The sequence below is a fragment of the Macadamia integrifolia genome, chromosome 10 (genome assembly GCF_013358625.1).
Source record: "Macadamia integrifolia cultivar HAES 741 chromosome 10, SCU_Mint_v3, whole genome shotgun sequence".
Taxonomy (NCBI): Eukaryota; Viridiplantae; Streptophyta; class Magnoliopsida; order Proteales; family Proteaceae; genus Macadamia; species Macadamia integrifolia.
The window spans coordinates 12,423,824-12,495,912 of NC_056566.1; the positions used below are offsets into that span (position 1 = coordinate 12,423,824).

General features: G+C 37.8%; 3 protein-coding genes and 1 long non-coding RNA gene across 4 annotated transcripts in view; all 4 read left to right on the top strand.

The window, feature by feature from the left end:
- The first annotated feature begins 3,201 nt into the window (after positions 1 to 3,201).
- LOC122091008 (probable inactive dual specificity protein phosphatase-like At4g18593) lies at positions 3,202 to 7,777 on the top strand. Its single transcript, XM_042660806.1, has 3 exons — positions 3,202 to 3,346; positions 6,876 to 7,125; positions 7,401 to 7,777. Exons 2-3 carry the CDS (start codon positions 6,903 to 6,905, stop codon positions 7,553 to 7,555), a joined length of 378 nt encoding a protein of 125 aa, XP_042516740.1. The 5' UTR covers positions 3,202 to 3,346; positions 6,876 to 6,902; the 3' UTR covers positions 7,556 to 7,777.
- A 17,185-nt stretch (positions 7,778 to 24,962) lies between these two features.
- Positions 24,963 to 27,344, top strand: LOC122091229 (senescence-specific cysteine protease SAG12-like). Its single transcript, XM_042661085.1, has 2 exons — positions 24,963 to 25,522; positions 26,590 to 27,344. Exons 1-2 carry the CDS (start codon positions 25,069 to 25,071, stop codon positions 27,180 to 27,182), a joined length of 1,047 nt encoding a protein of 348 aa, XP_042517019.1. The 5' UTR covers positions 24,963 to 25,068; the 3' UTR covers positions 27,183 to 27,344.
- Positions 27,345 to 33,730: 6,386 nt separating this feature from the next.
- Positions 33,731 to 50,212, top strand: LOC122092437 (probable beta-1,3-galactosyltransferase 14). The gene is made up of 7 exons (XM_042662755.1): positions 33,731 to 34,344; positions 34,677 to 34,829; positions 34,929 to 35,011; positions 35,120 to 35,219; positions 35,360 to 35,473; positions 35,980 to 36,122; positions 49,858 to 50,212. The coding sequence occupies exons 1-7, from the start codon at positions 33,977 to 33,979 to the stop codon at positions 49,932 to 49,934; spliced, it is 1,038 nt and encodes a 345-aa protein (XP_042518689.1). The 5' UTR covers positions 33,731 to 33,976; the 3' UTR covers positions 49,935 to 50,212.
- Positions 50,213 to 67,145: 16,933 nt separating this feature from the next.
- LOC122092417 overlaps positions 67,146 to 72,089 on the top strand; it is a 4,960-nt gene continuing 16 nt past the window's right edge. Inside the window, exons 1-2 of the long non-coding RNA XR_006144127.1 lie at positions 67,146 to 67,546; positions 71,844 to 72,089. The exon at positions 71,844 to 72,089 is cut by the window's right edge and continues 16 nt beyond it. This is a non-coding gene — a long non-coding RNA (uncharacterized LOC122092417). The remainder of the gene's footprint in view (positions 67,547 to 71,843) is intronic.

A 72,089-nucleotide genomic window follows, 5' to 3' on the forward strand; every position in this document is an offset into this window, starting at 1 on the left:
TACAAATTTAAAATCAAATATAAGCTATACTAGGTAATGATGTTTTCCTGTATAGTATTTGCCCATATTGTATCAGCTGTCGTTGTCCTGGTTATTGCATTCCACCCAAAACCCATAGTGTCGAGCAACTTCTTGAAATTGCTGTAGTCCGTATGCATTTTGTTCATCTTGTTTCGTAGTTGTTCTCTAGTGAAGACACGACCTACAACTAATTCTAATCGCTTCTTAATATCATTCCAACCATTCTTGCCAAAATGTTGAAATGGTCTTGTTTCCCTTTCTAACGTTGTCAATCATTAGGTTAAAAAATTCATCAGCCTCAGCCTGGGTCCAGTTTGCAGCTACTGGGGTTATTATACATGGCAGTATTGCTGCACTACAAAGTACAACTTCAAGTTTATGATAGTATTTCAACATGGTAATATCATCCCACTTCATAGAAGATGTTAATATGTTAAGGGAAAATCCCATCTAGCATATAAGCATTACATCAATACATCCCACATCCCAACTCCTAGCTCTACTTGATGCTCTTCTTCCCAACCAGATCTATGCATGGTTATACTATATGCAAAATCAGGCAATCTTAAAAATTTTTATATACAATAATAATTTCTACTAGAAAACCAAAAACCAGAGAAAAAAATGAAGGGTGTGGGAGAGAAGGGAGGTCTAATAGCTACAATTAATGGAAATACTATAATCAAAGCCTAAAAATCCACAAACATATTCTGATTTAACGATGTTGAGGTCAAAGACTCCCCCAAATGCACATGCATGAGTCCCTAATAATAATTTACAGAGCACATGGAGAAAATTCGACATCCTTTAGAACTTTAATTTGAACTCAGATCTGAAATAGAGCACATGAAGAAAATTTTACTACTCATATAAGATGAATATGTACCTACCATTAACATAGGAATGGTACAGAATTTACAAACACATATCAGATGAATAAATTACAGAGTTCACATATGCATATCATTTCACAAATACATATCCCAAGAATATGGAGTTCAAAAATCCATATCAGTTCACAATACCATATCAACTCACAAATGCATATCAGATGAATACGTGTCTACCACATTAAGAGAATCGTATCCCAGAAATTCATAATCTACCATTTACATTGGAAGAAAAGTAATAATAAACAAATAAAGATCAATTCGAAATGTAACTACCTGAGAGAGTGAGGACAACATGGGAAGAGCAGGGTCGTGTGTTGATCTGGGGCTGGGTCGAATAGATCCGATGCTTGAGTAGATCTCAGAGGAGCAGCGATCTCAGATGACCAAAGGGGTGGAACATCAGAGGTGAGTCAAGCAGTGGTGAGTAGGGTCGACCCGAGAGGAGTAGCGATCTCAGAGGAGCAAAGGGGTAGAACATTAGAGGTGAGTCAAGCGGCAGTGAGCAAGGTCGAAAATCTTCAGCGATGGTCAATTGCAGGTGGCTTGTGGTCGATGCACAAAGCTGGAGCGAAAATCTTCAGCAACGTTACAGTAAGGAGCGTCGCGCATGCAGTTGCAGCGGTGGTTGACGCAGGAGCCTCGACCATCATCCAGCAGCTCTTTCTCGGCGAACAACAGTGGTTTTAGAAGCAGTAGTGCCTTCTCCTTGGTCCAACCCTTTTTTTGTGACATAGGTTTTGAGGAGGAAAGTATCGGTATTTTATAGGATCACTTTCCCTTTATTTCCCCCAAAAATAATGAAGTAACACCTATTTGGTATCACTTGATCCCAATCTTGATATGACATTTTGAACCGGTTCATTTCTTGGGCACAGAAATAATAGAGAAATTACCAAATGCATTTTTTCCCATTTGTGTTCAATGGAATCAAGAACAGAAAAGATCATCTCCGAAGAGTTACCAAACGGGCCCTAATTGTCTTTTAAGTTGTAGTACTATCCGAGAAACATTGTTGGGTGTAGGGGTGTCAATGGGCTGGTTGGGCCAGGTTTTTTAAAACCCCAGCCAAAAAACCCGACCCAGCCCTAAGGTCTCTTGACACAACCAAGGCTCAGCCAACCCTAGGTCGGGCTAGGATATTCTAGCCCAGGACCAACCCTGTTGGGCTCAACTCGGCGTTGATTGACGTTGATTGTTTCGGGTTGAACCAAATTGGCCTTGATTGACCTTGATCAGGGTTGGGCTGGCCCTATGGCATCCCTTTTATATTGCCATTTGGATGTGTGTGTGTGTGTGTGTGAGAGAGAGAGAGAGAGAGAGAGAGAGAGAGAGAGAGAGCATGCTCATTTTCAAACTTTGGAAGCCAATAATGTATATAAAAATAAAAACAGTAAAGATAGACATGGTGGTGTGATTAAAAAAGGGAAGAGAATGGTACCTCCTAGCGCAAGTACATGCCAGCGGGCGCGGCCAATTAGAGGGCATGCAAAGTATCTTTTGTGTGGGGTAGGGCGGTCTTTTTGCACCCTCTTGTCCAGGCACAGGTACACAGAGGTAGAGTTCTTTCTTCCTTAAAAAAAAATATGTCGATGGTGAATGGAGACATTTAAAAGGTATGATATTTTATATGTCAATGTAGTAATTTTATTAATTCATTGTATGTGGTAACATAAAATATTTACCATATCTAAAGGGTCGGGCTGGGCCAAGCCGGACTTAGCCCAAATCCTCAACCTAGGACCGACCTAGCCCGGCTCGACATTGGGCTTGAAAATTCCAACCCAAAGCCAGCCCTACAGATTGAAACACCTTACCCCCAAGCCTTGATGGGGCTCTGGGCGGGTTCGGGCTGATCGGGCTTTTTTGACACTTCTATTAGGTGCCCTTTTATACTTCTGGGCTTGAAAACTATGTTGCCTCACAAGAGGTTTCAACAATTCCTTGACTTAGGGCCTTCTAAAGGCAATTCTGTAAATCATAATTCCAAATATGACCTTTGGAATGGCTTCCAATTTGGTTGGGAACAGAACATCCCTAACCATACCTAGTCCATTTGACTAGGCATTGGATCCCTTTGGATTATTCCTAGTTAGGTTTGCTAAACTACTCTAATTTGACTTGAGGGAAAAGAAATTTGTCTCATCGTGTGGCTTCTGTGCCCAGAAGTAAGGGTATGCGAAATTACCACAACACCTCTATGAAATAAAAATTCTCAGGCGTGTTGATGCCCTTGCATGCGCTTTAATTAACCCATTGTTGATGTAGAGGCCACGCATTCAAGTAGTGATCTTACCCTTGGATTAATATCGACCTTTGCGGGATTAACAATGGAAGAACCATAAGCCCTTGCCGAGCGAGTTGTACAAGCAGGACGAAGCAAATGAAACAAATACTTCTCCGCAGGAAGTGGAGAAAGAGGTTCCGATTATAAGGTAAGCTTTTGCTTCTCCAATCTCTGATTGTTCTCCGCCATGCTCGTGTCAAATTGTTCTTTAGGGTTTTATTTTTATGTTGTTTTCCTGAAATAGATCATCTTTCATGTGTTCTTTGCTTGTTGGAAAGCTCTTTTTTTTTTTTCTGATAACAGATGGGCTGTTGATGAATTTAATTAGAAAGTATATTATAACTAATTATCTTGACATTTAGGATTGAAAGATATTGATTCTCCACTGTTGTTCAAAGCACATCAGTAAGTCCTTGAGATTGGAATCGATAATATGTCAACTGATTTTAGTTGGATGCAAAAGGATGAAATTGAAATGTTTATAGGATTAAGATTGTATGATAAAAGTGATAAAATGTACTCCATCAAATGAGATTTGGTTGCCCTTTGATCATTGAATTTCTTTAGTAAATAGCTTATATGAAAGGACAAAGTCTCAAGTTATGGAAATATCAAATTAGAGAGGTGGGTTAGCTACGATGCACGACACTGCGATGGTATTTAAGTATTAAACCATTTCTCAAAAATCAAAATTCTCCTCTTGTACATTATCACTTTTTCTGGTACAATGGTGACTACTCGCTTTACTCATTAGAGTGATTGGGGTGCATTTACAGCATCTATTTAATGAGATTAGAGGAATGCAACCTTAACTAGTTGGCACAGAGTATATTGTTACAGCTTTGGTTAAAATTATCTTCGTGGTCTTGGAGAATAACAGATAACTTGTCCTGCAAAGACTTAAACAGTCTTGATGGCATGATTTGTTTATTCTCATGTCAGTCCTTACCCTTTGTTATAAAATTTCTCTATTGTTTATTGTCCAACAGTATCCCTTTGTGATTCCTTATGTTGTTCATGGTATTATGTGGGGACTTAAATGGCACTCTCGTCTTTGACTTGAAGTTGAAAAGGTTTACTTCTTTTCTTTGATTGCCAAAGCTACATCCCTCATTTGTCAAGGTAACTTAATGTTGATGAAACTATTGTTTTGCTTGGCTTTCAAGTTGAGAGATGGAAATTTTTGGTGGAAATCTCACTAGTATACGATTATTTGGAAGATAACCTTGGAGATAACTTTATATTAGGGATCATGGTAGACTAGGAAGAAGAATTAATACAAGTGTACATAGAATATTGGGGGAGTCATCTGTTTGGAAAAGATTTTAATGGTTCTTCATATATTATCCTCTTGTCAGTTGACTGACCGAGTCTACAGCCATATAGGTGATAACTTGATATTAGGGATCATGGTAGAGTAGGAAGAAGAATTACTACAAGTGTACATCGAATATTGGGGGAGTCATCTGTTTGCAAAATATTTTAATGGTTCTTCATATATTATCCTCTTGTCAGTTGACTGACTGAGTCTACAGCCATATAGGTGATAATAGTTCCTCAGTATATAGATGGATCTGAGAAGTAGTTATCATCGGATTAGAATACGACCAGGGGATGAATGGAAACTCTCCTTTAAGATGAGGGATGGGTTATATTAATGGTTGGTGATGCCATTTGGCCTATCAAATGCCCCTAGTACTTTCATGAGGATGATGAATCAGGTGCTTCGACCATTCGTTGGAAAATTTGTAGTTGTTTATTTCAACGACATTCTAAATGTTAGTATGAATGAGAATGAACACTTGAATAACTGAAAACCAACAAATCTAATTAAAATCTAATTAAGACCGTTGGGAGGGTCCTCTTCCCATCTCTCTCACTAGCAAGCTTTTGATGTTACAGAGTTGTGAAACAAGTAGCTAATTTCTTCGACATAAGAGATTTATTGTTAAGAATAAGTAGGAAAGCCCCTCCACTTTACAGTCATCAGTCATCACATACTCAAGACATTTTTTATCTTTTAGTAGTAGAATTCCACAACTATTATGTTGAGTTTGCCTCTTTCTATGCACGTACCCTCATGTTATAGATGTAATACATTCCTTAAATCCCAGCATCACTGTGCTTTGCGCTTTATTTCTCTCTTTGAATCATCTTCTTTTTGACATCCATCTAAAGCCTCATTTCCATTCTCTCTTAGTGTGCATTTTGTGGAGTTTTCAGAGTCCCATTGATGTGTTATAGTTTGCCTTCCATGCAGGTAAGAGATTAATATAATATAAGAATCATGATAGCACATCTTAAAAGGAAATATATTTTAGTACTGAACATCTCAAGAGAGTGTCAATATACCTCGAGGTTTGAGGAATTGAAATCAGATCAGGAGAATTGCCCGATTCAAATTGGGATTGACTCCCGCCAATTGTTTTACTCCTTTTTGAATCAGGGGTGAATCATGTTTGATCTTAATTTTTGCCATTAAATCCCTTTCTTAACTAGTAAAATAGCAGAAAATCAATAGAACTTACCTCTTGTAGGCTTGTAGCAAGATCCCCAAGTTTGTTGAATCAAAACTCAGATTTTGTGAATTCTTTTCTTCTTCTTCCCAATTCCATTTCTAGGGTATAAACATATTCTGGCTAATTCTACGCCAATCCTGGCCAATTCCGATCGATCCCTAATTGGGAGCAGTTGTTGGATTGGAATCATCCGGAACCAATCCCATCACCAATCCTGTTTGATCTTGAACCTTGGTATACCTTGTTTCGTATGAGAATGGGGCCATTGGTGGGAAATTAAAGTAAGCCAGATGGTGGCATGATGAGTGACAGTTCAGTGAGATGGTGTCATGTGCAACAAAGAGCATTGACTAAACTGACATGAAATTGCAATCAGGTACAAATTCATGACTCTTGAAAACAAGTGGAAGGCCAAAACAGTCGGTTAAGGTAGTGAGAGAAAACTTGATGGTTTATAATTTGATAGAAGATATGGAGATGGGTCTATGGTAGAGCAATAAGGTGGGCATGATTTGTTTTGCTGATCCCAAATATTTGGGATAATGCTCAGCTTAGTTGTTGCGACTGCCTTTTTTTCTCTTGATAGGTTTAGTTCTATTTTATGCTGAGAAAATTACCATCCTTTTTTCGCAGTCAAAATTAGGGAAATCTTAGAACTTCTCTTTGCATATGGATTTTGTCCCCAAAAAATGATTTATGGAGGAAGGTGGATATTTCGACATCTTTTCTCAATTATAAAGCATTTGGTCAACTGTTAACCCTAAGCAGCCTATTTGGTATGGTCATGTTCAATGGAGGCCATTGGATGCACCGGTAAGGAGAAGTGATCTGATCCAAATAGATAGATGTAAAGAGCTAGGGACAGGCCCAAAATGACCATAGGAGAAGTGGTGAGGAAAGACATGCACATATTATGTATTTCTCCAAGTATGGTATCGAATAGAGGGGATTGGAGGTTCAGGATCCGGGTAGCAGACCCCATCTAGCTGTGATCTACTTTGTTGCTATTTATGTGATTTGTTTCCTTTTACTTGCTTTTCCTTTACCCAGTCATTTCTTGGATCCATGTAGCCGACCCCATTAAGTTGGGATAAGGCTTTGTTATTGTTGTTGTTAACCCCTATTCCATTTATTTCCATTGCTTTTGATCATTTACAGAGCAAAGAGAATTATATAATACATGCAATGGCAGCAGCTAATAACTCAGATCTGGTAACTGATCCAAAGCTCATATACCGCTGTAAAAAATGTCGAAGAATTGTTGCCGCACAGGAGAATATGGTTCTTCACGAACGTGGAGAGGGTGAAAAATGCTTTAAATGGAAAAAGAGATCTGGTGACGAAAGGGACAAGGAACCACCTGAGTGTTCATCCATATTTGTAGAGCCCATGAAGTGGATGCAAGCTGGTCATATTCCAATCTTCAGCAGTCAATTTCTCTCTAGGGAAAAAGAACTCTGTCCATGAGTGTGGCCTACGCCAGCTTCTATGTGTGCATCTCTCTCCTCCCCATGTGAAAAGACATCCTTCCCCTTTGTTTGGGGGTTAGAGAGAGAGACACACACAGGGAACGCTGGCATAGGCTGTGCTCCCAGACAATGAACAACTTCCCTTCTCTTTATAAATGATGAACATATCCTCGGTAATGTTGCTTAATTCTTTATCTTAACCTGACCTTTGCAGTTGAAGGAGGTACTGTGGAAGACAAGCTGCAGTGTTTGGGTTGCAATGCACGTTTGGGCTCCTTCAACTGGTCTGGAATGCAGTGCAGCTGTGGGGCTTGGGTGACTCCAGCATTTCAGTTACATAATAGCCGGATAGATGAATGTCGTACGTGAACTCTGCCAATGATCTTGTGTGGTAGCTAAGCAATGTACTTGACTGCCATGAAAAAAACCAGTGAACATGTGCTTACCGCCAATTGCGAATTATGCTGGGTTGTCAGATGGTTTCAAGATTCTCAACTGTAAAGTTTTAGACAGCATCTTCTGTTTAAGGTTGCAAAATCAGCTCTCCATTATCATGATAAGTATTACCTGTTTATGCTATTGATCTGAAAACTAAGTTGTTTTAGGGGCTATTTGGGAAGATTCAATCGAAGTATTTCAGATGCTCTGATGCAGATCTCTTCACAAGGGAAGAGGGGACATGAGCCACAAAACAGAATTGTTTAATCCACACGGTTCCAGTTTTGGTTCAAGTTTTGGTTGAAGTTTTGGACCAGATTTTAGTCCTAGACTTGATCATCGATTTCAGTCCATTATAATTGTAATTTCTTGTACCCAAGTGGTCTTCTGCAACAGTGTTGTAGCCTTCTTCGCCCTCCGTTATAGTAGACTACTAGACTATCACTGTCATCCTTGATTAGTTATCTCTGTTGATGGAACCAAATATAAGACATGAGTGCTATGAACTCGCGTATTGTCTTCCTCAATCTCCTCCTTAGGAGGGATTCTATCATAAAACTTTGTCGTTGGATTGGCTTCAACGGCTGCTAAGATAGCATTCTATAAGTGTTGAGGACAGAACTTGGCAAAGTGGCCATAGTTGCTGAGGTGTATATATATGTATATACTTGTAAAAATTGTACGTGAAGTTGGAGAGGAGAAGATCGGGGAAAGAGTAATAAAAACCCAGATATAACCATGAGAATCCCATTGAGGTTAAAATGAAAGTATAGATGAGGGACTTGGTAGATTCAAACTACCATCCTCTTGAGGTATAGAATCATTTTCCACACAAGTACTTTACCAATTGAGTTAAGGACCCATATTTAAATAAAGAGAAAGAAATCCAAACTGAAATATAATAGTTTTAAGCTAACAAAGCTTAAGCTTTTATATCACTACGATAAACAACACATGTTTTGCTTTAGTGTTTCATGGTTAAAAAGCATTCTAGTGATTTCACAAACATGTCAATTTTGTTAGATTACTTAAAGTTAGAGAAAATAAAGTACTAAACATGGGTTTCATCATTCATAACAGAAAAATTTTAAGTTTCATCAAGAGAAGTACCTCGTACTGGTTGAAGTGGTATTTACATAAGCAATACCAACACCATGCATGCTAAGAATTTGAAGCAAGCCACATATCCAAGTCTGCTACCTCTTACATTAAACAAAATCATGAGGCTAGAAAAAGGGGGAAAAAGGTAATAACTAAAAGTCCTGAATCCTCTATCTAAAACTTCTTTTGAGTTGATTTTCTAGCAAAATTTTATGGACTGCATCACAATAATTAAGCTAAGATGAGCTGGCTATAGTCCTATTACTGTACTGGATGTTAGCCATTCATTGTAACAAAGATAAGACTAATCACTAACATGGGAAATCTGTTAAGGCAACTCAAGGCTAGAGCTCTACATAATTTTTGCATACTACCATATAATGATTACTTAGCTTTAAGGAACATCACTTCTAGGACCAAATCTCAAACACAAATTACAAAGCACATTGGTAATCATTGTCAATGTTCCAAATTAACAACCCAAAAGTAATGATTAATCAAGCCATTTGTGATTCAGTTTTCACCATTCCTAGCAAAAATATATCTAAGTTGCATCACTACCAAATTCAATCCCATAGACAAAAGCTTCAGATAGAGCAGGTTCAGCAATAGATGACAGTGGTTGAATTGAATCTATTATCTCAATGCACAAGGACAGCAATCTCAGCTGAAGAAACTCAAAAAATCTAAATAATCCCTTATACAAAGGGTTCCAGTGAAACAGCTTACTCTGACTATCCCAAGGAGGATTCCAATATGGCTCCATTGCCAAAATCTTTCCAAATTAAAAACAAGAAAAATACAGTTCATCAGTATATATAAAAAATACTAATAAGGATGACAACCACAATCTCAGTTATAAGATATGTTAAATATAAAGGCATCCAAATGCAACTCGAAAGCAAACCATTGATGTAAGCTAACAATCAGATCATGGTGAAACAAACTTTCACGTTATTCTCCCCATCATGCATTGCAAATTCTGTATCCAACAATACTCCTTTTAAATCACCTAATTTCAACTTACAATTCAAAGCAAGCATTTTGCATATGAATCAGTTAGACAAAGAGGAGCAACCACTAAAATGAGAATCAGATTAGAATCTCCTCTCATGTATGAAAGGTGCAACATCAAAGCTTCTTAATCAATGTTCATAGCCATATCAAATATAACATTAGTCCTCATAATTCTCTCATACCACCTTGAATCCAAGGAAGGATTTGTATCATAGATCAAATCATCCTGGGAAATGTCGAACCTGATCGTTTTGTATCAGACAACACAATGTGTTGGCCACTCAATTATATAAAATTTATCAGATTGACTCCTTCAGAATCTGATAGAGGTTAGATGATCTGACCAATCTAAATTCCTTTCAACCATGCTTGAACCTGAAACATCATAGATCCTTTTCTTTTCTTCATTCTCAATTTTTTTCATTGTGAGGTGATTTCCTTCAAGGGAATAGCTTCTCAATTATCTGAGAGATCTCAATTTTTCCAACTATATAAGATAATCTTGTCAGAATAATAGATAAATCACCTTAGAAAAGATTTCACTAATGCATCTCCTCTTCCTCTTCCTTCAACGCTTATTTCTTTGGTGCTTCTTAATCTTATTAGCTACTTTGACAGCAGCAGATTTTTTTTCCTCCCATTAACTTGTTTGATTTGTTAAAGCATTAAAAAGCCCGAGCAAAGATTTGAAAGCGGAAAGCAAAGAGTTTGCAGCTTCCAATGAAGGGACTTTTGCAGTTTAAAATTAAACCTCTTTGCTTTAACCACTTCAAAAACTCTATGAAGTCATTATCAAACTCCTCCCTGGACCCATCAGTTTATCTACTCAAAAGAATTACTTCTAGTTCTTTCAGCCTTTTGCGAAGGGAAGTTTCAGTTACAACCATAAGGCTAAGAAAAGAGTCGACCGGGTAAACCGTGAGAAGTGAATGGGTTTCCCTAAGTGTCTGTCCAGTCAAATAGAACCTTGATGGAGGGAGTACGAAAAGTTAAGAAACAACAAACAAAGGAGGACATTTTAGAGACCATATAGGCAATAAACTTTTGTGCTTCCAACACCCAGCAGGGAGAGCAGACGCAAATACAAAAGAATTCAAGAGCTAACTTTGAAGGAGATAAGTAGCTATACAAAACTTCGTGTCTTCTCAATAGAAAATTACATGCTTCAAGGAGAAATCCTTGCTCTAATGGGCACGCTTAAAGCTCTAGAGATTTTGAGACCTGGCAAAAAACAACCTCTCTGGCTCCAGTCCAATTGAGTTGTGTAGTTAGCTTTTCTCTGTTCTTCATCGCCTCCAAATCAGGCATGATAGTTCTTATACATTTGTTATTACACCAAAAGTGTGTCAATGAAAAAAACACCACCCGCCCGAAAAAAAAAACCCCTAAAGATATAGCACAAAACATGATTGCCATTGAATACATACGAATCAAAGTCTAATCTGACATAGGAAAACTAAATGAACACAATCATCTTATAACACACAAGGCATGGTTTCCCAGAGAGACATTCCCTGGTTCTTCAAACTAAAGCATCATAGAATGTCATAAGGGATTTCAAGATCAGATACTTGAAGAGGTTTTGATTCTAAGAACAAGTAAACCTTTCCTAAGCTTTCTCTAGCTACAAATGTCTAGATTGTACTGATTCATTTGCTAAAAACAAAAGGAAGACAAAACACAAACATGCATTGATAATCCAAGAAGAGAATATACTGATGGGAAATCTCGAAAGTATTGGGTTATAGTGAAAAATGCATGAGTTTTTGAACAGTTGAACTTAAATAGAGTTAAAGGAGCAGCAGAATCATTGGAACCAACTCTAAGTAATTGGGATGGGGCTAGTTAGTTAAGATGCATTTACATTCATGTGTGCAATTTTCCAAGCACTATATGGGCGCACACACACACACACACACACACACACACAGAGAGAGAGAGAGAGAGAGAGAGAGAGGAGAGAGAGGAAAAAAAAAAAACTACACACATATGCAGTTGGGCCGGAACTCCTGTGAGCTAGTAACATTTGATAAGGCCTTGGTGGGCATGCTTATCAGACTTAGACCAGTACTGGAAAGGAAAAAGAGCCTTGACAACAAAGGAATCTTTAATCTTCTAAAGAGAATCAATTAATGAGTTGAGATAAATACTCCAATGTAAACCATGGTAGTCACCTCACAGAACTTGTAATAATAGCGAGGAAGGAAGCAATGTAGAGAGAACCCTCCAAGGCTTGAACTGAACATTTGGGCTCTGTCAAACTCAAAAAGAGGTTTTCCTTCTTAGCATTGCAATTAATATTTGAAGAAAGTAATAGATTACAACATTCTTGTAAAAGAAAGACAGTCATACCTGCAAAATCCAATCCCCCAGGGAATAGACAACTCCACTTATTACCATTTTGGCAAAAATAGGGTTTGTTTCAGAGCTTCTTGATAAGCATTACAATTATGATGGGTACATATCTTAGCATTTCCATCCCTAAGAACACAAGGAAAAGATCATGAGTTATCTCAACCAAAAAAGGGACGGGAGAGGGGGAGGGGGGGGGGAGGGGCTTCTTTATAACTGGCAAATGACGTGATATATTAGATCCAGAGACCAGTTTCTAGATACAATGATCTTGATCTTCTACACAAGTATTTGAAATTTTCAAGTCATGAGACTTGAAAATTGCATGTTCCTCACGCTTGGTACCATTTGAATCCCTCAAGGTATTTGGGTGCTTATAGTTCCATATGGCAAGTGATTACAACCTATATAGATTTCTATTTGAATCCCTCAGGGTATTTGTTCCTTCTAAAGAATCAAATATTTAACAGAGAATTTCATTATCCATTGATCCCAAGGCTTGTTCATACATTCTTATCCAAATGACATTCAACCAATCTTCCAACAAAACTTTCGGGAAAACAAAATGTATGGTTTCCAAATAATATCTTGTTTATTATGACTTTAAAGGATCTACCCAGTAGTTCACTTTTAGACACATGGAGGATGTACTAATATGACAAACGTGGATGCCTAAATAGTACTATTAACGTCGATTCTTTTGTTTGGATTGGGTTTTAGAGGGATCTAGATCCTCTCCATCTGAGTCATCCACGTTAGCAACGCCTCATGTCGCTCTTTGCAGGTAGAATAACACAGGAATTGCAAGATGAGGAATAGCAGAGGATTTCGATCCTTGTTAATCCCGCAAAGGTTGATGTTCCTTACCGACACGTGGTTGTAGGTACATAGAAGTGAGGCCCAAGGGAGAGCTTTCTCTGCTCAGCCTTCAAGTCTCAACTAGTAACAGAATTTCGTTCAATTAAGAAAAGAAAGGATACATGAAAATGTCAATATAAAATAGTTGAAGCCGGGGAAACAAAAGACATGTGCTACACAAGGTTTCGAGCACAATCAAGTTCATAAACCAAGGAAAGACATGGTATTGTCATACATGTCATTGACTAGACCAATCATGTTGGGAATAGACAAAGTCAATAATCCTAGAAAAAGAATTGGGAACCCAGCTAACAGAGCACACAATGTAAGAATATTCTCTAGAATATTCTCTCTTATTGTCCCATATACCAATTAGGTAATTGACCGATACTAATCTCATAGAATTGGATTCCAAATAGGAAACCCACTCCTCGTCAAATTAGGGAAAAGATTCCTACCCCATTTCCACACCTTGATGGGAGGGTGCAAAATTTTATTTAATAGGACTCTAGGTCCTCCTCTTACTCTAACGTTAATCTTATTATTGGTTCCATCACCAAGAGAGCATAAAAAGAGCTAGTGGGAGAAACCTAGAAGATCCATTGTGTTCGTGATTGAGATTGCAGGAATAAAAATACAGAAAGAATATAATGGCAGCAAATTCTTCACAGTCGATGGTGAACGGTATGCGTCGACCCTTATAGTTGAATTTTGTGATTAAATGATTGTATGGCAAGATCCTATATGTTGTTATTAGTAGGAATAACATCCTTCAAGTGGTATCAGAGCTTCATGGTTACGCCAATGCGTTCTTGAATCACATGGAGAGTACTGTTCATGAATACTATTTGGAACAGTACTCATTTTATGCTAAAGTAGGTGGGTTCGGTTCATTAGCGTCGATACTATTCACGGCACTGTTCATGAACAGTGTCGATTACTGTTCACGACACTGTTCATGAACAGTGCAGATACTGTTCATGACAGTACTCGATCCATATTATGTTTATATGATCCGATCGATCGGATCAGCTTGAATGGGATGAATTGTATTAATTTTGATATTAATCCATATGATTCATGACCAATATTATACGAACAATTACAAAATCTTCTTTATGTTATTTGCATGGGACTCACAAGTATTGAAAAGATTTAAAATCTAATTGAAAATTAGGGTTTATTTGTTATACTTTACCCAAGGGTTTATTTTGTATAATGTAATTTAGGGTTTTGGGTTTGTGGCAACCTACTAAAAAAAAAAATCCATATGTGGGGTTTAATAAATTAAACCCATTATGAAAGCCCATATTATGAGATTTAATGAAATAAACCCATTATGTAAGCCCATCTTCTCTTTATGTCTTATTTCTTATTCTAATCATAATAGATATGGTTTCTTTGTACTCTCTACTTACGTTTGTACATATTTCATAGATTGCACATCTATTTCTACTTATGCTCTATATTACTAACTGAATTTCTATGTTTTTTTTTAGAATACTTTTATGGTAGAAATAAATAGAAATAGATGTTGTCTATGTCTTTATGCATTATTTTAGAATACCTATGATGCTTGGATGATAATTTATGTTAAATTTAAATTGAATGCGTAATTCTCAATTTTAAATGCGTTTGGGGCATCAATGACTATGCGATTAAGTTGAATGGGAGTATCCATAGGTACACATTTTTCTTGATCACAATAATTATATATGTTGACCTTAAACATAATCGTATCATACATTCAATTTAAATTTCAAACTTTAGGGTTTTATGATGATCGTTATGTAACGGTCAAGATAGAATGAGAATATCCGCAGGTATACATTCTTGATTGACTGCGTTGATCTATATATAATAGTTTAACAGTTAAATGGGATGGGAATATCCACAGGTATACATCTTATTTGACCATTTTGATGAATTAAATATTTTATCCTAATGATGTCTTCCATCTAATATAAAGTGAACCATTAATATGTTACCATCTCGATCCCACAGGATAGATTGTAATGATGCAATATGTTGCTTTTCTAGAATTTTAATATTCTATTACTGAAACTCAAAGCATGATGATTGATATGCATGTATTATTTACTCTTATTCATAGGTTCAACACCTATCCCTATTTCGAATAACGTGCCACTTCTGAATGGATCAAACTTTAATGATTGGCATAAAGAACTTATTTATTACCTTGCTATCATGGATCATGATTATGCCTTGCGTAATGAGAAACCTACTGCTCTCACTGATGAGAGCACTGATGATGAGGTTACATTACATAATTGGTGGGAGCATTCCAACTGTCTTTGCCTTTTATATATCAAGAAGACAATTAACAAGACTATCAAAAGCTACATACCAACTTCTGAAAATGCAAAGGAATACCTAATCAATGTAGAGAACCGTTTTGCTGCTGGTGATAAATCTTTGGCTGGGACTTTGATGACCAAACTAGTAACAATGAAGTATACTGGTACTAATGGGATAAGGGACCATATCTCTGAAATGACAAGTATCTGTGCACAACTAAAACCCCTCGAATTGATAATGAATGAAGGTTGCCTTGTCCAAATAATTCTGACTTCACTTCCTCCTCGTTTTGGAGCATTCAAGATCCACTACAATACAAATAAAGATAAATGGACTCTGAATGAACTTCAGAGTGTGTGCGTCCAAGATGAAAGGAGATTGAATGATGAGGGAGGGCAGGAGGTCAATTTTGTATCCAACCGGAATAAAAGGAAAAGAGGAAATTTTAAAAAGAACAATGCATCAAAGAAAGCCTCCAATCCAAAGTCTGATGACAAGAAAAAGAAAACTGACAAGTTGAAGTGTTTCTTCTATAAGAAAGTAGGAAACCTTCAGAAAGATTGTCAGAAACGCAAGACTTGGTTCGAAAAGAAGGGTAATGATTCTATCCTAGTATGTTTTCAAACCAATCTTGTTGATGTTCCTTGTAATACTTGGTGGATTGATTCAGGAGTAACTGTTCATATTTCTAATTCTATGCAGGGCTTTCTTACAACCCAGACCAAATCAAAGTGAGAGCGTCGTCTATATGAAAAACCAGCAAAAGTCTGAAGTTCGATCCATCGGCACTTATAGACTCATTTTGAACACCGGATTCCAGTTGGACCTTATGGATACTCTTTACGTTCCTTCTATTTCTAGAAATTTACTTTCATTATCGAGACTTGATTGTGAATGTTTTAAGTTTAATTTTGGTGATAAGGTTGTAAACGTTTTTAAAGACACCAATCTAGTTTGCACTGGATATTTATGTGATAGTATTTATAAACTTAATTTGGATTCTAATTTTTCTAAATCCATTCTTGCACTGCATGTGAATGTTGGATAAAAGCGTAAATCCAACAATGATGATTCCTCATCCCTATGGCATAGATGTTTAGGTCATATTTCTAGACCTAAAATGGAGAGATTAGTGAAGCATCAAATATTGTCAAATCTAGACTTCACTGATTACACCACTTGTATAGATTGCATCAAAGGTAAGCAATCTAAGACAAATAAAGTTGCTGCCAAAAGGGCCAATTCACTTCTGGAATTGATACACACTGACATTTGTGGCCATCTTGATCCTTGTATAACTGGTGAAAAATATTTCATCACCTTTATTGATGACTACTCACGATATTGTTATGTCTGCTTATTAAAAGAAAAATCTGATGCTTTAAATGCTTTTGAAGTGTTCCGTGCTGAAGTCGAAAATAAGTTAAATAGAAATATTAAAACTATGAGATCTGATAGAGGGGGTGAATATTATGGTAGACATACTGATGTAGGGCAAAGTGAAGGACCATTTGCCCGATTTCTTAAGTTGAAGGGTATAACCCCCAAACACACAACTCCTGGTATACTTGAACAAAATGGGGTTGTAAAAAGACGCAATCGTACCATCACAGATATGGTACGTAGCATGATGAGCAACTCCTTATTGCCTGAATTCTTGTGGAGCGAAGCATTAAAAACATCTATGTATATCTTGAACTGGGTTCCTAGTAAGTCATTCCTAAAACTCCTTACGAGTTATGGAATGGAAGGAAACCTAGTTTAGGGCATTTACATGTATGGGGCTATCCTGCTAAAGCTAGATTGTACAATCCACATGAAAGAAAACTTGACCCTAAAATCATAAGTTGTTACTTTATTGGTTATTGTCAGTGGCCAAAGGGTTACAGGTTTTATGCACCAATACACAGTACCAAAATTGTGGAAACTCGAACTGCTAGATTCTTAGAGGATGGTAACATTAGTGGGAGTGAGAAACCACGTAATGTGGTATTTGAAGAACATCAAATTTCTTTACCGACTTATGTACATCGTGATAACATTGTTGTTCCACGGGTGACTGTTCATAATGATCTAGTGGAACAAGAAACTATAGAAGATGTACATATTCATCATGATGATGTTGTCCCACAGGTAACTATTGAAAATGATCATATGGAATAACAAACTATTGAAGATGTATCACTCCATGATGTAGTTACCACTGATAATACTATGAATGTTTCTCAACTGGAAATTTAAGGAAGACCTCAGAGGGTTCGAAGGTCTGCTATTCTTGATGACTATATAGTATATCTCCAAGAATCAGAGTTTGATATTGGAATCAAGAATGACCCATTAACCTTTTCATAGGCCATAAACGATAATGATTCTCTTAAATGGGTAACGATAATAATTCTCTTAAATGGGTAAATGCCATGAAAGATGAGATGAAGTCCATGAGTGACAATGATGTCTGGGATCTCGTTCAATTATCAACGGGCTTTAAGGCGATTGGTTGTAAATGGGTATTTAAAACCAAACACGACTCGAAGGGTAATATTGAGAGACATAAAGCTAGACTAGTTGCAAAGGGATTCACTTAGAAAAAAGGCATTGATTACCATGAAACCTTCTCTCCTGTCTCTAAGAAGGATTCTCTGAAAATCATATTGGCATTAGTAGCTCATTATAATCTAGAGCTTCACCAAATGGATGTGAAAACTGTTGTAACCCGACAGTCACTAAGAGGGGGGTGAATCAGTGAGTCCAATTTCGATCCCTAAAAACCTGTTCGATGTCTGGTCAAGAAAAACCTGATATACTTGTCCCTGTTTACACACAATCGTATGCACACTCAGCCTCTCATAGGCACTTCCAAGTGTACACACCCATTCTACATTCTACGCACTTTAATATAAAATACAAACAACAAGCGCCCACAACACAGGATTTTTACGAGGTTCGGCAATTTACCTACATCCCCGGAGTAGTGCCTATAAAGGCTTCGTACCTACTCAATACACTACTTTTGACTGCACCCATAGTCGGGAGCACCCACACCCAATTTTCTCAAGCCGAAGCTGAGATGGCACTCATAGTGCCGATACAATGTGTAGCACCCACTACACGGGAGCACCCACTAATCACATAATAAATAATACAGTAAATTGGGGCTTATATCAATGCCCTACAGTTAAGCCTTGCCTAGCAAATACATCCACAACTAGCTAGCATGCTTACAGTTCATCCACAACTAACCTAGTATGTATACATTCATCCACAACTAACCCTAGCATATATACATGCATATAATGTAAAATCAAAGGTTAGAGAATCTCACAACCGATTGCCTGGGATGACTGGAAACTTGTACTGACAAGTTTGGTGCTCACACCTTCTCTCTCATTGGCTTCTTGCTCTTCAAAGCAAACACATCCTTGCTTTCTTATCTTCCTCCTTGGCTTTGAGTTAATGTACCATTAACACACCTCAACCACCTCTTTTACCTCCTTTAATGGCCTAAGAACATTTATCATCAAGTATGTATGTCATTCAAGGACCAACAAAGAGGGGAAAGCTTCTCCTACCTAAACCATAGCCTTCTTTCACTCAAAACTCATTTTTCTTGCTTCCATGGTGTAGGGCTTGAAAAAATGAAGAAGCTGCAACTTGATTCACCTAAATCCGAGTTAAAATGAGAGAGATATGACCATTTGAAGTTGGAGCAATAAGATAGCCTGAAATAGAATCTTCGTAGGGGTGGCGTAGGCTACACCAGTGGCACGCGCAACAGGGGCGAAATCTGACCGTAGATCTCATATAAAGATCTTATAATCTAAGCCATCGGATTAAACCAACGGACAATTGATCCAAACCATTAGATTTGAATCTCGATGACGTCATCATGACGTAGGCGCTGACATCGTCAGAAGTGTTGTCGATCTATGATTGGTTGCTTTTCTGGATTTTAAGGGAGCTTGTCTCCCACTCACAAAAGAGAAATGCATATCGACCGTTGGATCCGAATCCTCCATGATGGCTTTAATCAGATTTCATGAGATCATTAAGATCGGAATCTTTTTATACCTTCTATATACGCGCGAAACACCACAACATACCTTGATAAGGTGTAGCGCCAGTGCATCAAGAATTATGCATCTAACCAATTAAATTCTACGCGCAAGCATCTATCTCGTCCATGTCAGCGCAAAATCTTAGCAGCCTTTGGATGGGCATCAAGCCTATGTGGTCGAATCTTGGCCATCCATTTCACTTCCCTTTACTCCTCTTTATTATAATCAAGCCCCTGCCTCCATATGTTTCAGTGCTTAAAGACCCCTTGCAACTCAGACCTTCAAAATCTTTAAATTACACAAAAGCCCTTCAAATTTCAAAAATAAATTCCAAAAAATCCACCCAACATCGAGAGCAACTGATGGATTTTCGAACCGACTTTACGGAAACACTTATAACTTTTTCATATGATATCCGATCGAGATGAAACAAAGTGCGTTGGAATCGTAACTGGATGCTCTACGACTTTTCAGAAGACTCAATCATCTGAATCATCCATGTAAAAAGACAAAAATACCCCTACACCTTTTTAATGACGTATCTTTCTCATACAGAATCAGAACGTGATGAAATCAGAACCGTTGGAAAGATTGTATTTTTTTCGTATTGTTACATGTAGAACACTTCCTTTAAAAAATTCATCTTCAATGCCGAAACTGCCCTCGACTGCCACAAATGCCGTAACTTCTTCATATGGTATCGGAATGTGACGAAATCAAATGCACTGGACTAGGTAAATTACAATCTATCTTTTTCATGAAGAACCGATCTTCCAAAAATGTCATTTTCACTGCCGAAAATGCCCTCGATCGTAAACAGGCCAATTTTGCCAGTTTTGACCCAGAAACCCGCACCACCTATTAATGATGTATTAAACCACTCCATGCATACCAAGCTGCTCTGTTATCTCATCGGTGACACTGGACACTGCCATGTCATCATTTTCATCCACGTCACCCAAACTGGCCACGTCATCACCACCACGTGGCCGAGTTGCCAACAACGACAACCATAAAACAACAAAAACTGCATTCTTGAATGGGGATTTAGATGAGGAAGTCTACATGAACCAACCTGAGGGATTTAGTGATCAAGGAAAAGAAAATCTAGTGTGCAAACTTAAGAAATCCATATACGGACTTAAACAAGCTTCCAGACAGTGGTATATTAAGTTTAACTATATCATTGTTTCCTTCGGATTTGTTGAGAACACATTTGATAGGTATATATATCTGAAACGTAGTGGGAGTAAATTTATATTTCTTGTCTTATATGTGGATGATATATTACTTGCTAGTAATGATTTTGGTTTATTGAGTGATACAAAGACCTTTCTTTCTAAGAACTTTGAAATGAAAGATATGGGTTTAGCTTCTTTCGTTATTGGCATTGAGATATTTTGTGATAGATCTCGTCGGATACTTGGGCTATCACAGAAAACCTATATTAACAAAGTTTTGGAAAGATATGACATGATGAATTACAAATCAGGTATTTCCCCCATTATCAAAGGAGATAAGTTCAGTCTGAATCAACGCCCAAAGAATGATCTGGAAAGAGCATAAATGAAGGATATTCCCTATTCTTCCGTAGTAGGGAGTCTTATGTATGCAATGAATTGTACTCGTCCAGACATCAGTTTTGCTGTTGGTATGTTAGGCAAATATGTGAGAAATCCTGGCATGGATCATTGGGTTGCAACAAAGAAGGTGATGAGGTATTTAAAGGGGACTAGGGAGTACATACTTACTTACAGAGCATCTGATCGGTTAGAAGTGATCATATATTCAGACTCTGATTATGCAGGATGCCTCGACAGTAGGAAATCTACATCAGGATACATTTTTCTACTTGCTGGTGGGGTGATTTCTTGAAAGTCCAAGAAACAGGCTTGTGTCTCTACTTTTACTATGGAAGCAGAGTTTGTGGCATGCTTTGAGGTCACATTTATGACAATTTGGTTATGGAACTTTATGTCAGGACTCGGGTTATTGACACCATTTCGAAGCTGCTAAGAATGTATTGTGACAATGTTGCTGCCGTATATTACTCCAAGAATGATAAGCATTCAAGTAGAGCGAAGCATATTGGAGTAAAATACAATTTTGTGAAGGAATCAGTTCAGAAACAAGAAGTGTCTATTACATACATCAAGACAAGTCTGATGATTGCTGATTCTATGACCAAGGCATTAGCGCCTAAACACTTTATAGATCTTGTAATGGGCATGGGTTTATGTAAAGTTTGATGTAATGGTCATATTATGTTAGACATTTTTTTACTTATTTATTTAAATGATAATGATATTTGTTGTTTCTGAATATTTCTCACTTGATTATTGTGTGTACACATTTTATTTAATATATGTGAGATATATTGTTGGACCATTTAGTTATAGACTTTTCTAGTCTATTCCCTACTTTTGCACTTGTTTGGATGAAGTTATTAGTGTTGTGACTATAGAAGGGAGTATGTCGTTATATGATGTATAACCGCCATGATCCACATTAGTAGTTTGTTCAAATATGGTATTATGATTGTGATGACATAAAGTTGATGGATTTACTTTCAAATACTACAGTATGATGTTAGAATCCAAATTATGTTTGAGATTATAATTATGTGGTCATATGATTCAAGTGGGAGATTGTAAGAATATTCTCTATTATTGTCTCATATACCAATTAGGTAATTGACCGATACTAATCTCATAGAATTGGATTCTAAATAGGAAATCCACTCCTCGTCAAATTAGGAAAAAGAGTTCTACCCAATTTGCACACCTTGATAGGAGGGTGCAAAACTTTATTTAATAGGACTCTAGGTCCTCCTCTTACTTTAACGTCAATCTCATTATTGGTTCCATCACCAAGAGAACATTAAGAGAGCTAGTGGGAGAAACCTAGAAGATCTATTGTGTTCGTGATTGGGATTGCAAGAATAAAAATACAGGAAGAATATAATGACGAAAAATTCTTCACAGTCGATGGTGAACGGTATGCATCGACCCTTATAGTTTAATTTTGTGATTCAATGATTGTATGGCAAGATCCTATCTGTTGTTATTAGTAGGAATAACATCCTTCACACCATTGTGGGCATGGAAGTGATCGACTTGACAGAAAAGAGCAGCACATCAGGTTCATATAGATAATAAAGTCCATTTTTGTGAGGCATGCCGGACAAACGTCTTTGGTAACCCATATCCATACCAGACAAATACCTGGCACAACGGTAGAACGCCAGGGAGTGTCAGTTTGCATCCGGCCTGAAGCTTATAACGATCTTCTGTGGATTCATCGTCACCGTGATCCAAATAGACATTTTACAGACACCTACCAGCAAACATATGAGAGCCATTTTAAAAGAAGCCACACGGATAAAGTATGTGGCGTCCCATGCACACATACAACTTACAAGACAAAGTATTATATGACACATGAAGAGCAAAAGCATTCCAAAGAGAAGAACCAGGATGACCAGAATAACTTACTAAACGCAAATAGCTTCAAGAAAAGAAGAAGAAACATAAATAGAAGAAAACAATCACAAAAGCACAAGCAATGCCTTGCTCCTATTAAAATTACTATAACAGCCTTAAACAAGGGTTAGGGTTTTTCAAAAAAGAGGTATTCAAAGAAGATGAACTTACAATGACGAGAGACTATAATTACACACAACACCAACCAATCCACACTGGGATGAGAATCACAAGACTATGCTGGAGAAGAAGGCAACAGACCACGCTGACCACGCTGGGGAGAACCAAAGCTATCTATCGAAATCCACACATGCTTTCGTCATACGAATATTCTTAGTGTGAATGTCTTCTTATTTTCTTAATTAACAATGGAATCTTGAAGGACACGGAAAGCCACCTTTGATAGTAACGCATTTGATAGAGACCATATGGGTCCATCATTAACAAACATTTGAGTGAATCTGACCATACTAAGCAAAGACACTACTTGTGGGAAATGGCAAACTAATGATTGACATAAAGTCCTGTTTGGAGAAAGTATTGTTAATAATACAGCACTCAATGAACAAGATTATATTATTGTGAACTCTAATCCACAATGTTTTTTTTTTTAGGCATGCAAGATTATGCTAATCTATTATATGAGGTTCTCCTTTCTAACTTTTTAAGATCAATACTAACTACCGTTTGGTGCTCAAGCTGCTTGTTAAGTAGAACGTCCCATTTTTATGACTCCCAAGAGATTTTCCTACCCCCTTTATATCCCAAATCCTTGATGGGCTTACTTTGTTTGTTAATTTTTATTTTTGGGGTGTTGGGTGGGAGGGAAGGGGGGTTGGCCAGGTGGGGAGTGTTGGAAAAACGAGAAACTAAAAATGAAACAGAAGAGAATGAAAATTGTAAAAAAATCATACAATCCCACAAAAGGATTTATGTGGTTCATCAATTTTGCCTCCGTGTGTCCATGGTGAGATGAGAAATATTTCACTATCAATGGAGAATAGAATTACAATTGCTCATCCTCACACCTTTTTGAGATTGATTATAGAAAAAACCTTTACACAAATATATAATGAAACCCTATATATATATATATATATATATTTATCTCAAGGGCAAAGATCCACTAGTTTGATGCAGTCCCTGGCAACAAAGATAAACTAGCAAGATGGGCCAATTCCTTTGGACCTCTTAATGGTCCTCCAGAATCAGCCCACTTACACAAGCAACGGAATCCAAGACATTGAACCCTCAATAGGGGTAGAAATGGTTATCGAGGCTGTGGTCCATTCCTCTATAATTAATGGTCCCATTAAATTCATCATAGTTTTAATTTTATTTCCTTTAAATAAAGGTCTTTCATCATAATGGAATGATGAACTTATAAGTCTCTCTTTTTTAAATTCAAAATTGTGTGAATTTTTTTCTTCTTTTCTACTTATTTCTTGACAATCAAAGTACCAAACTAAGCATATCAAGCAACTAATTTGTGCTTTAAAATTCCAAATGAAGAATACTTTTTGAAAAAAAAGTTAAATATGTAGTGAGATAGAATCTTTCAACTGGAACAAGCAAAAAATTGATGGATGATATAATTAAGGGGAGGTTTACTCTATAATTAACCAATCCCAAATGCCAATAACTTATGAACAATTATTGCTAGTTAGGCAAGAAGGGAACAATCAAAGCAATCAATCAATCCATCTTATCACTAATTCCTAATTATTTGGACTTGGCTTCACGTAACCAAACCCATATAACAGATTTGATTAAGCCATGATGGTGTAATGTCATCTTCAGAAGACAGCAACCTTCTATGTAAAGAACAATCACAAGAAGTTAAGACCTACAAGGCTACAACCCTTAGAATGAAGACAAAAGATTCCATTTCAACAATGTTTATTGATTAAGGGAAGTGAGTAATCAGAAAACTAGAGTATACTATCAGCCTTTGTAAGGCATAAGATTCCAAAATGAACTAATCAGATCCGAAAGGAGAACGTCATCAACAACCCTAGTTGAATTGTATTAACTTCTCCACTAAGGCCCGGCCAGCCGGTCCAAATCAGTCTCTATTGGACCCACCAACTGTGTTTATTTAGAGGAAGCAAATGGTCTATATAAACTAGAAAAAACCACCCAATTGATGTACTTCGAGTTTACGTCTCCTGTTATTGCTCGGATTTGATTTAAGCATCAAAGAGTCTTCAAAACTCTTTTTTTCCATCTTTGGTGTGCAGATTCTACGTACATCACAACAATGGCTTTGACACCCCAGTGCTGCTGCCTATGCATTTGCCTGGCCATAAGCTTGGCTTTAGGGTTCTTGGCTTCTCATGCAGAGGGTCGGACGAGTCTTACTGGAATGTTGTCTATGATGGATAGGCATGAACTATGGATGGGTGAACATGGGCGTGTGTATAAGGATGCTAAAGAGAAGGAGAAGAGGTTCTTGGTGTTTAAGAAAAACGTGGAACGTATAGAGGCTTTCAATAAGGCTGGGAACAAACCATACAAGCTAAGTGTGAATGGGTTTGCAGACTTGGAGAATGAAGAGTTTAAGGCAGCTCGTACTGGATACATGATGAAATCTACAGGGCAAAGTTCATCGTCGAATAGAGTGTTTAAATACCATAACGTGACTGTTGTGCCAATTAGCTTTGACTGGAGAAGGAAAGGAGCTGTGACCCCCATCAAAGACCAAGGCCAATGCGGTGAGAAACAAGTTTTTTGTTCATTCACCTAGTATTGGCAAATTATTGATTCATATTAATATATATATATATATATGTATATATATTTTTTTTCGTAGTGGCAGTAGCCTCATGCACTGGATAAAATTTTCCTGCAAATCGGGTAATAGGAGTTTTCTATAAACTGGGCAGTAGGAGTTTTTCTACTGCCCGGTTGTGGTCCAATCCCAGCCTACATACCACGTGTTGGGATTGTAATTCGACCCATCGAGTGTTTAGGTTTTTTTTTTCCTACCAATTGGAGGGCCCCACCACAATTCCAGTATATGTGGTGGCCTAAGATTGGACCACAGCCCTAGTTTCAAGAAAATTTTTGTCGTCCAATTTGTAGAATTTTTTTATCCTCGTGCCTTAGGTATGCCATTTTTTTACCACTCATGTTTTACTGAAGCCGTTGGAAGAAGAAAACAAGGACCTCATACCTTAACCTCCCTTATTTTCTCATCGTCTACTGCTTAATTATACTAATCATAATGACGGTGGAATAGATAAGGAATTCCTTGGATAAGCATTTTTTTCTTATTCTTTTCTTAAATATTTCTGACTCCTATTCTTCAAGAGAGTTGACTGTCTATACCATTTTTTTTTTTTTGTAGAGATAAAATACTTCTAAAGGGTTATTATAACACATGATCATATAAGGTCTGGTAAAAATCAGATAGGGAACAAGAACCTTGCCAGTCTGGTGTTACCTATGCCCAAACACAGGCAGACACAAAAAGATCATGTTACCCTTACCCCCTATCGTGTGTGCTGAAGATGCTTTAGCATACTAGCACAAGAACCACACAAAGACAAGCATTATTCTTTTGCCCAGTCAAATACTATTAGATAATGAAGTATACAACTTAATTTTAAATTTCAATACCTATTATTAATATTGTAAAAAATAGAGACAACCAAATTCATAGCCTGATTTTCTTCCCCCCCACACTTCCAACATATCTCATGCAATCCATAATCTAAATTAAGAACCATTTAATTTAACTAAAAAAAAAAAATCCTGACTTCTTGTTATCAAAATATAGGATGTTGTTGGGCATTCTCAGCAGTTGCAGCCATAGAAGGAATTACCCAACTGAAGACTGGCAAGCTAATCTCTCTATCAGAGCAAGAGCTAGTAGACTGTGATATAAATGGCATTGATCAAGGCTGTGAAGGTGGACTCATGGACAGTGCCTTCCAATTCATCCAACAAAACCATGGCCTCACCACAGAATCTAGCTATCCATACCAGGGAATTGATGGTAACTGCAGTACAGAGAAGGCTATCTACCACTCAGCAAAGATCACTGGTTACGAAGACGTCCCGGCGAACAACGAACAGGCGCTGCTCAACGCAGTGGCAAATCAACCTGTCTCTGTAGCCATAGAGGGAAGTGGATTTTCCTTTCAGTTCTACTCAAGTGGTGTCTTCACTGGTGAGTGTGGCACAAATCTGGACCATGCGGTTACAGCAATTGGATATGGTGTGAATAAAGATGGGACTAAGTATTGGCTTATAAAGAATTCATGGGGGACTAGTTGGGGTGAGAATGGGTTCATGAAGATTCAAAGAGATGTTACTCAAAAGGAAGGTCTTTGTGGCCTTGCCATGAAAGCATCCTACCCTACTAAATAAATCAAGAATTAAGTGATGATGGAACTCACCACAGTGCTTCATGTTTGTTATTCAAGTTGGCCTCCTCAAGCCACTACATGTTTATTTATTTATAACTGAAATGGTTGTATCACTTATATTATATTCCATAAATGAAAATTTGTACATTTATAGTGGTGTCAATTGTCTGTTGGTGTTGCTTGTATATATATAGAAACATCTAAGAATGGACTGTTAGTAAAATATGGGAGTTCAGAAGCTTCTTATCTTTGGTAACTCCTAGTTTTTAATGCATGAGAGAATCCATGAGAGAGATATTATTTATTTATTTTTTATTATTATTATTTTACGCCGAATTAAAGATTTGAAATAACAGAATGCTGCTAGCTGACCTTAAGAATGAAAGGAGGGTGGGGGGACCCAATTAAAAAATAATGATAGAAATTAAGCAGCTGGTAGTGGACCATAAGAAGGGGTGGGGGTTTGGGGAACAGAAGAACAATAAAAAAGGGACATCTCCTTCCGATTGGACAGAATTTGATGATTGTCCTTTACCATATGATCTACCTTACTGAATCCTACTTTTTTTTTTTTTTTTACTTCTTAGCCCTTTTTTATTTTCAGCCACTTTACCCTTTGGTTTATTATTATTATTATTATTATTATTATTATTATTATTATTAAATTGAAAATTAAATTAGCTGAGTAAAAAGTTCATAACATCTTCCTTAGACGAGATTGAACTTTCTCCAACCCTCGGGTTCACTATCCACTTGTGTGTGATGGAAACTATTTGTCTATTCGTCTACAAATAAATACAGAATTAAATTCCTTCTTCAAAATAGTAATGTCATAAAGTGAAGTGAAATTTCCATGTCACCATTTGCTTGTTCGCTGCATCAACCTACCTCTCATCTTTTGGCAGTCTTTTCATACTTCCACATATGTGTTCACCTGCATGCTCCTTTGCACCTTGCAAGTCTTGATACAATCCTCGTATTTGATTCTTAAGGCTATATTTGGTTGTAAGGGGGAATTAAAGGAAAGAAAAACAAAATTTTCATACTTTAAAAAAGAAATATATGTTTTATTTATTTATTTTTATAAAAAAAAGGAAATATATGTAATTATTACCGACATGACTTTAACATTCACTTCAAATCATTCCATATTTAGTTATAAAATTTCATTTTACTTTGCATCCAAAACCCTTTGTTATAATATGTAAAATATATTATTACTAAATATGGTTAAAAAAATTAAGTAGTTTCTACAATCATATGAGGTAATGATTATAAACATTTCTTTTTAATATATGAAAATTTCACTTCCCTTCCCTTTAAATTCCCATTGTAATCAAGCAGGCTTAAGGATTTCCTACAAAATCAAAGTTGTTATAAAGGTCATCACTACAATTTGAGAATGACATAATAATATAGAAATCCATTATGTCACTCCACCATTTGGGTCATAGTTACCATCACAGATAATAATGCGGGATTCCCGATTTGATAACCTTCAATACTCATCAAGGTTTAAGAAACTATCATTTTCTTTGGTTAAAGATTGAACCAAAGAAATAAGCAAGAGCTGAAGATTATGAATCCATTTATTGATCACTTTTATTAACACAAAAGAATTAGGATTTGAAAAACCAAAGCATTACGGCACATCGGAAGGTAATAAAAGCAATAGTACTGATAGAGACATTGCAAAGTTTTAAGGATAGAGAATGCCATGTTTCTCAAATTTAGCTAATAAAGGAATGAGGATAAATGGCTAAATCAAATCATAGATAGTAGGCTCTACCAAAAATAAAGAAAAAAAAATCATAGATAATAAGAGTAAGGAAACATACAAATCTTAGACGTAGAGGTCCAACAACAAAAATTCTTTTACAAAATCACAAGATAAATGTCAATTGTTAGAAAAAGAGCAATCTTGCTCTTAACACACAACCCACCACTAAGGATTTTCCACAAGAACACATGAAATTTAGGGTGGATTCTCAAATGCCATAAAAAATTCCAAACTTTCTGAGAAGATTGTCTAGGGTTCATACCATTTTGAGATTGGGTTTGAAGAAGCCACTTGTTACAGCAAGAAATAGTGTAAGGCAATCATGGAACCTGCACAGAGAGGAGAACACAAGAGAGTGAGCACTAGGTTGATCGGACTCTCTGATACCTAAGTCGGATCTCTCTGTCAATAAATAATTCCAATAAGAATGGAAAAAAAAATTGATACTTTGGAAAGGGGTTTACCTGGGCATTTATTGTCACACCCCGTTCACACTGAACCGGGCCAGTGATCGGGTTAACACCGGTTAACCCAAACCTGCCAGGATCATCTGATACTGTATTCCACCACAGCATACACAACTAATAAAAACTTATCAGATCAACGGAAGACTAGGTTTACCTGTGAATATTCCCATAATACTTGATACCCGAATTGTGATACAATAGTTATATACATGTGGGCCCGAAGGCATGATATTTACACAATAAAAGTACAATTCATATATCAAGTACATAAAGGAAACCATCAAAATAATCAGAGTACACAGCTCGGCTCGGTATTAAAGGTTAGAGCTCAGCTCGGCATCAAGGGTTGGGCCCAGCTCGGCATCACATGGTAGAGCTCAGCTCGGCCTCAAAAGTGGAGCTCAGCTCGGTATCAGAACTGCGGTCCTGCAGCACAACTCTCGCACGAGCAGTCAGTGCCGTGCTCTAACTCCTCAGCGGCCCACTAGTCCTCTTCGGGGAACTCGATTGTGGGACCCACCCCATGCTCCTTAGATGTATGACTTGTAAAATCATCTAAAAAGGGGTGCACATGTGGGATGAGCTCACTAGCTCAGTAAGTGGTAAGATGGACCACACAGCAGTCCACACATCAAAACACAATCATATGCACTACATGCCATGCAATACATTTTAAATCACATCCACCTAAGCAACATTACTAAGTCTTTGGTATAGTGCTACTATAGCCACAGTGCGCGTATACTTCGGGTACGAGCCGCGAACTCCATCCCGTGATACACCCATAGGGCTGTCGGAGAAGGCCCACCGTGAGTACTCGAACAAGTAAAGACATGTCGACCACCGGCTCTCAACAGAAAAGTAAATGACTGAAATTAAAGGTGTTGACTCTAGCAATTTAAAAGCAGTACGATTGGCCCTCTTGAATATACCACCGGGGTTGCCGACTGTCCTAATGACCCACCAGGCATTATGTCTAACCACCACAGTGACCCGACAACCGCGACCACTGCTTCCCCCCAAATGGTAACCCAACACCTTAACCCCTGTTGGGAAGAGTCATAGCACGGGATGGTGAAAATCCTAAACTGCATGCTTCTATATGACAATCGTACGATTGCATAATGCCACCGCGTCCTATACCACAGGCCACCAATGCACTCATTTCCAAGCCGACTACGGCGTCTAGTCTATTAATGCATTATGTACAATGATGTCAACATTCATCACATAAGCATCTCATCACTTGGCATTTAGAAAGTAAACATAGCACACATGCATAACAATGTGAGGATGACTAATCTACATAGCATATTCATGATGGCATGACTAGACTAGATACAATTAAATGAATGCCAAACAATGCCTTGAAGCAAGGCCAAACGTCCTCTCCCCACTTACCTGTAGTGTACAAGGATTCCCGTTCGGTACGGGTGAGATCCGGTGGGAGAAGCGTAGGATTTGGTGGACCTAACATGATTGAGTGGGGTTAGTACTTCACCATTTTGGAATCAAAATTAACACGATCCAATGACACGATCATGTTTAGAGTTCTAAAAGGAGGTCACACGTTCGATTTGGGTCCAATCGGACGTAAAAATCACCTTCGGGGCCTCACAGGTGGGTCAGACAGCCCACTTGTCTGGCCCACCGATCTGGACCGGCGGCCAGATTGGCCTGTCGGTTGGCCCGTCGGTCTGGCCCATCGGTTAACCTGTCAGTTGGCCCACCGGTTGTGCCCGAAGGCCCTGCCCTCTCAGGCGGGTGCCCACAGGTGGGCTAGATGGCCCACTGGTTTGGCCCACCGGTCTTGGTGGGAAACCTGCTGTTTCTTCCCAACTTCCTCCATTCTATAGGGATTCAAATGGGGGTTTTTCCCAACCCATTCTTCACACTTTCAAAGTCTTAGAGGATGGTTCTAACCTAGATCCAGGTTAGATTCAAGTGATGGGAAACCATCTTACCTTCTTTGCTCAATAACACCTTCAAACCCTCAGAATCACTTCAAACCCACAATGCTTCTCCCACCTTGTCAATACATTTTCAAATCCTTCAAGATCAACACATAAATCATCTATTAAACCTTAGATTCATTATCTCAAAGGGGATTTACAAGATCTCAAGAAACCCTACACGAATCAAGGGTTTTACTTGGGTATAGTGAATGTTTAAGGAACCACACCTTGCTTACCTCTAAATGTAGATCTAGTGTTGAAGATCACTCTTCCAGCGCCGGAATGGGAAGATCAAGCTTCGGCGCCGCTGAAATCCTTCTCTTATTCCTCTTCCTTCTCTTCCCTTCTTCTTCCCTTTCTTTTCTCTCTCCTCTTTATTATCCTCACCAACGTACGAGTGTCATAAATGAAAAGAAAAGAAAATCATAAATGCTATATATATACTTTTTAAGTAACTAAATAGTTCACATGGATGGGTCACTCAGGTGGGTGGGTGCGCCCACCTGTCCGCCCACCTGTCCGCCCACCTGAGGGCCAAAACTTGGGATTTTGACAGAGTTCGGGCCTCGGCGCGAACCCCACCCTCGGCATACGACGTAATATACGTATACACCTTAATATAAGGCTACAATACTTGCTTTATCCGTACATGGCCTTATGATAGGTGCATGTACATGGCTTGGGTACTCCCGTCTCTTTTGGCACTGGCTCGGACTTGTCGGGCCAGCCGGTGTTTAAGGTCACCCTTGCCATCATAGTCCATAAGGAGCCCGCTCTAACTCTCTCCAGTTTGGGTCCTGCATAGTTAAACCGGGTCAACCGAGTAATCAGACCGGGTTTAAGAAGTAGGGTATTACATTTATAGCTAAAGATGGCGATCCTTGAGTGAAAGTCCCACTTTGGTAGCTTCCTAATGTTGGTAGGAGTCCAAGTATGGCAAAGTTGCAATAGGAAAGTGAGTGTGGAAGGTGTCCCAATTGTGAAAACTCTATGTTCAAGTCATATGTCCACATAGGATAAGGGAGATTTCATTTTTATTAGGGAAGATTCAATATCCCTTTGAGAATCCTTTTCGGATTAGGCTACAACTACTCTTTGCTAACAGGTCACATGTCAAACTTGGATAGCCCACTAATGCATACCTTGGTGAGGAAACCCATGGGGCTCCTATGCCTAGCGACCTGGGTCGAGTGGTCCATTTGATGGCAACCTAGGTTAAGTAGGCTGGTTCTCAAACTACTTATTACGAATGATGGGCTGTACGCGCTATTTGCCGTTTGGTTGGTGAGGACCTGAGTCTACTGTTCGATTATGGATCTAGTGCCGTTGAGCTTGTTTAGCTGTTTTGGATTACTGAGTGACGGGAACTCTGAGCAACTTCCCTCATGCTGGCATCTGGCCAGCTGTTTAGTAATTGAGGATCCTTTAGCAGAGTGGGTCGGTTCAAAGTTGTTCGGCATGGCCTATATCGCTGTTCATCGTATTTGCGCTTGCCACTCTCACTCGGTTCTTCATGGTACGATCTTAATGGTAGTATATTTTTGCCATAACACCACTTAACAACCAATGTAAAAGAGAAAGCTCTAGATTTTCTTAGAGGACAAAACCAGAAATCTTCTAGCAACATTACAAGGAACAATACATACACTAGATTAATATTTCAAGTTTCATTATGAATATTGAGTTTATTTACTTTTATCATAACATGAATTAGTTGGTTGGTCAAAAACTCTAAACTCCTGAGATAAGGGTTCCATGGGTCTTACCAAATTAAATACTTGTTTCTTTACATATTTTCCTACCCCGGCTCACACTCAAAGAAATAAAATCTCAAAAAATATTTTGAAAAATACTGAAACCTAGAAGGTTATTTGTGAACCTGAAGGGGAAATGAGTTATTCAATTTTTTTGTCTATGAATCCAGGTAGCAAGAAAAATTTTCTCATCTCCCTTGAGTAATTTAGTTTACCTTTTCATTACAAATAAAAAAAGGGGAGGAAGAACCTTGTCGGTTTAGTGTAGGAAACGCTCAGGCACAATTGCGTGTGAAAACATCCATCTACCTCGCCATAGACTAATGCCCAACTGTGTCCTATGTCAAACCAGCAGAGTTTCCCTCCCAAAACAAATATAGGTTTTGCTCATCTTAAAAAAAAATACAAAAAATGGGAAAGTGATGGCCACATTTTAGTATAACCATGGGAGAAACAAATAACCATGGTTTTTTTTTTCCACATGATGACATTGGTATTTTCGATCTACCATTGAGGATTATTTGGTGATATCACATGAATGAAGTAATAGGGGCCTCGGGCACAAAACCCGACCCTTTGCCACCCACTTGGGGCGTAATTAACAGCTAACCGCCGACAGAGGAAAAGCCTCAGCAGTCGGCTCTCTTCTTGGAGTCTCAGTTAATTCTCAGGTTTCTGCTCCTTCTCGAGTTTCGCATGAAATCGATAAGCGAGAGAGAAGCAATGTCAAATGAAGAATTACAAGAAAAACGGAACTTTCTTTCAATCAATGCGCAATAATTTCTGCGAAAGAATCTAAAATTTCCGTAGCAGATTTATGAAGGTGAGGATTACCAGATATGCCTTCGTCTCAAAAGTTCTTCTACCCTCGCCGGCAGTGGTTTTGTTACAACCTGCGATCCTCTCTTCTAATCGGCTGTCTTCTCATCGGAATCACTGGTTTTTCTTTCGGATTAGTCGCCATTCTTAGGTCTAGTTCTAGATATAAATGTAGGAATCCTGAACCTAGATTTGTTTCTGTTGTTTGGGAGAAAAGTATCATCAGTAGCGGTCGAATAGGTAATGTGAATCTTGTAACTTCTGATGGAGATCGGAATAGACATAAGGTGATGGGGTTTGTTGGAATCCAGACTGGTTTTGGATCCGTTGGAAGGAGAAAATCTTTGAGGAAGACTTGGTTTCCTTCTGATCGTCAAGGACTTCAACGGTAACTCTACTGCATCTTAAGTTTCTGTTTAGTATTTATCTTCCAATTTGAATATGAAAAGAAAATTAAAATTTTAATGAGCAAGTGGATACGATTCTTATTGGATTTGATGTAACAATTGATGGAATCTGGGGATCTTCATATTAGTTGGGAATCTAGAATAGTTTCTTAAATTAGTGTTTCAATCTTTACTTTTATTGGATTTGATATAACAAATGCTGGAATCTGGGGATCTTCTTATTGGTTGGGAATCTATCTACTACATCTAGAATAGTTTCTTAAATTACTGTTTTAATTTTCACTTATTTTGGATTTGATCAAATGGCTTGCAGTTTGGAAGATGCCACTGGTTTGGCTTTTAGATTTGTGATTGGGAGAACCAGTGACCGATCAAAGATGGCGGAACTTAGAAAGGAGGTGGAAGAATATGATGACTTCTTGGTGCTAGATATTGAGGAGGCGTACAGCAGACTTCCATATAAAACGTTAGTGTTGCAAATAGTTTGGATTGAGTTCTTTATTTCTCCTTATGATTTGTTTTGTGGCAGCTTACTCTGAATTATCATCTAGTCTCTCTTTTACAGGTTAGCTTTCTTCAAAGCTGCTTATGGACTTTTTGATTCTGAGTTCTATGTTAAAGTTGATGATGACATATATTTGAGGCCAGGTGACCTATTTTAGGGAGCTTACTCTTGCTCACTGTAATCAAATTCTTCATTTCTGATTTCTTTCCTATACTAAAGTATTTATAGCTTTTCTTGACCCCTTTTAACAGATCGTCTTTCAATACTCTTGGCAAAAGAACGGTCTCACCCTCAAACTTACCTTGGTTGCATGAAAAAGGGTCCCGTTGTCACCGACCCCAAACTCAAATGGTTAGTCCTACTAGGCTGTTTTAACATTTTGAGCATGACATTTTTTTATGTTGATAGCCTTTATTTCTTTCCAGAATTAGGCGTTCGTTATTCATACATCCTTTGAATAATGGGATAACTATATCATTTAATTAGTGCAGGTATGAGCCTCTATCTTACTTGCTAGGAAAGCAGTATTTTCTTCATGCTTACGGGCCTATATATGCTCTTTCTGCAGATGTTGTCGCAAGCTTGGTTGCTTTAAAAAATGACAGGTGAGATGCATTCTGATGCTTGTTATTGTTATTTTAAGCCTTCTAGAAGCTGGATATAAATCCAGCAGAGGTTCCCACTGAAACTTCTGACTCTGGTGCTTAAGGGGTTGGCTCAGATTCTGGTTTTGAAAAACCAAAGTAAGCTGTTCATATTAGTCCATTGCATTAAAGGTTTTGGATGGTGAAAGTTGACCACAGGTTGTCTATCAAGACTTGACCTGAACTGAAAGTGGCATGTGCATTGCCAATTCAAACTGGTGAAAGATAGATGGGCTTGCAGGGCTTGGCTAAGAATTGTGATTCTTCTCTTGGTTGGACAGTTCCTTGTAAGACCACATGAAAATAGGCTTGAGAACCCAAACTTCTCAATTGACTACCCCACATGGGGTTGAATACACACAACCTGTTAAGGCCACATAAACAAAAACACCCATCTAGCCATCAATCACATTTTATTTTGGCATCTTAATTCTATGTAACAAGAGTACATCTGCTTGGAACTGCAGCTTCCGGTTGTTCAGCAATGAGGATGTCACAATTGGTTCATGGATGCTGGCAATGAATGTCAACCACGAGGATAGTCGGCTACTTTGTGAACCCGAGTGCACACCATCATCCATTGCTGTTTGGGACATTCCTAAGTGCTCAGGTTGGTCTTTGTCCGACTGTAGTGTCTTTTAGTGCTGTTCTTAAGCATGTATATTTATGGCAAATGTGTTTCTAGACCAGCAAGTCTAGAGGACATCTCTAGACCCACACCAAGCTCTGCCAATTGAAAAGTGATGTGGCAGTTTCTACCGTGGATACCTAGGAACTGGTCTAGATTGGCCAATGTTAAATTTAGACTCAGATCCAATCATATATTGTCCCATGTATTTGCATATTCCTTGTATTTGTCGATGCTTTCCCCCCACCCCCTTAGAAGAAGGTTTCAGTTCCTCACTGGATTTTTTCTTTTGTTTTTGGTGAATGAAAATATATCAAAGAAAAGAGAAAATGCAACACAACAGCTGAGAATTCTAGCAAGGAGGGATTCCCTAAACAACCAAAACAAAACAGAAAACCAAACGATGATACAGCAAAAAACCAAGGAGGGGAGGAAACAATATCAAAGGAATGGTAATGCAAAAATCGGGGGAGGGGGAGAAATAAGAGGAAGATGCTAAGAATTCAAGGAGTGTCTGGGCTCACAATACGAATGGCAAGTGTAGCAGTACCTTAGACTAATGACATGAAATCACCAAGAGAGAGGAAGAAGAAGAAGAAGATGAGAAGAAGAGAGCCGAGACTGTTAGTTCGCAGAATTGTGAACAGAAGTCTCCATCGCCTTGCTAATTTATAATCAAACAAGTACAATACCAAAGAGGAAAACCGAAAATTGGAAACTTTCCTAATAAGGGATTTAGAGAAAATAGGGAAGACAATAAAATAAAATAAAATCTAACACTAAGGCAAGGCTACTAATATCGTGGGGCTCAAGGTGGCATCTAAGTGATGCACCGACCTTCACATGTGCCCTTTGTACCCCCACGGTATAAGGGTCCATTCTTTAACACTTCCCCTCAAGTTGGAGCATACAGATCACCCATGCCCAACTTGGAACATCCTTTTCTGAAAGTAGGACCAAACAAGTGTTTGGTAAACATATCAGCAAGTTAGTTAGTGGAAGCGACAAACGTAGTGACAATCAGCTTCTTCATGATAGCATGATGCACAAAATGACAATATACTTCAATATGCTTTATTATATCGTAAAACAGAAGATTACTTGCAATGTAGATAGCCGCCTGATTATCACAGAACCAACTTATGAAGTAATGAGTTCAACCACATCAACTTAACTGCAGTATAAGCCATGGCTCGATACTCAGCTTCTGCACTGGACCTAGCAACAGTAGATTGTTTCTTACTTCGCCAATTAATAAGATTTTCACCCACAAATGTGCAATATCCGGTGTTTGATCTCCTGTCACCATCAGCACCAGCCCAATTAGCATTAGATAAGCGAACTAGATCAACACTTTGATAGGGATGATAGACGAGCCCCTTCCTTGGAGCTCCTTTTAAAAACTTCAAGATACGACAGATTGCCTCCCAATGTATCTTCTTTGGTGATTGCATGTATTGACTAACCGCACCAACAACAAATGATATGTCCAGTCTAGTGACAGTGAGGTAAATTGTTTTGCCCACTAATCTCCTATACCGACGTTCTTCAAAGTCTTCACCATCAGTAGCCCTAAACTTTTGGTGAGGATCCATAGGGCTATCGACTGGTATAGATGCCAATAACCCAATATTTTGTAAAATATCAATGACATACCTCTTTTGGGATTAGTTAATTCCTTTCTTACTATGAAGAACTTCAATGCCAAGAAAATAACGGAGGGGACCCAACTCCTTCATCTGGAAATTCTGATGAAGGTAAGGCTTAACTTCAGTAATACCAACTTCATCATTGTCAGATATAACGATATCGTCCACATAAACAACAAAAACAACAATCTTGGACTTTTGGTGCCAAACAAACACTGAGTGATCTGAGTAGCATTGTGAGAAACCATAAAGAAGAACAATAGAACTAAACTTGTCAAACCATGCACGTGGTGACTGCTTCAACCTATAGATGGCCTTGTGAAGTTTTCATACTCTACCAGAATTCTCCCCTTGAGCAACATATCTGGAGGTTATTCCATATAAACCTCTTCTTAAAGATCGCCATATAGAAAAGCATTTTTGGTATTCATCTGATAGAGAGGCCAATCCAGATTGACAGCGAGAGAGATAAGAATACGAACGGAGTTTAACTGTGCCACCAGAGAGAAGGTTCCAAAGTAGTCCACATCATAGGTTTGAGTATATCCTTTGGGAACCAATCGCGCTTTAAGATGCTCAATATAACCATTAGGATTATTGATGCAGATCTGAAGACCTACATCTATAGGAAGAAGGCCAACAAGAGTAACTGGCATGTGGCCTTACCTTGTTGATGCTTATTAATTTTCATACTTAGTTTTTATTTCATGTTTTATGTTTTAGTTTAGTTCCAATTGAACGATGGTCCATGTTGGTCCAATATCGGTTCAATTTAAGGGGTTAAAAGTTACTTTTACTTTTACTTTTTACTTTTCTAAATGGGGGGATCAATTCACTTTTGTAAGTGATGATGGGTAAGACTTTTCCACCTTTGGTAGTTGGGGGATGAAGACTTTTCCATTGCAACTTTAAGAGGTGAGGATTTTTCCACTTTTGGTAGTTGGTAGGTGAAGGCTTTTTCAACTTTGGCCGTTGAAAGGTGAAGACTTTCCTACCTCAACTTTAATAAGTAAAGACTTTCTACTATTGTTAGTTGAAAGTTGGGTATGTAATGTTTTGTTGAATTGGTCCTATAAATAGGGATCAATTGTAAGCATTCAAGGACAACTCAGAATTTAAAACAAAGTTTGCTTATGCAACTCTCTTCTTGTGTTTGATCAAGAATCTCTTGTGTTTGATCAAGAAATCCCTTGTGTTTGATCAAGGTAGGTTGGTATTTGATCCAGTTGATCCACCTTGCGGTGTGAAGCTCGGGTGTTATTTTATTGTTTATTGTTCCATCATTTTCATCTTTCAACAAATTTTAGCAATATCCTATTCTCCATATCTAGAATTCCCTATTCTCTGAGAAAAGATCCTACCCTGGTACTGTTTTGAGCTTCCTCAATTTCAGTATTACATCAATTGGTATCAGAGTATGGCAGAGAATGAGTCACAGTGGTCGCCGCCTCCACCTAATCCAATGGCAAAAGTCATTGAAATGTTTCAACAACTCTCTGCTAATCAAAAAGCTATTAGTGAGAGGTTACTGTGACTTGAGAACCAAAGTGTTACTCCAATACAAGGCAGCAATGTACCATTCAAGAGGGAGGACAGGTATTAACTACAATCTGCTGTGCATTGTCAACATAGGAGAAGTGCTGAAAGGGCACAACAAAGAACCCCTACAGCACCACCTACCTTTGAGGAGCATATAAGATCTTATTTCAATGGTGATCTTGAAGCACCCCGTCGACGTACTGATGATTGACAAAAAGTCAAGCTTGAATTAAAGGAGTTCAATGGAAAGCATAATCCACAGGTATTTTATGATTGGTTGGCTGTTTTAGATGACTATTTTGATTGGTATGAGTTGTCTGAGTCACGTAAGATGAGACTAGCGCGTACTAAGCTAGTTGGCTCAGCCCGCGAATGGTGGAGAACTGAAGAAAGGGATCTAGAAGATCGTGGTAGAGCTCCCATTACTTGGGAAGAGATGAAAGAAGATCTTAGTGCCAAATACTTACCACGACACTTTAGATCACAACTGCAGGACAAGTTGAATACTCTTCGTCAAGGGAGTATGTCCGTTGCAGAGTATATGAAGCAGTTTGATTCACTCTATTCACGCACTGGCATCAGGGAGAATGAATTACAGGTAGTTTCCCGCTTTCGTTTGGGTTTGAGATCTGATATAAATTGTGCTATTGGCGTAGTAGATGTATCCAATGTCAGGGAATGCTTCGAGAAGGGAGTACATGCAGAGGAGTTACTAGCTCCTACGGGTAGAAGGTTTGGATATCAAGCTAGAGAGATCACAAAAAATTTTTCAGCAAAGAACCCTACTTCTTATCCTCCACGTACCACACCTTCTCCACGTGCTGATTACAAGGGGAAAACACCTATGCCTAGCACTGCCACAGTGCAATGCTTTCATTGTCAGGAGAGGGGACATTATGCCAAAAATTGTCCTACACGTCAAAAAGTAGCAGTGATGGTTGACGCTGACGATACTCCTGATGAAGATAATTCCCATATCTTTCCAATCCCATTGGAAGAAGAAGACGAAAATGTTGATTATTATGATGGGGCTGAAGCAAATGAAGATGACTCCTATGGAATTTATGTGGTTTCTCGCATATTGATGGCTGAAACCAAAGGCGAGGATTGGCGACGTACATGCATATTTTACAGCCGCATGCGTTCAGCTGATCGCACTGTACAGGTGATAGTTGACAATGGCAGCTGCGTTAATGTTGTCTCTGAGTTGTTTGTTAAGAAAGCACATTTGAAGGTAGAGAAACACCCGCATCCTTACAAAGTATCCCTACTGAATGGCAATACTTTGGAGGTCAATCAGCGATGTTCTGTTCCATTACAACTTTCTCGATATGAAGAAAAGGTATGGTGTGATATTATTCCTATGAAGCTAACTGATGTTCTTTTAGGGAGACCATGGATGTATGATAATGATGTTCTCACTGGCGGAAAGAAGAATCAGTGCATATTTACCTTTAAAGGGCAGCGCACTATACTTGAGCCTATCAATGTACCAGAGGAGATGCGTAAGAGACAGACATTGAGGACTAACCAGAAAGCCACCACTGATACCAACAAGATGCTGGTCCTTCCACAGAAGAAGATCTTAGCTGTTCCATAAAAGCAGTTTGAGTGAACCAGCCATGATACAGGCATGATATTAGCCCTGGTTACTAGAGAGGTCACTCCACCACCAACAGTTCAGCTCACACGGCCTATTAGAGAGCTTCTAACAGACTTTTCCGATTTAGTACCTGACGAGCTACCTAATAAGCTCCGTCCCATGCGCGATATTCAGCATGCTATTGACTTGGTACCTAGTTCTGTGCTTCCCAACCTTCTAGCTTACCGTCTCAGTCCTACATAACACACTGAGCTCAAAAGGCAGTTGATGAACTACTACAGAAGGGGTTTATCGTTGAGAGCCTTAGTCCTTGTGCTGTATCAGCATTACTTACTCCAAAAAAGGATGGCTCATGGCGCATGTGTGTCGACAGCAAAGCAATCAACAAAATAACGGTTAAGTATAGGTTTCCCATACCACGACTTGATGATATGCTAGACATGTTGTCCGGTGCAAAGGTCTTTTCAAAATTGGACCTTCGAAGTGGCTACCATCAAATTCGTATTCGGCCAGGAGACGAATGGAAGACCGCCTTCAAGACCAAGGATGGACTATTCGCGTGGAAGGTCATGCCCTTTGGTCTGACGAATGCACCTAGTACATTCATGCGAGTTATGACACAGGTACTTCGTCCATTTATTGGTTGATTTTTGGTTGTATACTTTGATGATATCTTAGTTTACAGCAAGCATCCAGATGATTACATCGACCATTTGAAGCAAGTCTTGAGGGTGCTTCGTATGGAGAAGCTATACATTAATCTCAAGAAGTGTTCCTTTATGCTGCCCAAGGTTGTATTCCTTGGTTTTATTGTCTCATCCAAGGGGGTTGAAGCTGATCCTGAGAAGATCAAGAGCATCACCAACTGGCCTACCCCGAAGACAATCACTAAAGTCCGTAGCTTCCACGGTCTAGCCTCATTTTACAGGAGATTCATTCGAAATTTTAGTGCAGTCATGGCACCTATTACCGAATATATGAAGCAGAGTAAAGGCAAGTTTGAGTGGACAACAACGGCGACAAAAGCCCTCCATCTTATCAAGAAGAAGATGACAGAGGCCCCGGTATTACGCCTGCAAGATTTTGATCGTGTATTTGAGGTGGCAACTGATGCTTCACATATTGGGTTGGGAGGTGTACTGATACAAGAAGGGCACCCTATTGCTTTCTATAGCGAGAAACTCAACGATGCCAAGTGACGCTACTCGACTTACGATTTGGAGCTCTATGCTGTCATCCAAGTGTTACGCCACTGGAGACACTATCTTATTGGTAAGGAATTTATTCTTTACACCGATCATGAAGCACTCAAACATCTCCATTCTCAGAAGTCAATCAGTCAGAAGCATGCAAAGTGGGTTGCTTACCTACAAGAGTTCGTCTTTGCGATGAAATACAAGGCTGGTAAAGAGAACACGGTGGCTGATGCTTTAAGCCGAAAAGTTCTCACTATCAATACTTTTTCAGCACATGCCGTTAGTATTGATCAGATATGAGATTGAGTACACGTCTGATAAGGATTTCAGAGTCCTATATGCAGAGTTATAGCAAGGTGAGCAACACCCTAAATATTCTGTCCACAATGGTTATTTGTTCTTCGGAACGCGATTATGCATTCCAGACTCCTCCCTACGACATCACATCATAAGGGAGTTACACGGAGGAGGTTTAGGAGGCCACTTCGGCAAGGACAAGACCATCATACAGGTGACTGATCGATACTACTGGCCACACATTGCAAAAGACGTAGATCATGTCATCAAAAGGTGTCGAGTCTGTCAACTTGCTAAGGGAACCAAGCAGAATACAGGCCTCTACTCCCCACTACCGGTTCCTTATGCACCTTGGCTTGACATTAGTATGGATTTTGTATTTGAGCTGCCACCTACAAGAGAATGGTACGATTCCATCATGGTTGTAGTAGATCGCTTCTCTAAGATGGCTCACTTTTTGCCATGTCGAAAGACCTTTGATGCCTATCATATTGCAAAGCTCTTCTTTAAAGAGGTTGTTCGACTGCATGGGCTGCCAAGTACTATTGTCTCTGATCGTGACGTAAAATTTATGAGCTATTTCTGGAAGACATTGTGGCTGAAAACTAACACAAAGCTACAATTTTCAACTGCATTCCATCCACAAACTGACGGTCAGACGGAGGTTGTTAATAGAAGTTTGGGAACTTGTTGAGGTGCTTAGTCCGAGATTATGAGAATACATGGCCAGCAATCCTTGACATAGCTGAGTTTGCCTACAATAGCTCAGTGAACAGGACAACAGGGCGCACACCATTCGAGATATTACTTGGAATTCAGCCGCAGTGCCCAATTGATCTTGTTCCACTCTCACCCCAGGCTCGAATCAGCCTTGAAGCTGATGAATTCTTGCACCACATCACAGAGGTGCATGCAAACGTGCGACAACGTATTGCCATAAGTAATGATGTCTACAAGACTATAGTTGATCGTCATCGACGTTATGTGGAGTTTAAACCAGGAGACATGGTTATGGTTCGCATAAATCTTGAGAGGTTCCAACCTGGTGTTAACACAAAGCTCCATCCAAAGAAGATGGGTCCTTATAAGGTGCTGAAACGTGTAGGACCAAATGCTTATGTGCTCGAATTACCTGAGGAAATGACCATAAGCGATGTCTTCAATGTAGCTGACCTACATCTTTATGTGGGACCTCATTCAGATGATGGTGACCTGGAACAAATGCTAAGGCTGCCCCAACTTACACCACCTCTTGAAGATGTTATTGAAGAGGTTTTGGATGATACTTACAAAACCACTCGTTGTGGCACCGGTTATCACACTTTTCTTGTCAAATGGAAGGGACGACCACGGACTGATTGCACTTGGATTCATGCTGATGACTTCAAGCGACTCGATCCTGACTTATATGAGCGTTATATGTCTTTCACCCATTCGTCGGAGACGAATGTTTTCAAGTCGGGAGGAGCTGATGCAGATCTGAAGACCTACATCCGTAGGAAGAAGGCCAACAAGAGTAACTAGCATGTGGCCTTACCTTGTTAATGCTTATTAATTTTCATACTTAGTTTTTATTTCATGTTTTATGTCTTAGTTTAGTTCCAATTGAACCATGGTCCATGTTGGTCCAATATCGGTTCAATTTAAGTGGTTAGAAGTTACTTTTACATTTACTTTTTACTTTTCTAAATGGGGGGGATCAATTCACTTTTGTAAGTGATGATGGGTGAAGACTTTTCCACCTTTGGTAGTTGGAGGATGAAGACTTTTCCATTGCAACTTTAAGAGGTGAGGATTTTTTCACTTTTGGTAGTTGGTAGGTGAAGGCTTTTTCAACTTTAGTAGTTGAAAGGTGAAGACTTTTCCATTGTAACTTTAAGAGGTGAGGATTTATCCACTTTTGGTAGTTGTTAAGTGAAGGTTTTTTCAACTTTAGTAGTTGAAAGGTGAAGACTTTCCTACCTCAACTTTAATAAGTGAAGACTTTCTACTATTGTTAGTTGGAAGTTGGGTATGTAATGTTTTGTTGAATTGGTCCTATAAATAGGGATCAATTGTAAACATTCAAGGACAACTCAGAATTTAAAACAAAGTTTGCTTATGCAACTCTCTTCTTGTGTTTGATCAAGAATCCCTTGTGTTTGATCAAGAAATCCCTTGTGTTTGATCAAGGTAGGTGGGTATTTGACCCAGTCGATCCACCTTGCGGTGTGAAGCCCGGGTGTTATTTTATTGTTTATTGTTCCATCATTTTCATCTTTCAACAAATTTTAGCAATATCCTATTCTCCATATCTAGAAGTTCCTATTCTCTGAGAAAAGACCCTACCTTGGTACTGTTTTGAGCTTCCTCAATTTCAGTATTACATCAATTATACTTGATAGTGTACACCCATCGACAACGCACATGATCTTTACCAGGAGGTAAATCCATAAGGGTCCATGTCTGACAAGATAACAGTGCATTCATTTCTATTTCCATAGCGACTTTCCACCCAGTGTGAGACAAGGCCTCATGATGAGACTTAGGAACAGACAGTAGACAAGGAAAAAGCAAGATTACGAAAAGAAGATGGAAGATGAGAAAGGGACACATAATTGTCAATAAGATAGACCGCCAAGGATTTCTGAGTACAAGAACGTGTACCTTTCCAAAGGGCAATGGGTTGGTTAGAGGGACCTGCAGAACCAAGATCAGGTTGGTCGGTGGGCAGAGCAGGAATGGTAGTGGAGGATGGTAGCATAGTCTTCCGACGTCGTTGATTCACCTGTAGAGGAAGAGTAGGCTCATCGACAAGAGAGACAGGAACCGAAATAGGTGGTTTAGTAGGAGGGAGGAGCTGTAGGAAAAGTTGGGGATGGAATAGAAGTAGAATAATAATCAATACTTTCAAAGAAAGTAACATCAGCACTGACAAATTGTTGATGAGAAATAAGGTCATAACACTTACACCCTTTTTGAGTTCGAGAATAACCAAGAAAAAAACATTTGATAGCCGGAGGAGATAATTTATCAAACTGGGGTTGAAAAATATGGGCAAAACATACACAACCAAAAACATGAGGGGAAAGACTAAACAAAGATGCATGGGGATATAAAACAGAAAACAGGGTATGATTATCCAATATAGACAAGGGCATGTGGTTAATAAGGTAACAGGCAGTAAGGACTGCATTACCAAAACTATTTAGGAACATGCATGTGTTTCATAATGGATCAGGCACCTTCCAACAATTGTCTATTTTTCCACTTAGCAACTCCATTTTGTTGAGGAGTGAGAATCTGTTTTGTGAATCATGCCATTAGATAAACAGAACTCAGGGATTTCTCGTTAAGTATATTCAAGTGCATTATCTGTCTGAAAATTTTTAGTTGAAGCATCGAACTGAGTTTTTATTTCATGATAAAAGTTTGTTAAGACAGAAATTGTGACCGATCTTTTAATAAGTAGACCCAAGTCAAGAGAGAATGGTCATCAACAAAACTAACAAAGTAAGAAAAACCTAATCTATTATTAGCCCAACAACGACCCTAAATATCTGAATGAACTAATGAAAATAAAGACGAACTATGAGTCACACTGCGAGTACAAAACGTGGAGCAATGATGCTTCTTAAGTTCACAAGCCTCGCACTCAATACACGACAGAGATCGACAACTAGGGATCCGCTAGTTGTTGTAGCAGCAGTAGTAGTCGGACTAGAGCCATCCAAATACTACAAGCTAGCCTGCTCAAGCCCTCCACCAAGCGTACTGATCTAAAGGTCCTGAAAGACAATAAAATATAAAGAATGTCAGAGAACAATTGAGAGACTTGGTAAGTTGACCGACAGATTGAAGACTTAAGGGTAACTTAGGAACATAGAGAACAGGGGACAGATGCATAGATGAGGTAGGAGAGACCACACTATGACCTGTCAGCTGAGTAGAGGAACCATCAGCAAGAATAACAGGTGAAGAATTAATTACTTTAGAAATAGAGGAAAACAAGTCGAACATACCAGTCATATGGTAGAAAGCACCAGAATCAATAATCCAAGGCGTGGAAGTAGAGGTAAGAAGGGCAAAGTTACTTGTGTGGGCTAAAGTAGCCTGAAGTGGAAGTAAATGCAGACTCAAGCTGTTGGAAATGCTTGAGTAGTTGATTAAAGTCATCGCGAGACACATAACCAGTGGAAGAAGTGCCTGGTGCAGATGCAAGTGTGGTGTCTCCAGAAGTCCCACCCTCATAATCAGTAGTGATAGTTTTGGCTAACTCATTAGCCCACTCTGGTCAGCCATGTTTGGCCCAACATGTTTCTACAGTATGATTTGTCTTACCACAATAGCTGCACTGACGAGAGGACTTGTCAACTGGCTATCCTTCTGTACTACGGCCATAAGAAACACGGACACGGCCACGACCACGACCACGGCCTTTTCCAGAACCACAACCAGAAATAAGGGTAGAGTTATCTTTAGTAGACGAGTCAACCTTAGATAGAGTAACCAATCGATGAAGACGGGAGAAGACTTCATTGAGAGAGGGCACTTTCTCGCCAGTAAGAAGTTGACCTTTAGCAAGCTGGTAATTAGGAAGAAGTCCTGCCAAGAATTTTTCTATGTGGAACTCAGCACCTTGTTGCTTTAACTGATCCAGATTAGTGGTAAGGGGCTGATGTATCTGGAGTTCTTCAAGAATGCATTTATACTCACTAAAATACTCATTAAGAGTTTTTTCACCTTGCTTGAAGTTGAACATCTTTTCGTACAAGTCATAGGTACGAGAAATATTTTTCTCCTGGGAGAAACTCTCCCATAAATCCTCCCAAATCCCCTTGGCAAGAATGTAAAACATGACATCGGAAGCAATAGAAGCGTCAACACTCTTGCACAACCATATTTTAACAACAGAGTTCTCACACATCCAATCATCCTAAGCAGTTTTAGTGGTAGGATCCTTAGGATCAACTTCGGGTGGATTATTGGTAATGTATTGAAGTTTTCTCTTAGCATGAATATAGGCTTGTGCAGCCTGGGTCCACAGAAGATAGAAACTCCGTAAAGCTTGATAGTAGTTACCTGGACTTGAACATGATCAGTGGTGCCTTTGGTTCAGCCATTACAGCAGTAAGTATAGATGGAATTCAACCAAAGAAGGTAAGAGTAAGAGGCATTGAGTAAGTAACTCAAACAGGAACAAGAGACACTGATCGGTAGTAGACACAATAGTAGCAGCAGAATAGTCACAAATAGGCACTTGCGGCAGCAATAAAAAAGGGTTTTTAAGGTCCAAAAATTTCAGACCAGAAAAAGAGGTAATATTAGATTCGAATGAAGCACCTGATGAGGGGAATGAAACCCCAAAACCATAGGCTGATCAGAGAACCAAGGCAGAAACTATGGATGAAACTTAGGGGCAGAAAAATACCCAGAAAACAGAGCAGCCACAGGTTAGGAGGAGAAAAGTAGCAGCACAAAATCAGACCACCATAAGATACTGTAAGAAGGATCGAGTTTCCCTCTAGGTGAGTAATCATCCCTCAAAAGCTCATAACCATCAGATGGCAGAATAGGAGGTTACAGCAACCTCAATAGCTCGCATAGAAATTTCCAGAATTTGGAATCACAACCATCAGATGGAGAAAATTTGATTTCCAGATCTATAGAACTGCATGTAGTCCGAAGTAGTAGTAGATGAATGCCCTAGTTGTCCTTCATATCATAACTAACTAGGGCAAAACCTTGTAGATAGGCAGTATAGGTGGCTACAGCCAAGGATCAACAACAGTCCTGTAACGGACTATCAAAACATAGACTGAATGAAGAAGAGATTACAAGTTAAATAGTCCTCTGATACCCTGTAACAGTACCTTAAACTAATAACCAGCAATCACCATGAGAGGGCAAGAAGAAGAAGAAGAAGATGGGAAGACCGAGACTGCTAGTTCACAAAATCATGAACAGCAATCTCTCTCACCTTGCTTATTTATAATCAACCAAGTACAATACCAAAGAGGAAAACAGCAAATAGGAAGTTATCCTAATAAGGGAACTAGAGAAAATAGGCAATACAATGAAATAAAATCAAATCAAATCTAACACTAAGGCAAGGCTGCTAATATCATGGGGCTCAAGAGTGGCATCTAAGTGATGCCACCGACCATCTCATGTGCCCTTTGTACCCCCATGGTACAAAGGGTCCATTCTTTAACAGGAAGAAGTCTGTTCCTGATCTTAAATATGATGGCTTCCCAGATCTGATCAATAGTACGTTTCGAGGAGGTCCATCTTTTTTTGTTTCTTTCCCACCAAACATGATGAATCACATAACCAAAGGCAGGCTTTTCAATTGAGTCGCATATTTATTTGCCAATAAAATTTTTCAAGACCCATCTCCATTCTCTTTGAAAGTGAATGATAGGTCTATGATGAGGCCAGCATTTTTAAGAACAACTTTCGAAATAGATTTTGAGAAAGTACAAGAGAAGAAGAGGTGCTCAACATTTTCACTGGATTTTCGAGGCTTTATTTTGTCTTTTGGCCAACCCCATTTTGCTGACATTCGACTTGTGAGCAGGGAACCTTGGTATCTAGTTGTTCCCAAAATTTTTGGCTCTATCTAATTTGCCACATGTCAGATATTTGTGCGTTCTAGAGATACGACCTGCTAGACTTTAAAAACTTTTTCCTTTATGTTTTTTAGACTTCCTTTTTCACTTTAGTGTGGAGGGCAAGATTTATTAGTTGAATCGCTGGATGGGGTATTGTTGTTTGTTTGCAGATGAAGAGGGTTTGCAAGCCTTTGGGAGCTGGTGTTTTTTTTTCCCTGGATCTATTTGCGTGACACAAGAAACTAAAAACCATAGAAATAAATAAATAAAGCTCAAACAACTGTAGAAAGAGTTTACCTTTTATAATCTGTAACATTATTTTTGGTTGGCACTTGGAATGATGCCATTTCTCTCTCCTCCTTTTTTTTTTAATTCTTCACTAAAAATGAATTCATACAAGTCATGTGCAGATCACTCATGCATTCAAGTACTATTAAAGGTAATTCATTAGGTGGAAACCTTTCGTAAGAAATTAGTTTTAGATGGTTCCATAAGCATCATCTCATGCATTCAAGTACTATAGCATTTCAAATAAAATGATTCAGTACCAGGTGGCAGCCAATTGCAGCTTCTCATTTGCAGACATTGCTTGGGTTTGTATTTGGTCTGGATATCTGTATAAACAATAGCAAATAAACTGATAACTGTGTATGTAGAGTACAAAGCATGAATAGTAAACTGATATTGTGCACTTGTAGAACCGAGTGACAAATAAACTTATAACTTTGTACTTAAATGATAAGATTTGAGGTTGCTCAAACTGTGCATAGCAAGTAAATTTTTATTAAAAAAATTGGTACTAATTATAAATGGTGATGGGACCAATGTTTCTTCAAGCAGGGCTCTGCAATCCGGAAAAGAAATTATTAGAACTTCATGAGCAGGATATTTGCTCAAAGAGTCCAACTGTCTTCTGATGATGAGTAAAGGTTTACCTCTGTATCTAGTAGAATGAGGAGATGCTACCGGAGAAAGAAAATGAGGATGGCCTAATATATCTGATTTGCTTGTATTCAAACTGCCATTTTTTGATTGCTATTCTTTGTAGGGGGTTTTCTTCATCCCCCCCCCCCCTTCCCCCACTGTAATTTTTTGTACTGATATTTGATTGAATGCAAAACATTTTTGGCAAAATGAAGTTTTCTCTTGAGAGCATGGTTGATCGTTAGTGAAGTTTATGATCCATCTGCATCTACATTGAATTTTCACAATGAACATGACTGCCTGGTTCTTGTTTAGTTTATCAGGATCATTGTTTGCAAACCTCAACCAGGAGGGATCATCAGTTCAGTGGGTAGTGGTGACTCAAATCTGTGCAGTTGTTGGAACTGGATTGAAACACTCCATATGCCAGAGTGGTTTGTCACTCTGGACAGAAAATTTAACTAGGTTCAAGTAAATCCTTAATTTTTTGTACTACTTCGGCTAGACAGCCACTGGGTTGAATGAATTAATCTTACCTGTGAATTGAAGCAATCACATCCTTATCCCTATTTGATTGCTAGCAAATATGACCCCAAAGGTCATACTGTATTCCACTGGCCAACAAAACTTTGTGAATCAAATGCAGAAGGATTTGATTTCTCAGTCCCCGGGCACCCAATTTCAAAAACTCATTCTAGGTGGCTCTTCTTGTGTAGTGATTAGGAAATATTAACCCATTAAGAATACGTTGATTACAAATGTATAGTTGCAGCTTCTGCATAATCTCAGTTGGATGGAAGTGTCTCACTCATGGAATCAATAGAAAAATGAATCCATTAGCTCTATATGGTATGCTTTGTTTTTTACCAGATACAAAGTTACAAACAAATAGCCAGAAACCAAACTTGGCTAATTAAGACTGACAAAAATAAAAAATAAAAAAAGACTGACACAACAGACCCATTGTTTACTGAGTCCAAGGATTGAAAGATAATCTTCGCTGCTGAATGAGCTACATGGTTACTCTGTGTAAGCTACTGTATCCCTTGCCAAAAGCAGTAGCTTCATACATTAGAGCAGTCAACTCTTGCTTGGCTGTGGCACCAAGGCAGTAGCTTTAACAATCTTGAATCACAAAACCTACTGTTTATGGTCTTCTCTTCCTCCGTGCAGACTCAGCATTGTAAAATTTGTTGCCCATGCTGAAGGCTCCATTTGGATGCAAGTAAAGGGAAAGGAAGGGAAATGAAATCGGTTTTAAAAAGGAAAATGGATACTTATGTCATCATAACTGTAATTGTGTGATTAAATTTGGTAAGGAAGAAAGAACGCTACTCTCTAGCATGTACCTGCGCCAAGACACAGCAGATGCAAAAAGACTCTGCCGCTAAAGATTTTCTGCTCACCCTCCCATTGGCCTCACCCATTGGCATGTACCTGTGCCAAGAGGTAGCGTGCTCTTGTCCATATGGTAATTAAACTTTTCAAATGGAATCGTTATTTTCCTCCTTATATCCGGGGAATTTGATTATAAAATATGGGCATGAGATCGCTATCAAGCCATGTAGCGCCTACACCAGCGCAGAGGCCAATGAGAGTGTACATAAGGGCATATATATATGTATGGGATTTTTTTAATTCACAAGGCAGGTGGTAATTTTATGCGTTCATGTCTTTGTGCAAGGGTTACACGGCCAATCAACGTTCTTTTTCTCATAAAATATAAGGCAGGGATCGCTGCCAGGCTGCATGGCCCCTACACGAACAAGGGGGCCAATGACAGCACAGGGGCATCAATAGGGTGGGATTTTTGCATTTCACTCCCCACGTCTAGGTGAAGGTGCCACACAGCTTGGCAAGAACCGTTTTCCTACAATGTAGTAATTTTAAGGGAAAATGAAGAAAAAACCCTTGAGTAGATTTCAATATACCCGTCATATAGTAAATATTAAATGATAAACACTCATGGGGAAGTGGAACCAGGTTGTGAAAAGATGCTCATTCCCCAGCGCCACTTCTCCATAGTGCCCACACAAAATATCTTATAATTTGGCCATGTGAACACCATATAGATAATATCATTCTCTATATCCTCATTGATTTAACGTATAAATTCTTTCTTACACTGCCCTTAAACTAAACTCTCTCAAAATTTAATAACTATATTTACATAATCATGTTAAGCAATGATTACACTAGTTTACTGGAGACTAAAGTGAAGGAGGAGAACTGGGACCGAATTTAGGGAAAAAAAAAAAAGAAAAATTGAAGGATTGGAAATTTGCTAATAATAGAACTCAGGAGGCGTAGGTAAGAATCCGAGTTATATTCATATGGAAGTGTTAAAAACTATCAATCAATTAATTCATATGAATATTAAAATTGGGAAAAGTTCGGGCAAGCTAGCGGAATACCTAGGAATAAGATATGCTAGCATCTCTTGGCAGTTAAATGAAACAAAAAGAATCTCATCCGTTTGTAAACATTGTTTTACATAACCTTCCCAACACTGCGGCTCCACAATCCTTTCTTCTTCTTCTACCTTTCTCCTTCCTATCCGTTTCAGCTCCCCCTCCCTTGCACAAAATCGTCGATCCCTGCTGCCTCTCTCTCTCTCTCTCTCTCTCTCTCCTAACGATTCTTCCGAGTTCAACATTCTCCTGGCTTCTGAACTTTAATGGGTAGATCATTAAACAATCATGGAAACCTCAAATCTAAAACTGAAATCCTAATAATCCAAACAGTATTGCCATAGTCTGTATTGCATATTGTCTGTCATTATCATCAAACCAGGATCTTCCACAGAGCTAGTGCCTGAGATTCTAAAAACAATCAAAAGAATCGCCAAAAGCCTCTCTCTCAACAACTATTTATTGTCTCTTTACCCATACCCATGGTGTTCTCTATTCATACTCATGTGAAGTTTCTCTGTGGAAGAGACTGTCTTCTCCGTTGAAAAAACCTAAGGAAGAGTTAAGCTCAGTGAAGCAAGATTGGTGGGTGTTGGTACAAATGAGGGGTATTTCATTTTGAAATTTTAGGCACAAATGACAATGGAGCTTCAACGGTGAAAGATTTTGGTGATTCGCCTTACCCATCTCATGTAGGCTTTCGAAGCATAAGAACCCATAACCATTGACCCTGGTGTGAAGATTTTTTTGTGTAGTAGAGGTGGATTGAAGGTTTGGATTTTTTTCCCACAATCTAACGTTGTATTTAAAATGACCAAATCCTATGGCTAAAATCCCCTAGCATCTAAGATTCTATGGTAACCCGCTAGCTTGCCTATCACTCTCCCATTAAAATTTTTGGTACTTCTATGAATTTCATTTGTTCAGCTATTTATACTTTTAATTCGATGGCTGGCCGTTTGGAATTATGGAAGGATTTGAATGACCTAGCTATTGGGATTCAAGCTCCTTAGACTTTAATACGGAATTATAATATTGTATGACACCAAAATGAGAAACTGAGGGATGATGCTTGATGGAATTTAAAGCATCATAATTTCTAAAATTATAATAGTGATCTTGCCAATACACCATGAATTGTTTCAATACAAGAAGGGAAAACATTGCACAGTTCACTATCGACGGTGTATTGTTTCCAGCGGAGTTTGACACAACCATTAATGCCGTCTTTGTACAAATGAACAACCTTCTTCTTCTTTAATGGAGATATAGGTTTCTCCCATTAGTATTTTTTTAGTGCACTTTTGTAACAAATGAGTTTAGTACGTACCACATAGCCAAACAAGGGGGTACCTAGTCTCATTTAATAATATAATGTCCATCTCCCATTATGGTAGGCCAATAATTAGAGAACAAATCTTTCCTATTTGTAGCTAAACGAATATGTGGAATGCTTAATAGAATCCAAGATATTTTACAACCAAATCAAATATTAGGTTTCCAAAATGAAAGCCAATCAATGGTCAATTGGAAAGAATAAGGAAAATAGGGAATAAAATCCTAAAATCTCCCACTTGGACCATATGGCCAGTTCCCAACAACCCAAGTTCTATTATGAAAAACAAGTTAAAAATATTTGTTTGTTAAAACGAAATTCTTGGATCCCACTAATTTTAGAAAACAACTCAATGTGGTACTTTAACAAAACACTCCATCCATTGGTTGCATTCAATAATACATTGAATGAATGAAACTATTGATAAGAACTATGACAGTTATGCATCATCTATTAATCAACATACTCCTTTCCACAATCACAATTACAATAATTCCACCTTAATCGATTCTTAAGCAAGGAAAACAAAATAATAAATGGTCCAAACAATAATATCTCATTTATATTGCAATTATTGTATACATAAAGATAAAAATGAGAAATGCTCAAGAACATCCATAAATATGTTCATATCAAATAATAGAGGGTGTCTATAACAAAATGTGACCAATAAATCAAACTCTAGTAAGACCAATATCAAGTACAAGATCTGCAAAGAGCTTAGGCACCAATGCCTTAATCAATGGATCTACAATCATTAGACTTGTCCATATATGAGATACATACACCTTTTGTTCCTGAACAGCTTCCTTCACAAAGTTGTACTTTGCTCCAATATGCTTAGCTCTACTAGAATGCTTGATATTCTTGGAGTAGTACACAACCATGATGTTGTCACAGTAAAGTCACAATGGCTTCATGATGGTGTCGATAACCCAAATCCCTGAGATATAATTCCTTAATCAAATCGTCATTGACATGGTTTCAAGGCATGCTACGAATTCCGCTTTCATGGTGGAAGTGGAGGCACAAGTCAATTTCTTGGACTTCAAGAAATTTCCATATCAGCTAGTAGAAAAGCATAACCAGACGTAGATTTTCTACAATAGAGGCAACCAGCAAAATCAAAGTGAATAACTAATCACTTTCAATCGATCGTTGCTTTGTAAGTAAGCATTTAGTTTTTCATTCTCTGTAAATAACGCATTACCTTTTTGGCAGTCACCTTGTCATCTATACTAGTATTACTGACGTATATGCCTAACATATCAACTGCAAAGCTAATATTTGGATGAGTATAAGTCATGACATACATAAGACTTCCCACAATTGAAGAATAGGGAATGTCTTTCTTGCTCCATATCATTTTACAGACACTGAATCAAACTAAACTTATAACCCTTGATCACAGAGCAACACTAGGCCTGCAAGTCTTCGTACTATATCTCCCATGAACTTTATCAATGTAGGCTCTCTTTGATAGCCCAAGCAATCGATGAAATCTATCTCCAAATATCTTGATGCTAATAACAAAGATGCTAAGCCCATGTCCTTCATTTCAAAGTTCTCAGAGAAGAATATATTTGCATCCTTTAACAAACCAAGATCATTTCTGGCAAACAAAATATCATCTACATATAGGACTAGAAGTATAAACTTACTCCCATTGACTTTCAGATGTATAGACTTGTCAAAAATATTCTCTATAAATTCAAAGACATGATAATGTGGTTGAACTTTAAATACCACTGTCTAGAAATTTGTTTATGTCCATAAATTGATCTCTTAATTTGCACACTAGACTTTCTTTTCTTTGTACACTAAACCCTTCTAGTTGATTTACATCCATCTGGTAAAGCTCCAGGTCATAATGAGCCACCAATGCTAAAATGATCCTAAGTGACTCATTTTTAGAAACATAAGAGAAGGTCTCATAATAATCAATGTCTTCCTTTTGATTGAAACTTATCGCGACTAATTTGACTTTATGCCATTCAACTTTACCCTTTGAGTTCTACCCATTTACAACCAATCGGTTTAGATCCTAAAGGTAATTCAACGAGCTCCCAGAATTTATTGTCACTCATGGATTTTAACTTGTCTTTCATAGCATCTACCCATTAATTAGAATCATTATCATTTATAACTTGTGAAAAAATTATGTGGTTATCCTTAATTCCAATATCGAACTCAGACTCTAGGAGATATACTATTTAGTCATTCGTAATAGTAGAACTCCTCATTCTCTAAGGTCTACCCTATACTTCCGACTGAAGTGGAGGTAAATCCACGGTGCTCTCAGTGATGTCTTCATGGAGTGGTACATCCTTTACAATTTGTTGTTTCATAAGGTCATTACCAGTGGTAATTTGTAGAAGAACAATGTTATCATAATGTAAAGGAGCTAAAAATATAGTCCGAAGCTCCTCAAATATCATATTACGTGATTTGAAACTCATAAATATCGTCATCCTCTAGAAATCTAGCAGTTAAAGTTTCCACAAACCTAGTACTATTGTGGGCGCACATAACTTGAATCCCTTTGACCACTGGCTGTATCCAATAAAGTAACAACTAATGGTCATAGGGTCAAGTTTATTTTCATGTGGATTATACAATCTAGATTCAGTTAGATAGCCCCATACGTATAAGTGTCTCAAATTAGGTTTTTTTCCCATCCATAACTCGTAAGGAGTTTTAGGAACTGATTTACTGAGAACCCCATTCAAGATATACATAGTTATTTTCAAAGCTTCACCCACATAAAATTAGATAATGATGAATTACTTATCATATTATGAATCATGTCCTTATAAGTATGATTACACCTTTCTACAACTCTATTTTGTTCAACTGTACCAGGAAGTGTATACTGGGGAATGATACCCTTCGATTTGAGGAAATAAGCAAATGATCCTTCAACTTTTCCTAGGTCTATATATCTGTCATAATACTCTCCCCTTTGTCAGATCTCAAGGTCCAGATCTTTCTGTCGAAATTGTTTTCAACTTTGGCGTAAAATGTCTCAAGGACATTTATGCTTTTAAACTTTTCCTTTAATAATAAGACGTAACATTACCGTGAGTAATTATCAATAAAGATGATGAAATATGTCTCACCAGTAATGCAAGGGTCAAATGGTTCATAAATATATGTGTGAATTAATCGTAATAGTGTATCACTCATTGTGACAACAACTTTATTTGTCCTAAATTGCTTACCTTTTATGCAATCTATATAAGTATTAAAGTCAGTGAAGTATAAAATAGGCAATACACCTTCCTTCACTAACTTCTTCATCCTAGGACTGGAAATATGTCCTAGATGTCTGTGCCACAAGATTGAGTAAACATTATTGTCGGATTTACGTTTAGTTCCAACATTCACATGCAGGGTAAGTAAAGAATTTTCAAAATCAGAATCTAAATTAAATCTATAAAGACCATCGCATAAATATCCAGTAAATAATAGATTATTGTCTTTACAAACTTTTAAAAATATTATTCTCAAACATAATGTTATAACTCTCAAAATAAAGTTTTGATAGAGAGACAAGATTTATAGAAATAGAGGGGATATGGTATGAGTCTGCAAGTATTGATTTCTCAAATATGAGACTCCATCCGATTCCCCATGTTGACAATAATCTCATTGGGACTTGGGCTTTGAGTTGAAAGAAATCCCTACATTGAATTCAATATATGGATAGTTGCACTAGAACAATCCACCATGTATTACAAAGAACGTCAACAATATTAGTTTGAAAACAAACTAGGATACAATTATTATTCTTCTTTTCAAACCAGGTTGAACATATTTTGACCGTCTTAATGAAGATGTCCTTTTTTTGCAAATATATATATATATATATATATTTTAGTTTATTAGAATTATTGTTATCAGTAGGTGGATTGATCGTCTGCTTCTTTGGTACAACTTTAAAGATCTTTTTCCTATTACGTTTATGTGACATCATGTTAGCTATTTGCATCCCTACCTGCTTCAATCTCTGCTTCTCCTGAACAGACTTGCTCTGAAGCTCATTTGGATCCCATATATCATTATTCATTATGTAATGGATCTTAAAAGGTTCGACCTTATGAGGAAGAGGCTGAAGGATCAACCCAATAAGGAAAGGTTTATTCAATGTTTGACACATTTGGCCAACTGTTCATGTAAGTTTACCATTTCACAGATGTGATAAGCTATGCCACTACTATCATTTTATTTCATGGTTATCAATTTGGCCATGAGAGTGTCTACAAGAGACTTATCTGCAGTAGAGGATCATTTTTCAACAGGCGTCAGATATGTCTTTACATCATTAGAGTCAGAGATCGATCATTTTTTAATCTTTCTAATAGTTTTCTTGATAAACAAGAGGTACAACTGGTTCAACGGGGTCTATTTCTCATGAAGACTGATATCATGTACAATACTCCTATCAATGAGATCAGGGGGCTTAGTGTGTAAGCAATAGTCATGATTAACAGCAGTCAGATGGTATATTAGCTCCTTGTGCCAATCTGAATAGTTTGAGCCAGTAAGAATAGAGAGGTATAGCCATAGGAGGTGGTCTTTCTGAAAGAAAATAGAAATACATGTTTACATATTAATAATGCTTAGAGTTTCAATAATACTAGAATTGTAATTCTAAAGTGAACAACCTATTGCATCATTACAATCTATCATTTGTGATAAAAAAAATACTAGTGGTTCACTCAACTGGTGTTGAAAGTCACCTTTAGTACTATAAATCTATCTAAAAAATCAAGCAAAGATGTGTGTCTTTGGACACTTCATACCAACACAACTGTTAGACTAATGATTTATCATAATGTCTCATGATTTATCTTGAATTTGATGTTATCACAGTTATACTTAAGGTTAACGGTTATGTGCCTTATGGCCATCACAACCACGATGAAACGTGTACCTTTGGATACTTCCATTCAACCTAATTATATAACCTAATGCCTCAAACTAGTTGCAGTATTTATGAGATAAAATTTTATTTATATTTAAGGTTAACAGTTAGATTCAATACAATTGAGAGAAGTGTGCATCTTTGGATACTCCCACTTTTCTCAACTATGTGATTGTTTTTAATACCTTAAAATATTAATATTTTATGATGTCATTTCTTTAATTTTTTTATCCAATTATTTTTAGTTCCATCACTTTGAATTTTGATGATTGATCCGCTTCGACGATAATCGAATCACTAATTTTCTTAGTTTTATCCTTGAAATTCTAACATCTAATCATTTATACATAATTAAACTATTAATTTTTTTCCCTAAAATTCAGTGCAATTATAATTATTGGTATGTTATCTTAAATTTCTCCTAAAATGGCAAACATAGGAGAAGATGGAATCAAAATTGGATTTAAAATGAAGATAGAATCACAGTGGAAGCAGTTATGTAACAATTTTGTCATACACAAATTTCTGTCACTAAGGTTATGTTTCTACCCCTAAATATGTGTTTGTTGTAAAGTTCCAATAAACATAAATATGTTTATTTTAATAAACATAAATAGAAGACATAAATTACTAGAAATAAGACTCAAAATGAACGAAAACACATTTCATAAACAAAAAACAATCATAATTTTATTTTGGGCATAAGCAGAACAAAAACATAAGCAAAGAACAGAAACAAAAAATAATCCTGAACAAAACTAGAATTCTGTTCAAGAACAGAAACAGAAAACAATTCCAGAATAGAAATTAAAATAGATATAAACTAAAACAAACCGGTTTATGGTTAATTTTTATTTTAGTTTATGTAAGATAACAAAAAACTTGATTTGTTTTGTAAAGCCAAACAGACACTTAAAAGAATATTTTGACCAATGCCAGAATATTGACCAACGGTGGCCAAATTCTGGTGGGTCGTCAACTGACCCAGTGGTTAAAAATATGGGTCAATTGGTCGGGTGGGTTTGGGTTGGCCCGGGTTGGGTTGAGTTGAACCATTGGTCTGACCATGGTTCAAGTCAGACCCTTGATGTGTGAAGACAATATGGGCCTCATTATGAGTTTTCCTTTTTTTTGTTTTTTTTTTTTTTTTTTTTTTTTTTTTTTTTTTTTTTTTTTTTTTGTTTTTTGAATTTTTTTTTTTTAATGTCATTCATATGGGCTTTAGCCATTGTATGCAATTACTTAATAACATATTAACATAATGAACCAGAAGTAGGGATCTGTAGTTTTTAAGCAGCTATCAGTCCTAAAACTCTTTGTAGCGGAATCAAAGTCTAAAATAGCAAAACAGAGTTCAAATGGGGGAACGTCTAATGATAACATATATCCATAACCAAGTTATTCAATTACATATATCCATGACTTATATATATATTAAGTCCAATAAGAATACCATTAATCAGTTTGGTATCAAAATATCAAAAAGTGCAACCGAGCCTCTCAAGGTGCCGATAGGCACAGGTGTCACAAGCACAGTCTTGGTTGTGCTCTTTAGCCTCTGGCATACACTAATCTATCACTCTGTACTCGGGTCCAGAGGAAGTAGACTCACAAACTAGCGGCACCACGGTATCTGCATTATCATCTAAAAAGCAAAATATATATGAGGGGTGAGCTCTAACTAGCTTAGTGAGAGGTGGGATTTATGCACTTCCAAAACACACATACATATTATCCATGATGACATGAGTGCATAAAGTAAACACATAGTCCATGATGCGAATGATGCAATTCATTTGATTGTTAATCCAACTAGCATACAACTAAGTCTGGTAAATGCTACTACGACACATTAGATTGTATCCCTGGTCTCAGAACTCACACATCGGTCACCCAACGATATAAACCCTAGTTGTGATTAGGAGCCTATAGGTCTCGAAATGCTACCATCGGTCACCCAATAAACCCCTGATAACCCCCTCCTGCCAATCACAGCATCAGAATCACCATCAGCCACGTTGGACTAGTTTTTGCCTCCGACAAAAATCACATCGTACCGTGGGTGTGGCATTCGAAAAAGGTTTATCGAATATATCACTACTGGGTTATCCAACACCTTACCCCCTGTTGGCAAAGGAACATAGCATAGGGAATGTCACCTAACTACAAATATCCTACAAGCTTTGTATAATGACACAGTTACTATAAAATACGATACTGGAATCATCCATTAGCCACATCGCATCCATTTCCATGTATAGTCCCTGAGTACACAATACCGAAATCACCATCGGTCACAAAGTGTAATCCACAACTATATACTTATCTAGCATACAAGCAATTGAATATCGGCTACGTAATACTGGAATCACCATCGGCCACAAAGTGTACCCATTTCCAAATATAGTCCCGGAGTACACAATACCAGAATCACCATCGGCAACAAAGTGTAATCCACGACTATGTCTAAATCTAATACACATACTCAATGCATGAATGTAACATACACACAACGATCATGGTATAGGAACCACCTTGGCCACATTGGTTTCCATCACACATCTCAACATACATCACATATCATAATTTTCAATTCCATAAGCATAACAATTCAATATATAAACATGTTATCATATTCACATATGCAATTAACAATTAAAAAGCATTCATGATTTCTAACATATGTGAGCAATTTTTACAATAGTTAACACTCCATAAAATAAAAATCAACCATCCCTCACCTTGGTTGTACTTGGTCGGGTTGGGTCCCAAGTGTATCAACTGGTGTTCACTCGCTTTCGTTCTTGTGGTATGTGCTTGTCTCTATCCTATGTACAAGGGTAGATGGATGTCATTATATGTCGAAACATTGGAGGGGACCCATAAGGGTTACCCCCAAAGGGTATAAGTTCTGTTAATTTTTGACAGTATTGGACATGTCACTGGAAACAGGGAAGAATTTCACTAGAAATATGAGAAATTTCACTAGAAACACCACTGATATTTCCAGTGGACCCAACAGAGAGCTCACAAGACCCTGGGCTTCACAGAAAATAGGCCACCGGATCCAGTCCAGGCTGTTTCTGGTGGGTGTTTCCATTGGGTTCCCAGAAATGAGCCCAAGGAGTTAGGGCTTCCAGCTCAGGTCTGATTGCCGGGTGTAGACACCGAATTTTGTCACCCCCCGACAATGATGACAATATGGAGAATTACATGTTAGACATTTTAAATTTGGAGAATTTTCAAGCTAAAAGTAGAAAATGATCATTTTTCCCCTATAAACTTTCACAAGAAAATGTTTTCAAAAATTAGAATTTGATGTTATGGATTATTGTCATTTGTCCCCTCCAGTCGGACATTACACTTTGATGTGAGAACTATGCGAATCGACGCCCGATTCTCTCTTTCATTATCTGATCCGAGTCTCTACTTTATGCATATTTTCATAAAGGTTCCTGATCGAGACCACAATCGTGTCTCACATCATTGGATAGTGCACGGACTGATCTTTCTAACGACATATTACACGTCGAATTCTGACTAACGGTTTGAAAGATATGACCCCCAGAAATTGACTCCAAAGTTCGGTATCATATTCCATTCCGAGCGACCAAGGAGTGCCACATGCCGCCCAAACCCCTTTGTCCAAAAGCAAGCCTTTTTGGACAATTCTCTCTTGTTTTTTAGTCCCACATCGGAAATAAGAGAGAATTGTCTCAAGTCCCAAGGCTATAAGTATAGCCCTTCCTCTCTTCCAAAAGGAGGGAGAAAAAAATTGAGAATTTGGGAGAGATGATGGCCCCATTAAGGTTTTGGCTAACTTCTTCCCTCTAAAATCAAATATTCTCCAAGTCTAAAAGTTTAACACATTAATCCTTCCTTGAGCCTGAAGATCTAGTCTAGTTCGGTTCGATTTGGGGCTTGAAGTACAAGGGTTATCTCCCCTTGTTTCTTGATTAAAGCCAGGTTTAAGGTATTTTTCTTCTCCCAATTGCAATTTAGAACTAGTTTATCTAATTTAATAGATTAGGTTTAATTAGTTTCAATTCGGTTTAATGTGATTTATTAGATATAAATTGGTTTATTCTGATTCAATTAGGTGTATTTAGGTTTAATTGGTTCATTTAGATTGATTAGGTTTAATTAGCTTTAATTTGGTTAGTATGGTTTATTAAACGTGAATTAGTTGATTCCGATTCAATTGGGTTTATTTTGCTTTAATTGGGTTCAATATAGTTTGATTTGGGTCATTGGGTCCAATCAATTGTTTTTGCTAATTCGTTTTATTTTTCATTTTAATTTGTTTTTCTTTCTTTTATTGTTATATCTTTATTCAATTAATCGGTTTTATTTGTTGCTTAAAATACTCACTTAATAAGTAGGTTTGATTATATCTATTTTTGATTTATTTTTGTTCTTTAGACATAAACCCTTAGATTAGGATCTCAAGCCCTAATCTCTTCCCCCATCTCTTCTTCCTTTCTTTCTTCTTTTCCGTGTAGCAGAAAATCAGCTGCCTCCCTCCTCTTCTTCTCCTTCCCTTCTCCATGGCTGCCACCTCCCATTTCTTCTTCCAAACTTGCAACCCTTTCCTTCTTTTTCTTCTTCTTCTTCTTCTCTTCTTTTCTCTTTTACCATGGCTGAACCCTCTCCACTCCCTTCTCCTTCCTTTCATTTTCCTTAACCGAACCTGCAACTCACCTCTTCTCCTTCTCTCATTCTTCTTTTTCTCTTATGTTTCCTCGCTACTGCAACTGCTAACCAGCAGCCATTGAACCTCCTTTCTCCTTTTTCTTCTTCCTTTTCTTCTTCTTCTTCTTCTCTTCTTTTCTCTTTTACCATAGCCGAACCCTCTCCACTCCCTTCTCCTTCCTTTCTTTTTCCTTAACCGAATCTGCAACTCACCTCTTCTCCTTCTCTCATTCTTCTTTTTCTCTTCTATTTCCTCGCTACTGCAATTGCTAACCAGTAGCCATTGAACCTCCTTTCTCCTTCTTTTTCTTCTTCCCTGCTGCTGCAACTACTAACCAGCAGCCACCGAACCTCCTTTCTTCTTCTTCTTCTTCTTCTTCTTCTTCCCTGCTGCTNTCCTCTTCTGTTCCTTCTAACCGAACCTGCAACCGAACAACTCTTCTCCTTCTCTCCTTCTTTTTCTTTTCTGTTCCTTGCTGCCGTATCCACGAACCTGCAACCACCTATACACCTCCTCCTTCTTCTTCTTCTCATCTTCTCCTCCTCTTCTGTTCCTCCTAACCGAACTTGCAACTCACCTCTTCTCCTTCATTCTCTCCTCTTCTATGCTCCAATCTCCTTCCCTTTGCCAAAATCCATCTCCAGCCCATCGTCTTCTCTTCTTCTTCCTATTTTATTTTCTTGTTTTTTTTGTTATTTCTTTAATTTACTGATTAAATACTCCATATTTGTAATACCCACAACCTGTTATTTCCTTTATGTTTTCTATGTGGAATCTTCCCCTCCTTTTGTTCTTTATTTTTCTTTTATCCATTTTTGGTTTGATTTTCATTTTATTTCCCTCTTAATAATGTATGGGACGTAGTCTAGGGTGTATGTTAGCAAGGGCGTGGTTGGCTCCCCCTCAAACCGGCTCTTAGCATTAGGTGCGTTTCTTGGGTTTTCGGGTTTATAAAAATGAACCCGTTTCGGTCCATTTCTTTTTATCTCAAATAGTGTGTCCCTTTAGAATTAATTGTTTATTTAATTTAGATTCGGATATCTTGCTATATTGATAATCATTAGATTTAGATAGGTTAGTCAATGTCATGTTTGCCATGCTTCGTGTTTATTAACATGTTTTTGATACTTGATGATTCTTTCTTTTGTTTAAATCAATTCATTTTTCTCATGCATGTAGGTTAGCTAGTATTCATATTTTGTCCACATCTCACTCATATCACCACATGGGACATTTACAACCATTGTATATTTAACATAATAGTTAGATTCCATTTACTTAAATTGAGGTAGTTAATTAAATAATTATTTTAATTAATTAAATGAAGTCTTAACTCATTAGATTAATTAAGGTTCATAATGCATTTAATTGACTCTTAAAATTTGGTTTTAATTGTTTAAATTATTAGATTGATTAGGTTTTCCAAAACTTCCATCTGGAATAGTTAGATTTGGGTAGCTTTCACCATTTAATTCAAGCTTTTATCTTTCTTTAAAAAATCTTTTTACCTATTAGATTAATAGATTAATTAGGATTGCAATAATTCATTTCACAAATTATTAGGGATTATAATTAATCATTTTAATTAATTCAATTTAGGATTTCATAAATTCATTAATCGACCATCTAGGTTAGGCTCAATTAATCTAGTTAGTTCAATTTAGGGTTTCACCAATTGCTCAACTAATCCTAGGTCTAGGCTTATTTAATTAGCTTAATCTAAGATTCATAATACATTAATTAAATCATTTAGGCTTTTTAATTTTTAATTAGTATAATCATTTCATTATTTGCATCATAAAATAGCTAGTATAATTTAGACACTTGGCTTAGGGTTTTCACATGTCATACTTAGATACCTAGTTTATGGTTTTCATTGACCTAGATTTAGGGCTTGTTAGTAAGATACAAACAAACTTTGGTAAAAAAAAAGAAGACCGGCCTTGGGGTCAGGCAGACTGGGTGCCTAACACCTTCCCAGTCTGTCACTTGACACTTGTCCAAAATCTTGGTGCAAACCAGCTTATCCATTAGAGTCATTAGTCTCTCTCCCTTGATCGGGGGAGACATTTATGGGTCATAAACCCTTTCTAGGTGGCGACTCCCTTTTACCCATAACGTGTATCCCCCCTTGGCATTTGATGACCAGGGGATACTATCTCATCTCATTAGGGTTGAACCCTAGCGTATGTACGCGCGCTACGTGTCATATCGGGATCCCGACGGAGGTCCATGATACCTGCAGAGAGAACGATGAGGAGCCACAACTTACCTTCATCCTGTGGAGGATATATTTTCCAGTCATGATTCCTTGCATATGAAGTTTGAGAGAGATGGAAGTTGGGGAAGGAGAGCCTAGTGTTTAAATTCAGAGACCACATAAGACATGTGAGAGAACGGTGGTAGTGGTTGAGGAAATGTAACTGAAGAAATGACGAGGAAGATGAATGGAGAGTAATATTCGATCTCAATCAATTCTGGAAAAGAGAAATGGCAAAAACGAAGGGAAAGTTCAGAGAGAGAGAGACTCCACTTTAGAGAGAGGGTACCTTGTCCGTACTTCAATCGTAGAATCCAAGAGAACAACAAACAGAGGAGGAGTTCAGCGAATGGCTTTGGGGAAACCCCTAAAGCATAACCTTGATTTCTTCCGTATATTGAGTAGATCAAGCGAGCAGATTGAGCTTCTTCAAGCTCACAAATTCTTCGTCTTTGAAGAAAACACGAGCAAGTTTATTTTGTCAGGGAAGCAAATCAATGTTTTTCGGGTTACTCGATCTGCTTGCTCGATCTACTCAATTTTCGAAAGAAATCAAGGTTAGGCTCTGGGGTTTTCCCAAAGCCATCTGCAGAACTCCTCCTCTGTTTGTTGCTCTTCTAGATTCTGCGATTGAAGTATGGACAAGTTACACTCTCTATCTAAAGTGGAGTCTCTCTTTCTCTCTCTTTGAACTTTTTCTTCTTTTTTGCCATTTCTCTTTTCTAGCATTGATTGAGAAAGAATATTACGCTCCATTCATCTTCCTCGTCATTTCTTCAGTTACATCTCCACATCTCCTCAACCACTACCACCGCTCTCTCACTTGTCTTATGCGGTCTTTGAATTTAAACACTAGGCTCTCCTTCCCCAACTTCCATCTCTCTCTCAACTTCATATGCAAGCAATCATGACCGGAAAAGATATCCTCCATAGGATGAAGGTAAGTTGTGGCTCCTCATCGTTCTCTCCGTCTTTGTTTTCTTTTCCGATTTCTTTCATGTGCTCTCAAAATTTACAAATTAGAAGTTGAACCACCATTAGAACTTTGGGTTCAAACAATGCAACGAAAATATTAGATTAAAGATTAATGGAATTTAAAAAAAAAAAAAGGGAAATTAATGAGCCAATTTTCACAACACAATGAAGGGAAAATTAGAAACAACTGCAAAGGGTGGATGCAGGGCATTTGGTAATTATTTTAAATGATTTTCCTATGAAAAAGAAATGTCAGACAAACATTGAAAAATTTTACAACATATTTTACCTCCTTAAAACAAACATTGAAAAATTTGCCAACATTCCATGTAAAATTTTATTATCGTTATAAAATTATTTTGGGTGACGGTTAAACTTATACTGTCACCATATATTATTTTGGATGATGGTTACACTTATACCGTCATCATATATTATTTATAAACACCATGGTATAAATAAAACCGTCACCAAATATTATTTTCGTAGACACTAAATATATCTATTACCCTTTAGAATGCGATAGAATTAGACGACGTTAAAATTTACCATCTCGATAAATTTGTAGGATGACAATATACATACGACCGCCACCCAAAAAGAGGAATTTTAGTTTTCGCGCCTTGATTCATGGTGCTACCTCACTCCCTCCGCCCTCCCTCTATTTTCTCTCTCCAAATCTCCCTCTTGCTATAGAAATTTTTTCCCAGAAGTATCAGAACCGTTACCACCATTGTTTCCTCTCTCTCTCTCTCTCTCTCTCTCCCTCTCCAGATCTCCCTTTTGCTCTCAAAACTCTTTCTCAAAGTGAGAACCGTAACCTCCATTCCCTCTCAAACTCTTTCCCAAAGTGAGAACCATAACCTCCTCTCTCAAAATCTTTGTCCATCCTAGTGCTCTCTCTCACAAATTACCCTAACCCTCAGGTATTCTTTTGAAAGCTGTCTTTACATTGCTTCTCATTGGAAGCAAGGGCACGAGCTGCTCGGCAAAAGAGCTGCTGGTGAGTTTCCCTCTATTTTATCGTTTTGATCCTTTGATGGCAGAAATTTCTTGATTTTGTTATTTGATAAATCTGTAGTGTAGGTGGTTACATTGTGGTTTTTTTTGCTTTTCTTTGAAGGTTCTCTTTTATTTTGTGATCAAGTACAGTTGTAGCTCCTGAAAAATCAAGTCAACCACGTCAACCTTAAAATTTCTATGGAAAATGGAAAATTTAGAGATGAATCATGAATGAGATAATTAAGTATAAACCTTGGGTGTTTGGCATTAAGGATTTCGTTCTGACCGTATTTTCACCAAGAGTGGCCGTCTTCGATGGGTTTTGGAGAGACCTTGATCCAAGTCTACCATTTTTCTGCGGAGTAAAAAATTATTAGCTTCTGATTGGAAACAATTTTTCTGTTCTTAATTCATTTAGAGTTTTACTAAAAAATAAAATCGTTTATTTTGAACGAAAGTGATTATTAATTATGATTATGTGATTTCTTAGATGAATATCCCCTAATGGTACACAGTATTGGAAATTCTCATAAATCAACCCAGAGCGCAGAACAGAATACCCAATTAAGTACAGAATCATAAATTAGAACTCAAATTTTCACTGTGAGGAATCAAAGGGAAGTGGAACTCACCTTCTTTCTGTTTGATATCTATTTCCTGTTTCCTTAATTTATGTGGTTGTTGTTGGATTTGATTTGGCTTATATATGCTAGACTCTGAAAGCAATGCTCCAGTAGCGTTTCCTTACATGTTTAGCTGCATTTTCCCCTTTTCAACTAACAACATCTTTGTCTGTTATTTATTTGAAATGCTGATTTTGTGTATGCTATCTTCTTGAAATCTTTATTTTGTGAGCACAACACATTAATTGCAGTAATAAGGCTTTCCAACTGTGAATTTTGGTGGGGGTAGGGAGAATCTAGGCTTATGTGTACTGTTGTGTTTATGGTTCAGACTCTGTAATTTTAATATCAGGTGCTATGCTGGATGGTGGCATCCATATCCATCTCTTTGTTACTAGTGTGAGATGTAGATGGTGTCTTTTGCCTGTCATTCTCAGCCATCATATGTGATATTGTTCCTTGTTGATCTGGATTAGTATGAGAATTCGCCCAAGTCACTCACTTGATCTATGAAGCCAAAATACAAGGATTGAAAACTATCATTTCAATATTTTGTGTGTAGATAGAGAATTCTAATGATCCTGAAAGAATCCTTTCAGATTTTGGTGTAGGAGCTGAAGTGAGGGACCTTTTGCATTGAGCAGGATAAAATGATTTGCTATCAATGAAATTAATGCCCCACCTTTCTTTTAGTTGTTGAATGCTAATTTAACACTAGCTCCTTTGATTTTTAGCAGTTACATGTGTTGGTAAAAGATGGTTCAGAAGATGTATGAATAGTATTATTGAATAAACATAATTAAAACTTTATTAGAGGATATCCTTGCACAAAATGAAGACCAGATTGAAAATACTTTTTCCACTCTGAGGCCTTAGTTTGAGATTCTCTGTCCTAGTCAACAAACCGGAAAAAAAAAATTAAAAAAAAAATGAAGGGTGAAGTAAGAATAACTGTGTTGGTAAAGGATGGTTCAGAAGATGTATGAAGAGTGTTATTGAATAAACATTTGAACTCAAAGTTTGATTGATGTAGTTAGCCACACCCTTTGTGAAATCCTGTTTTCGAAACTCTGTCTCTCAATGCATCCTTAATTGAAGGGTTTTTCATAACAATTGGGGTGTCAGATCATCTTAATCTAGCAACCCAAAAACTCATCAGTCTCATCTTTTATAGTCCACTCTGTTACACCAATATGTTTGCTCCTGTCAAAAGCTGCGTCACATTGTATGACTGCAATGTTGGAATGAGGCTTAAGCCCTTGTGTAAGGGTGTTCATAACCTGGCCTGTTCCTATAGTTGTCTAAGCTATCTGCTAAACTTCGAACTAGAAGCATTTATAGTAACCTTACAAAAATGATTAGAATTCCAAGCATTCCAAATATGATAGGAAAATGGTTTCAGCATTAGAAATCATTTAGATAGAATTCTTTTTCTAAATGTCAGTATCCTTCATGAAGGGTATAAACACCTCCACTGTTGAACTCCCTTCAATGCATTTTGTTGTTGAGCCTAAAATTGATCCCCTCTACACATGAAATGCAAAAGAACATGAGTATGCAATGCAAATTCAATTCCATTAACATAGTAGGCAAAACAATGGTATCAAATGATCAAAATGTTTTTTATTTACAAATCTCATTGGCAATCCATCTTTTAGTACTTTCCACATAAAATTCTTATAAGCAAGATTGCTAAGAGTTTTCCTCCTTTCCATCTTCTTAATCTTGTTTCATCCTGTCATCTGGGATTCAGATGTTGCATTCTCTGCGACAGTGTGATACATTCTTTGTTCTTAATCCCAACTTAATCTCCCCCACCCTTCTCCCTTATGGGGTTGCTAAAAGAAGAAAAATGAAAGATAGAGCTGTTTCTATTTCCTACTTTGCAATGATGTTTGGGATCCTGATCCGATCAAAATCGGCCTGGATCTGTGGCCCTGGGCTGCCTGTAGATCCATTAGTGCTGCTGGAATTGGGATCAGCCTGATTTTTTAATCAATGTCTACCGTTTTCGCCTCAGCCGGCCGATCCATTCTACCTGTATATCCATTAGGGCAGCCAGAATCAGGATCAGCCTGATTTTTTAATGTCTCTTCACCGTCATAGCTTCAATCACAGATCGGATCTGATTTGATTTTTTTTTTTCAATGGGAAAAGTACAAGATTACTCAACTCTGTCCTTCGAATTCGATTTCTGTGAGATGAATTGATCCATCAAATGCACAGAAACGCAATGAAATTCAAGTTATCCAACTGAGTATCCTATAGTACTTCCAAACATGCTTTTATTTTCCTGTCCTAGGAACCTGTGTAGAAAAGCCCCTCTGCATTGTTACAGGAGATGCAATCCTTATGTTGCTGTGAACTCATCCCTAAGAATAGGGAAAGAGTTCCGTCGAGGAAAGTTCGTCTTCTTGTATGTGAAATTCTCAGACAACAGAATGCTCTAGGCCAAAACCTTGTAGTCTCTATGTGTGGTGAACAGCATGTTATCGTAGGCCAAGAATGCATGGCCATGTTTGATGCACTCCAGTTGTCACCGCACAAGAATGCAGCTGTGCTCTGAGCTGAGGTTGTCAATATATAATCGAAATCGTTTATCGGAATCGAACTCGAACGGTTATAACCAAACTGAACCGCACCATAGTAAATTGATTCGGTTTTGGTTTTATAGGCCGTAATTCCGGTTCAAAACTGAATCAAACCAGAAAACCAATGGTTAACCGACACCTAGTATTAAAGACTTGAAGTGTTTTGAATTTCGATGGGTCTCTACGAAAAAAAGGGGAGAAAAAAAAAGAAGCAAAGTACTAACTGAGAAGAGAGCTTCACTTTCACACAATCACACTTCCTGATTTTTTAATTTCTAGGATCATAGTTAATTAGTTATAATATGTGTAGTCTTTTACATAGAAAGTATATTGTCCTTGGAAAAATAAATGTATATTGTTTTAACTCTTTAGGAAATTTAATATATGTAGGATTCACACTAGTTGTAGGATGCAAACCATTTTTTAAAACGACACTATTAACCCTATGTAAGCCGGTTATGAACTGAATAACAAAAACTGATTAAAAATCACTAATATCGAAACTGAACGAAAACAATTATGATTTCACCTTTTTTCTATCCGGTGCGGTTTTGGTTTCACCTTATCAAAATGTAAACTGAACCGAAACCGAACCGAATAACCAATACCTCACCGTTTGACACCCCTACTCTGAGCTTGTGAAGACGATGCACCCCCCCCCCCCCCCAAAAAAAAAGAATCTGCTGTTCTTTAACTTCTGCTCGCACGGATGAAGAAAACTCAAGTTTTTAGGGTCGATTGCATTCCAAGTACAAAGGAATCATTGGCCGGTCATTGTTTTGAGTATTTTGTTAGGTGTGTTAAGGAGGAGGTCATTGATCAGGGTTTGATAAGAAAGATAGAAAGCCAAGTTTCGAGGAACAAGACTTTGAAAAATTAAAGATATGCTATTTTTTTACTTTGATAGTGTAAATTTTTGATGACTTTGGCAAGTTTTGGATGTGATACTGGCTTAACTAGATATTAGTGATCAATAATAAATTAATAATATAGTGATGTCTTGATTATAAAAAACATATACTCTTTTTGCTTTGGTAGTGTAAATTTTTTTTACTAATATTCCATTCATAATTTATAATGGCAGGTACAATCCTACATAGCTGCACAACTTTAAGGATCAATGCTAGCAATTACTATGTATTTGAGGCTGAGAAGAGAGTTGTTTATTTAGATTGGCACCAATAGGTTCGGACACAAGCATTTGGGCTGGATTATTTATTTATTTATTTATTTTTATCATTGCTTTCTATACTATGTTTGTAGAAAGTGTAATGAAACAAATGGATTTCATGATTGTAAACATTTTTGTTTTTAAAAGTTGAATGAAACA

Bases quoted from the DNA above. Each gene is read 5' to 3' on its own strand.
- LOC122091008 (XM_042660806.1), top strand. From the start codon at position 6,903: ATGGCAGCAGCTAATAACTCAGATCTGGTAACTGATCCAAAGCTCATA. The intron at 7,126-7,400 runs GTCATATTCCAA...TGACCTTTGCAG, and splicing joins CATGAAGTGGATGCAAGCTG to TTGAAGGAGGTACTGTGGAA.
- LOC122092437 (XM_042662755.1), top strand. From the start codon at position 33,977: ATGCCTTCGTCTCAAAAGTTCTTCTACCCTCGCCGGCAGTGGTTTTGT. The intron at 35,474-35,979 runs GTGAGATGCATT...TTGGAACTGCAG, and splicing joins GTTGCTTTAAAAAATGACAG to CTTCCGGTTGTTCAGCAATG. The intron at 36,123-49,857 runs GTTGGTCTTTGT...TTCTTCAAGCAG, and splicing joins GGACATTCCTAAGTGCTCAG to GGCTCTGCAATCCGGAAAAG.
- LOC122091229 (XM_042661085.1), top strand. From the start codon at position 25,069: ATGGCTTTGACACCCCAGTGCTGCTGCCTATGCATTTGCCTGGCCATA. The intron at 25,523-26,589 runs GTGAGAAACAAG...ATCAAAATATAG, and splicing joins CAAAGACCAAGGCCAATGCG to GATGTTGTTGGGCATTCTCA.